This window comes from Hyalella azteca, unplaced genomic scaffold, assembly GCF_000764305.2.
Source record: "Hyalella azteca isolate HAZT.00-mixed unplaced genomic scaffold, Hazt_2.0.2 contig14808, whole genome shotgun sequence".
Taxonomy (NCBI): Eukaryota; Metazoa; Arthropoda; class Malacostraca; order Amphipoda; family Hyalellidae; genus Hyalella; species Hyalella azteca.
In genome coordinates, this window is record NW_025944682.1 from 323,849 (window position 1) to 386,233 (window position 62,385).

At 40.4% G+C, this 62,385-nt stretch overlaps 1 protein-coding gene across 1 annotated transcript; it reads right to left on the reverse strand.

The window, feature by feature from the left end:
- Positions 1-38,017: 38,017 nt before the first annotated feature.
- Positions 38,018-60,060, reverse strand: LOC108670773. The gene is made up of 9 exons (XM_047884193.1): positions 59,988-60,060; positions 44,149-44,263; positions 43,614-43,807; positions 42,606-42,824; positions 41,343-41,529; positions 40,370-40,998; positions 39,741-39,838; positions 38,759-38,956; positions 38,018-38,409 (listed from the first exon to the last, which is right to left on the reverse strand). Exons 2-8 carry the CDS (start codon positions 44,153-44,155, stop codon positions 38,764-38,766), a joined length of 1,527 nt encoding a protein of 508 aa, XP_047740149.1. The 5' UTR covers positions 44,156-44,263; positions 59,988-60,060; the 3' UTR covers positions 38,018-38,409; positions 38,759-38,763.
- Between the last annotated feature and the right edge of the window lie 2,325 nt (positions 60,061-62,385).

A 62,385-nucleotide genomic window follows, 5' to 3' on the forward strand; every position in this document is an offset into this window, starting at 1 on the left:
ACTGGGAGGCCATGATTCTTGCATTGCAATGTCCACCAGAAGAAGAGATGGAAGTGAAGTGCAAGAATCTAAAAATAAGAGTAGTAACTCACTCCTCAATCTGTGTCATCTACTTTCAGACCGGAAGACAACTCGTCACTAATTGGCTCAGTATTTTGGCTTTCAGAGATAGCCTCGCTGCAATCATGGACGGGCTGATCTACTCCTTTGCAAAAGACTCGATGAAAGGGACAAACAAAGCGGCCACCTTTTGTGATTTTGTTGATCATGTGATACGTTCGTTCTCCGAGATTGGATATTACACATATGATGCACTCAAGAACTTGCATGCTCTTAGTGTTGGAGCAATATTGAAATTTGACGAGTCTGACCTGCACCTTGAGTTGTTTGAAAACATGATGGAAAATACCCCCAACTGCAGTCTGAAGACATACGTGGAACGATTCACTAACAATGTCAGTGATGCTATAGAACTTCACGAACTTGCAGGAGCTGCTAAAGCATTCACGTATCCTGTTGTAGACATTCAGGGTGGAGTAGACAATGTTTTAGAGAAGGCACTTGTGTATAATCCCTGCAGACGCGCTGGAAATCTGTCACTCCTAATGTTTCGCAAAATATTCATCAGAAACTATGTGAAAAAGCACCGGAAGTGGCCTGAAAACACTATCTGCGGTGACCTTCCTGCAGATGTCCTGTCATCCATTCGTGAGGGTGCTTGGCACGAATTAGGTGAAAGTTGGAGTCCTGAAGTCTTCTCCAATATCATCTTAAACAAAAATCTAGATTTTGACTCAAGACATGACCCCACAACTACACTGACAGACAAGGCCATGATGGGCGGACTCAGCAGCTGGACCACCGAATATGACACACAGTACCATCATCTGCGTTATCAGTATCATCCCCTTAAGGCTCAGTCGACAGGAAAACGAGTGATATTGAAGTATTTGAAAACACCGGAAGTCAACGTGCACTACAAAATGGTTAAATATTTGTCCGGAAGAAATCCCGACGCCCAAGCTAACACTTTCTGCTTCAAAAAAAAAAAGAGCTTTGCCGAGAGAAGCCAAGGGCATTTACCAAACAGACTTTTGAATCACGTATCTCACAAACTTGTCTAGAGCACAACATGAAGCAGATTCTAGCCTATTTTCCCAAGACTTCAATGATAATGACAGGTGACGGCTTAATCAAGTATCTTGTGACAAAGTCTAGGTCTGGTTATACCATCAAAGTGTCTATTGACTTTCAAAAATGGTGCCAGTACCAGCGAGAAGGGTTAATAGGTCCAATTGCCGAAGAGATTGATGGAATATTTGGTTTGCAAGGATTCTATGCGGCAGTGCATCGTATGACGAAAGGCACTTGGTGGTTCTTTCAAGACAGTGCCAATATACCGCAGCAGGTCAGGTCCACAGGATTGCCATTCATCGGACCGAGGGCGATGTATGGCTTAGAGACACAAGGAGAAGGCATGTACCAAAGGCTGTGGACACTTGTGACAGCATGTGGGATACTTGCACAAATGAACATTGAAAGATTAAAATGCGACCTTATTGGCTCAGGTGACAACCAGTTACTGATAGTTGAAAGAGGGCCAGATGACACTGATGAAATCATCCAAGCAAAAGTCAGCGCTACCCTGAGTCCCTGACAATACTCTCAGACCTAGCCGCTCTCCCAATAAAGATGGAGGAAACCTACATGGCCAAGCGTTATATGGAATACGGGAAAACGTCCTATTTCAATGGTGTTAGGCTCCCCAACGGTCTCAAGAAAGCAACACGACTCGGCTCCGAATCACAGGAAACTATGCCATCCATTAATACTAAAATGAGTGGCATCTTTGGAACGGGGATCGCTCTTGCCGGTGAAGATGACATTCCCATTCCTGCCTACTGCACGACAATAATAGAAGCCATAGTTACTCTCCACATCAGGGGAAAAATCAATGATGGCCTTCGTCTCGGTGCTTTGATGCTACCCTCTAGAGCATTAGGAGGACTCAAAGTAAATACATATCCGTCTTTCTGCATTCGGGGCTTAGTAGATCCTGTTACTACCTGTCTTTCGTTGTACAGGACACTTGCCGAGAATAAGGCCAATTACCCAAGGTTGTGGCGGTCATTCAGAAACATCCCAGTACGACTCAGTGAATGGAATTGGGCCGCCCAGATTGTAAGAGATCCCTATGCGTTGCCTTTTATACGCCCTAGCGGATCGGACAAAGTTCTTCAAGAGACTATAGAGGCGTGCTTGCCAGACTACACTGAGAACAAACACATTCAAGCTCTACTAACGACAGAGGCAATCTATGAGGAGAACCGACTTATAGAAACCTTGAAGTACATGGAACCCATGTCACCAAAGTTAGCAGCAGCGATCTTTGAAGCGTCCAACGTATTACTTCGAGATGTCATCCTCTCCCGCGTTGACTCGTCAAGCTCGATAATTATTGTAGTTTGCTCAAAGAAAGTAAGATCTTGCATAAGCTCATAAATTTTAAAATTGCGGAAGGCTTTGCTTTTAGGTTGTCGAGTAGGAAAGTACGGTATAATCGTGAGGTAAACGCGTAGGTCTTCATCGTACAAAGCAAGTCAAACAATATTGTACGCTTACTAATCCTTTTCAAGAAACTGCAAAAACACGTAGCTTGACTAGAATGGGCGAAGTAAGAACGTGTGGACGGTGGCTCAGTTTTTCGTTGCCTGCATCCAGCTAGCTTTACTTTACGGCTCTTGCAAAGGGGAGAAGATCATTCAAATCAGCTACTTCTTCCGTCAAGCTACCTGAAAAACGCAGAAGCTCCTCTCAACACTTGGATATCTAAACGAGTCGCGCATATTGATTACTGCGGTTTCAGTTCCGTGTAGCTTCATCCTATTTTGGGATGAATATTAAAGGAATATTATTAATATGTCCAATATTAAGGAAGTGAACATAAACGAGAGAATTGAAGTTGGATCGTCACTGCTGTGATGAGGCCCTGTATTCAATTGTGCAAATACAGGATAGCTTGAGTTCCAGTGCAATGAAGAACTTCAACATTTCAGAGTGATTTCAGTCTTCGTAGCTTCGGAACAATAGGACATGAAAGACTGACCACAAAGTGTCAGTATTAACGGAACCGTGTCAGACTGGGCATCAGTGCGCAGTGGCGTGCCGCAAGGAAGCGTTATTGGGTCTATTTTGTTCGTTGCCAGAAATAGTGTCCAGCGTGTGCTCCATGTAACGAAAATGCAAATAAAGCTCAAAAAGGTGTCAATAAAGCGCAATTGCAAGATTATCTTGACAGTTTACTTAACTGGGCTGATACGTGGCACCTCGGGAAGAAGAATGAACAGCAAGATTACAGTATGAGAAGACATGGTTGCAACGAGAGAGTAATGATTGAAAAGTCTTGTGTGGAAAAAGATCTCGGAGTTTATGTCGACAAGGAGCTGAAATTTTCTAAGCATGTTGAAACGCAAGCTAACACATCCAACAAACTTCTTGGACTAATCAGAAGCTCATAACGTCATACCGAGTTCCTAGATGCAGAAGCGATGAAGCAGTTGTTGCTGTCGTGCGCCCGAATCTAGAGTTTAGAAACGTTGTGTGGTCACCGAGATTTTAAAAGGACAAAAATTTAATAGAGAATGTTCAAAGACGTGCAACAAGGATAATTCCAGGCTTGAAGGGCAAGTCCTGTGATAAAAGATTAAGAAGCTTCGAAGCCTCAGTTATCGACGACTGCGTGGGGACCTCATCGAAATATACAAGTATACTTTTTGTTTATATAAGGTCCTCGAAGTATTACTAGAATTTGAAACAAGAACCAACAACAGACTGCACGGCTATAAACTAAAAAACTGCGCTGCAACTCCTCCACACGACAACATTTCTTCTCGCTTCGAATCACCGACGTGTGGAACAGCCTCCCCGATTACATCATTGGCGCTCCGAGTATGAACGCGTTCAAGAACAGACTAGATGCTTTTGACATGAAAGACTGGCTATAATCATGAACACGTGCCGGGCTTTACTTAGCCTGAAGAGAGAAACTTGGGAAGCGGCGCCCCATTTCTCGGAGCAACGCTAGATGATTTCGGATAGGACGGAACGTGGCAACATGCATACTCTCGCTGGCGATTAGAGAACAAAATCTACATCATCGGGATAAATATATCACAGTTTTCATCTTTCATCACTAGAACTCTAACTTAGTTTTGATATTTTGCCTTTGGTCCGGACCAAGCGCCACGCTGTCACTGGTTTTACTAGTGTTATTTGGACTTGCAGGTTTAATCTGATGAATTAACCTGGACCTCTGGGAAGTAAACGATATCATACAGAATCATTAGCTCATCTCTATTTCTTAGCTTACCCTGCTTTTGCACGTTGCAGCTTTGAGTATTCGAATGAAAAGTTTAACAATAACAAGGACTGCGTCATATGCCAGTTGTACCAAGAACGCTATTATTACATGCCTGTCATAATTTCACAGGGTTCTTCCTGTCAGCTGTTTCTTCCTATTCCTCAGGAGAATAGATCACGGTATTTTCGACACTTATTTATTTAATGAGTAACAAAATCAGCATTACATTTAACAGTACATGGGTCAAGAAGGGCGCTCGGAAGCGAGGCACTTCAGAAGAGACGAGTCTTATAATATTAATAATAATTAGCGCCAATGATTCACAGCATTTTTCGGTCTCGAACTCGCAACTCACTGCTACAATTCTGCTGTGCTTAACCGCCCGGCCTCCTCGCCGATTCTGATCAGGAACTGGCGCACAGAGCTGGGATCGAACCCGCACCTCTCTGCGCCAATCCTGGCACTCTGAACTGTAACGTCTGGGCCACTCTGCCCACTTATGACGGGTAACACTAGCAAGTACCAAGATTTCACAGCGTGACCTTCATTTCGTGATCCATTATTTGCTCAACATGTCCTCGTTCTCGATTCTTTTGCATAGCGGCCACGCATTTGAAGAGTTTCCCTGATCCCGTTTCAAACGCGACAACAACTGCTGCCGACGGAAGACTGCCAGCTGACTGTCAGGCATGCTCGTGTCGGCCGCCCTCAACGAAAGTGGAGCCTCAAGATGTCCTGCATCGTTCGCGCGTATCTCAAGCAGCCCCTAGACGCTCAATATTATTGCGCCATATTTTGATTTGTGCAATATATTGCGTGATTTTTAGAATCTTGAAAATATATTGCGCAAACTGGAAGATATTGTACCGTCTAGGGGCTATATTGCGCAATACTCTAAGTGTGTCTCCAGTGGTCGTACTGAGCTGTGTTGCGCTTCTAGCTTGCTTCTGATCTTACCAACGTGTTATCATCATGGCGGATGGTAGGAAAGTTGAAGAAGAATTTATGCCGGAATTCATCGAGGTATATCGAGGCCTCCCAGCTCTATGGTATGTAAAGTGTAAAGACTACACTAATCGTGCCAAAAAGCATGAGCAGTACGAGGTACTGACCGAACAGTACCGAGAAAGATTCCCCGATGCTGAGAAGGAGGTAGTAGAGAAAATAAATTGTCTTCGAACCATTCTGCGAAAAGAATTAAAACGAATACGGGATGCCGAGAGGAGTGGTGCGGGTGCAGAGGATGTGGAACCGTCACTCAGGTATTTTGAAGAGATGAGGTTCCCCGTAGTCAAGAAACGCCTACTGCGTCAATAAGCACGATGGACGTCCGGGAGGACTCGGGCTATTCACGACAACGAGGATGACAATGAAACCGGCAATCGCCCTGTAAGTTGTTTATTTTATTCTCTCACAAAGCTTTACAGACTATCATTCACAACATGAATTTATTTCCAAAATAATTCTAACGCACTAGAGACTTTTCAATTTAATTATTTGTTGAAACACCTGGGCCGGCTATTTTCCATTGCCATAAACCTGACCTTCGTTATTGAATAAATTTGAATAGCTGTCTCTAACTACTTTAGCATTGTTAGTTGCGTTTCTGGATGTGATAAGTGGCGGAAGTGATGTTATCTTATTGACAACTTCTCTCCACGATCCATTCGTGACGATTCCCGCCTGCAAGTCCTCACTGTCCACAAGATTCGTTGTGACATAGGCTCGGGATTGGCGTTATCGCAAGAAATTATGCAAACAGCAACATGCCAAGGCTACTTTTCCTGCCTTTTCTGGAGAAAGTGCTATTGGCTTCTGTAAAATGCCGAATCGGCTTACCAATAATCCGAAGGTATTGATTGTTATTCAGTCGGTAATTGACAATTCGGCTCTTTACATTTAATGCTCCCTGCGGGTAGGGTTTCAAAACATTTTCTGTCGCCCGAAGGCATCGTCTGCCAAAAAACGAAAGGCAATTTTTTTTAGACTATTTGGCAGTTGAGCAGGCTTTGGAAATTTCAATGTGTTGTCAGCGAGTGCCTGCCCGAATTTAGTGCAACTGATTACACCACCGTCTGATATTCGCCCATTCACTCCAACATCAACCATCAGGAACTCATAGTTTGCGTTGGCCACTGCCACCATCACAATGATGAAAATTTTTTTATAGTTGTAGTAAAGTGATCCAGAATGGGCAGGTTTCTTTATCGCCACATGTTGCCATTGATAGCACCCACATAATTTGGAAAATTCCATTGATCGTAGAAGTCTTTTGCACTTTCTTTCCATTCTTGGTTTAAAGTTGGTACCGGGAACATGAACAAATAACTTATTTAAAACTGATAATAATTACAGAATCTATGTGGCATAATAATACTAATAATTGTGACAGTAATTTCTTAACATAACCTATTTAAAAGCGAACACAATTAATTGTTTGAAGACTCTTCGGAATTGATATGCATGACAATTTAGAATGTTTTCTTGTTTAAAGGTGGTTTAAGAACCTTGTCAAAAGAAGAGGAAACGCAAAGCTGCATACCCCACAATTAGTGAAATTAGCTTCCAAACGACTTCAAAAACCGAATGATGATTTTGACAAAATCGCTGCAGCTTAGGCAATTCAGCTACGGAAACTGGATCCCCAACAACAGTTGTTTGCAATGAAGGCTTTCAACGATATTCTTTTTGAGGGTCGAATGGGAAACTTGACTCGCAATTCAGTGGAAATTAACGTTGCACGCAGTTCCACACCATTACCGCCTTTCTAACTTCTTCTAGACCAGGGGTCACCAAACTACGGCCCGCGGGCCGAATCCGGCCCGCGACGTCAGTTCATCAGGCCCGTCGACGGTACTTTAATTTGCTTGATAAAACGGTTGGAACACGAGATGTTGTGATACAATTTACATTTTATGCTTCTAATACTAGGAAATCTTCGCGCGTGCGGAGACCTCCTGATCGCTATGTGCCTTAAATTTACTAGTTTCAATTGTTGTATCTAAGTATTCTTGTATTGTACTTCTTCTTGGAAGCACAAAACTTCACTCATTTTCACTGTTTCGTAGTTTTGCGCTTCAATCGCTGAAGATGGCAACCTCGATTTTCCAAAAAAGATTATTTGTGACTTGAAGAAGCATTTTTTGACAGATTTTCAGATCTCGACTGAACTGGGAGTGACATTCTTCTGTTCCAAAATCCGTTTGATGGTAACCTTGATGATTTACCAGTTGAACTACAGTTAGAGCTCATTGATTTGCAAGCAAATGACTTGTTGAAAGATAAGCACAGAGAAGAAAAACTTGTCAAATTTTACTGCTGCTTTATACCTGATCATGAGTTTCCAAAATTGAAGAAATTTGCTGCTGTTATGGCATCAGTGTTCGGAACAACTTATGCCTGTGAGCAAATATTTTCAAAATTGAAGTATGTGAAGTCAACACGTCGAACAAGATTGACTGATGAACATTTGAAAGCAATTCTCTTGATTGGATGCAGCAATTACAAACCAAACATTGATGATATGAACGTCAGTTATGGAAAGATCGGGTTCCACAGGCCGGATCCCTTGTGAATAAATTCACGAAAAATTCAAGAATTGGCAACAGGCCATAGGCCTATTTCTTCATTGCCGACACTTCTATTCTATTTTATATCTTGAAAGCGAAACGTTAGTTTCGCAAAGCTCACTAACCTTTTTCGCTGTTTAGTTTGCGAGATTCGGATATGTGCCTGATGTAACTATCTTTTTGCTTACGTCGCTTTCTTTGAAAACTTTTTAGTAAATAAAATGTTGGTTGTTTTTGTTTTTTATTGATTAACAAGGAATTCTAACTTAGTTTTTTTTAGTTTTTTCGTTTTTTTCCCCAAAAACTTTCGTTCTGGCTTGCAAGTATTGAACAGAATGATTACGCGGCCCGCGCTCGTCATTCCTTCAGTTATCCGGCCCACTGTGAAAAAAGTTTGGTGACCCCTGTTCTAGACAATGAGTTTAGGTTAGGTCAGCTCAAGGTTGTTTTGGGTGGAGAAAGGTTGCTGCTCGTATAGATTAGGCCTGAAGAGGTTAATTAGGCCAGATGCTATATGGCCATGTTTACCTTTGACAAGCTTATTTTGTGGCCGTGGACATCCGGCGCTATGGCTTTGAGCACTTGACTTCATAGGCCGTTCTGCACTCTAGCGTTCTTACCTATTGAAAGGAATATGAACCAAGTGTGAAGTATGGCAAAGCTGGCCTCGGGCGAGTATCTGAGAGCTCCACTGGACTTGCGGAAGCACTGGAAACGAGCTTGCAGCGTATCTATACACTTCCTTACGACGGATTTAGTCTTAAAGAAGTTTGGATTGTAAGCAACTGAGTGGCAGGAACCAAATGCACGAACGGAGTCGTCAGGTACGTTTCCTAAGGGTACCTGAAGAATCTCCTGCTCTAAATATTTCCGTGGATTGTTTGGAATAATCAATCAATCGAGTCGTCTTCTGCTTTAACACCTCGAAGGATTTGCCGAGAAATTAATGCATATGGTTTGCCTTTTTAATACGCAATATGAAACAATCATACGTTCGTCTTCTAAGGATACCCAAAACTAAATCGATAATTCTTGATCTTGACAGGCTGGTTGACTGGGCTGATATGTGGCAGCTGCGTTTTAACGCTGACAAATGTAAAGTTATCCACCTTGGCAAGAATAATGAACTGCAAGATTACAGTATGAGAAGACACGGCTGCAACGACAGAGTGATGATGTCGAAGTCGACAACGGAAAAGGATTTAGGAGTTAATATCGACAATGAGTTGGAATTTTCCAAGCATATTAAAGGTCAAGTTAATAAAGCCAATCAACGACTTGGACTGATCAGACGTTCTTTCGAGTTCCTAGATTTAGAAACGATGAAGCAGTTGTTTGTTGCTGTCGTGCGCCCGAACCTGGAGTTTGGAAACGTCGTGTGGTCACCGAAATTTGAAAAGGACAAAAATTTAGTAGAGAGTGTTCAAGAAACGCAACAAGGATAGTTCCGGGCTTGAAAGGCAAGTCCTATGAAGAAAGATTAAAGATTATGAAGCTTCCAAGCCTCTATTATCGACGTCTGCGTGGGGACCTCATTGAAGTATACAAATATACTCATGGCTTATACAAGGTCCCAGAAGGATTGCTAGAATTTGAAACAAGAACCAACACCAGGGGCCACGGCTATAAACTAAAAAAACAGCGTTGGAACACATCCATGCGACAACATTTCTTCTCGCTTCGAGTCACCGACATGTGGAACAGCCTCCCTGATAGCATCGTTGAAGCTCCGAGTATGAACATCTTCAAAAACAGACTAGACGAAGCTATGCAGGAGCATATGTTCAGTCTTAAAATGCCTAGCAAATTACGGAGCAGGCAATAAGTCCAGCAGCTATCTCAATCAATCGTCAGTTATGGAAAGATCGGGTTCCAAAGGCCGGATCCCTTGTGAATCAAGTCACGAAAAGTTCAAGAATCGGCAACAGGCCATGGGCCTATTTCTTCAACGCCGACACTTCTATTCTATTCTAATTCTCTGTTGAAATCTAATGAAGTAAACGTGAAGAGCGACAAGCCCAAGCAAATGGATCACCAGTCGGGTGTATTCCGCGGAAGGAACTAACTATCAACTTTCATAACATGATTGTAAGGAAGTACGCTTGCTTCAAATGCAGCACTATCGATTGGAGTGACCTAATTGCAATAGTTTGAGCACAATTTGTTATCCACGATAGACGTGAGTGAATCATCGGAGCTGAAGTATCTTTGCCTGTAAGGATCTATGCAAGCATTTCGATCTATGAATGACAGGATCTATTCAAGCATTTTTTTTTAGTTTCCTGGTATTTCTCTTCACGTAATCGTCCATACGTCTTCTCGGTTATTGGAATCCGTGATGCAGTCGTCAACCTCAAGCAAACTGTGTAAATGGCAGTAACTGACAGTGATTTGAATGTAAATGACGGTTATTGGACCCTAAATAATTCCAGAAGAGGGATGGCTTGAAAGCTTTGAATAGTTTGAAAGTATAAATTGCTGTCAGGTAATTTTAAAATTATTTTTCAACACTCCTCATCTATAAAGAATTATATACGAGCCCCAGCAATGTTTAAGAAGTTCACAGTCGTCTCGATCAATAATATAAATAGCAAATTAATGGGAGGGGGGCTTCCTAGAAAACATAATTCCCAAGATGATAATGTAAGTTGAATAAAAGGGACTGCTCACAGACCTGTTTCTTGCGACCAGCTGAGTCCACTGGGGCATTCGTGTGTTGCTTCTTTTCCGATCGCCATGATAATTCGAGGACAGCCAGAATGGCATCAAAATTGCCTGTGATGCGACACATTCGCTCTAATGTGCCTGCACAAAAAAAGCCTTGATGGCACAGCGGAACGTTCGTCTCTCCAGCCATCTACCGCCGAGCCGATATGCTCGTGAATAGCTTCACCCCACTGACAATTGAGACGTCGTCTCCTGGGTCAGCTACCTGGTGTTGGTTAAATTTCTGCTTTTTAGGTGGTTTATCTCTAGCAGTGCTAACGTCGCCTCGAGAAATCCTTGCAAAGCGTTTTCGGCGTCTCGCCAAGGCCGAGAAGGCTTAATTGTACGATTTTCCTTCAAACGAATACATCTGCAGGGGAATGTTGGCGATGACACCGGATCAGCGCCTTATTTCCCGGCCCTGTTTCTTCGCTTCAATTCGTCTGCAGACGTGGCGTTGTCGTAGTTTTCTATGATGTGTGGACTTATTTTTAGGTGGGGGCTCTTGCGAGTCCTGGAGCTCGTGAGGATCTATTATTTTGTTCACAGTCGTCTCGATTAATAATATAAATTGCATATTATTGGGGAGGGAAGCTTCCTAGAAAACGTAATTCCCAAGATGATAATGTAAGTTGTACAAAAGGGACTGGTCCCAGACATGTTTCTTGCGGCCAGCTGAGTCCACTGGGGCATTCGGGTTTTGCTTCTTTTTGATCGCCATGATAAAATACGAGGACAGCCGGAACGGCATTAACATTGCCTATGATGCAATAAACTCGCTCTGATTTTCCTCTTTTCACACTCAATCCCCTTGTGCTGCTCACATGTCCACTCCTCTGTGTATTGCTTTGCCTACAGACCTGCTTCTTGCGGCCAGCTAAGTCCCCTGTGGCATTTGGGTCATGCTTCTTTTCAATTGCAAGGAAAAATGCAAATACAGCCAGAATGGCATTAACATTGACTATGATGCAGCAGACGCGCTCTGATGTGCCTGCTCATAAAAAAAAACTCAGAAAATGTCCTAGTGGTCATATGGTGGAATCCATGTTAAAATCAATATTAGATTGCAACTACAGGATTAATGCAAGAAAATGTTATATTTTTTTTTAATATTATAAATTGAATTACAGTTTAATACCATGCAATATAATGAAAATAAAGTTAAAATTATTCACTACTTAGTATATATTTAGTATATAATTATTCACTACTTAGTATAACTAGCAGGTATTGCCAATAGCTTCGCAATAAACTCAGTAATAGTACCACCTTTCACCATTCCCCCAAAAATGGTTTCACACAAAGATTAAATAACTTAATTGTCAAAATATTAGATAAATGAATTAGTTATTCAGGGTCCACACACTGAATAACAATAAATTATCCAACAACCAGGGTAGAAGTCATTTGGTTTGGACATCTTTAACCGAGCTCCTGTTTCCTTTTCCAGGAGGTTTATCGTCTTGCCACCCTGGCCAGTGATATCTCCTGATGCCACACAGGGGACCAAGATTTTGAGGTGATATGTGCCATAACTTTGGGCATCTGCTCACAAAAATTTTTTACATGAAATGAGTGAATAAGTAAACGGAAGATTAAATAAATGAGACATTGGAAACCCTTATAAATTACTATGGCTTTGCAAGGTTCAAAAAAAGATCGTCGGAGGAAAGACCAGGGGCCGGGTTATCAAAACTTCGTAACTATTTGTACTTACGCACAAAAAGTCACGTGTTGCGGAAGTACATCCTAATTTTGGCATTATCAAAACTTTCGTACGCATGACTTATCTGAAATGCTAGTAACAAAACCATCTGGCTAACTGACCAATCAGAGGTTTTGAATTTCTGCTCCTAGCTCCTATTGACTCGGTGCGCGTGGAAGAATAGGGTGTGTTGTGTCAGCGGCATATGCGGTGCCCGACTAGGTTGTATTTGGAGAAATAAGTGAAACGTTATCCGATTAGCAATGCACTTGTTATCAATAATCAAAATTTCTTGCAATCAGGGCAAAAAGTTGCATTATTCCCATTAAAAATTAGAAGACTTATTAGAGAGACCTAGAATTTAGAAAATTTTATGAGTCGGAGTTGCGATTGTCAGAGGAAGAAAGAAGTATGTGTACGGAGCTAAAAAAATGATTGGCTTGTCAAACTCCATATAATTTTGAATCAAACATACATGAGGATATTATTTTAGATTTTTAGTGAATGATCATAAAACTCTTGGACATGAATGTCAACATCAGCTTGTAAATTAAAACATACGAGGAAAACAAATTAGCTTCTGGCATAAACTCAATTGAAATTTTCCCTAAAAGCACCGTTTAGCACGATCCCATATCATACCCAAGTCGAATTATTGACAGAATTCCATAACAATTCAACTTGTTGCTAGTAAATCAATTTCATATTGCTTCTGCAGACACGTAACTCCGCTTACGACACCTCTGAGCAGGCGTACAGTTGAGTTACGCACAAATTCTTGTACGTAGCTTTCCGCACAAATGTTTTGATAATAGCGTCGCTAGAGTTAAGTCTTCATAGCGCGCACTTACGCAACACGTAAGTGGCTACGTGTACGTATCGATGTTTTCCTAATCCGGCCCCAGGTGTTTCATTATCCGCAGGTTGTCTGAAGACATCCACTTTCGCTGTTGGAGGGAGACTAGGAACTGCGCTGGAGTGTTCGTTATCGACAGACCTGCAAGTCTTCGTGACAGTCGAAGAAGTGTTTCCGAGCGGCGAGTCATCGTTAGAAATCGATGCTACCACGGTCCGGCCTAGTGGAGTGCGGAGCACGTTGAGTGCCTGGGGCCGGTTGACCAGGGGCCGGATTATCAAAACATGCTAAGTATACGTAGCCGCTAACGTTTAGCGTAAGTACAGCTAAGTAGACGTGACTCTACTGAGTGTTATTATCGAAACATTTGCGCGGGAAGCTACGTACAAAAATTTAGGGATTGATGGAGCCGGTAAGTTTTCATTTGAATAAACATGGTTAGCAATTATTTCCAAAGTTTCTTCTGTAGGAACGTTGGTAAAGAGGTTGGTGACGTCAAGTGAAGCTAGCACACCAGATGGGCGCCGACCGCGAAGAATTTCTAAGAAATCGCCTCTAGATTTGAGTGAAAATTTCTTCGGTTTTATTAGAGCGTTTAGCGTATTTAACGTTTAGCGTAAGTACAGCTAAGTAGACGTGACTCTACTGAGTGTTATTATCGAAACATTTGCGCGGGAAGCTACGTACAAAAATTTGTGCATAACTGTACGCCTGCTCGGAGGTGTCGTAAGCGGAGTTACGTACAAATTTTGAGTGTTGAAGCAATATGAGACTATTAATTTACCAGCAGCAAGTCGAATTGTAATAGAATTTTGTCAATAATGAGACTTAGGTATAATATGGGATCGTGCTAGTGCTTTTAGGAAAAAATATTCTATTGAGTTTATACCAGAAGCTAATTTGTTTTCCTCTTGTGTTTCAATTTACAAGCAAATGTTGATATTCATGTTCAAGAGTTTTATGCCTTTTGATTCAAAATATCTTCAAGCCTTTTTGATTCAAAATTATGTGGAGATTGACAAGCCAACAATTTTTTTTAGCTCCGTACACATATTTCCTTTTTTCTCTGACAGTCACAACTCCAACTCATAAAATTTTCTAAATTCTAGGTCTCTCCAAAAAGTCTTCTAGTTTTGAATGGGAATAGTGCAATTTTTTTGCCCTGATTGCAAGAAATTTTGATGAATGATCACAACAAGTGCATTGCTATTTGGATAACATCACACTTATTTCTCCATATGCACCCTAGTCTGTCTACGCTGATGCCGCTGACATGACACAACCTTCTTCCATCCACGCGCTCTGCGCACTGAGTCGACAGGAGCTAGGAACAGCAAATCCAAAGCCTCTGATTGGTCAGTTAGTTGTATGGTTTCGATAATACCTTTTCAGATGAGTCATGCGTAAGACAGTTTTGTTAATGCCAAATTTTGACTGACTTACGCCATACGTAACTTTTTGAACGTAAGTACGAAAAGTTACGTGAACTTAGCGAAGTTTCGTTAATCTCTGCCCAGGCCGATTGCATGTTGTCCGGAAGAAGCCCCTGGGGAATTTTCTTACTCTTTATTATTTGTATTGGTGACGAAGCTCAGGTATTTGGGCTTCGTACGATCCAAGTGGACGAGACGGTGAAATGCTTGTTCGACTAGCACACAGCACATTTTACTTCCAGGCTATCCTTGGGTGCCAGGGCAAGTACCTTCAAACGTTGATAAATGGACGTAACTTCTTGAACTTAAGCTCAAGAGGATACGTCTAGCGTGCGATCAGCGACTTTTGACACCTTAAAAACTTTCGTACGACCGACTTAGCTAGGAGCGTACTATCAAACCACGTTGCATATCAGCCAGTCACAAGCTGCCTTACATGCTTTGTTTACACGTTATGAGTCACATGCCAATCACAAGCTGGCTTAAATGCTTTGTTTACACGTTATGAGTCACATGACGCCAGGATTCTGTTCTTTAAACCTTTTGGCTCTTCTTAAAGAAACCTAGACGCTTTTAATCTAAAATTTTAATGACAAATGCCGTTTCAAGATACTGAAGATAGCAATTTAAAATAAAATGATTAATATGACATAATGAATAACGAGAATGGAATTTTTGTGGATTCGTTTTTAGCTCCACTCGTCAGATTCGTTTTCTGTTGACACGTACTAAGAAAAAATTTCATTAAATGCATGACTAATAAAATTTCCTAAATACCAAAATAAGGATATTTTTCTAAATAAAAATTAGAGGATTTACCTTAAAATGATACTAGAGTCTAGACACTAGTAACTAAATGATTACCAAGCGCTTCACTCACTCAAAAGTTGATCGTAACTCCACTTACACGAGCTTTGAATCGGCGCAAAGTTACGTTCAACTTATTGCACGTGACGTACAGCAAAATCTAGTGAAGGTACCAACATTTGGAGTTACGCGCACTTAGCGGACTTACGCTGCACTTAAGTTGCTACAAGCACTTGACTATGTTTTGAAAGTACCTGCCCAGGTGGGCTACCAGACATCTGAAGTGAAAATTTTGCTTCAAAATAAATTCTCTCCGAATTCAACTGGATCAGAGCCTTGCACGATGTAGTGTCGTGATAGTGCACTTATGATGTGCAAAAGCCTTTTTCTGAGGCTCGACAGTGGTGTGATACGCTCCGATGGTCTTCATGTGGTTTTTTTATGTAGGCTTACGTGTGCTGGGCAAGGAAGAAGTTAGAACATCAGCTCACTACGAATTAGAAATATCGCGCAAGAAATTGCAAAATACTGAGAATTGAGGTTGAGCTTTGCGTTCGGAAAAATGCTAGTCCTTAAATTTTCTTCATCAACTTTCGGCAAATGGTGGCAGCTTCTTCTTTATGGGTTCTTAACCAATGGCATGGTTCAAGACTTTGAGGTCAGGAACAGCAGAGATGGCGTGAGCAACCATCAAACCGTCATCGCTCAGGGGCCGTATAATCAAAACATCGTAAGTACGCAAAATCGACTTGCGTGTGGCGTCAGTGCTGATATGATGACGCAACTAGCGGTGGTATTATCAAAACATTTGCGCAGGAAGCTACGTAACTTTACTGTACGCCTGCTCGGAGATGTCGTAAGTGGAGTTACGTACAAGCTTTGAGTGTGCCGAAGCAATATAAAACTATTTACTTGCAAGAAACTTCATTTATCCGTTCGATCGATGGTTCAGCTCAGAGTAACGGCTACGGGAAAATGCTTATCGAAGTATCGAAGTTCATAATGTCAACATTACACCAATTTTGACAGCGGTTTGATTCGATATATTTTCACCAAGAATATTCTGACGTGAAATAAGGAATTGATATTACACGATTATTTGAAATGTCAGGCGTGAAATATCTGCACCACTTCTAGTCACCATTTCTCTCTAGCCTAATCTTTAGTCTTTTTCGTATGAAAGGTACTGAGGCCACTTTCTTAGAAATTTAGACTTGAAATCGAAATAATTATCTGACTGTATATTAAATTTCACTATCGAAGTCAGGATGGATAACCGAATTTTTACCCGTATCCTTTGCGTAAAAAGGATACTTTTGTGACTAACAAATTACCCGGAAAGCACGTTTTAAGCAGGACAAGGTAATGATAAGTTGGAAGCTCAACGTCGACGCGCGTCAAGCCAATCGGTATGAACATGTGCTTACTGGGGACTCCTCTCTGCCCTTGAGGCCGAGCCGCAGTGCTTTACAAGAGGAGCCGCTGTTGACTACGTCAACGTGCCTTTTGAGTTTAGATAAATGGGGCAACTTGAGAATATTGTAAATATAATGAAACACACTTAATCGATCCATACAATTTATACTTAATAATAGAATAAGTAATCTCAATTGATCGCAATATTTCCAACACAGCCAGTTGGCGCATACGCAAAATTCACAATAAATTTACGCAATATTTCAGGTGAACATGAAAAATTGGATTCGCCGTCATGTATGGAAAAACTATTTATTGCAATCACATTTTTTCATTGTTCCTCGGACAATTTATATCAGGAACAGTCTGATACATGCCCAGTGGCTCCACTTTGGCTCACTAATTTTGTGCACACCTTGCTTCTCTCTGCCAGTTTTATTGGTGCCTACCTAATTCACGCAAAATTTTCTTAACATAACTAATTCTTAACATAACTAATTCTTGAAAGCCAAGCACACAAATTAGGTTACTGTGGCAAATACCTTCGTGCATTGTGTAGGCAAACGGTTTTCAGTGACTTAAAAGAGATTTGCCTGCAATGTGCTATCGATTATTCAGACCTTATAAATCAGCGATGATTCATAGATGACTGCCACCTTTGCTCGCCACCCTCTCGATTTATTGATGTTTTATTGTCGATTTTTGGCAAATCTGGCCACTCACCGTTACGCCACCTATAAACTACTATCGCCACCTATAATCATCGGTGCGCCACCCTTAATTTTTATTAGGGATTGTCACACTGATACATCGTCAGGTGTTATGTGATGTGTCCCCTTTTAGCCATTCATATTTTATTGATGTTTGTTGTTCGTCTATATAATTAACCTTCAACCTTGCAAAAAATGAACTGATAATTAAAAAAAAATTCGGTGCCTGTATTTTTTAGTCAATGGGTTTGCTCGTTATGGTGAATGATATGTATGATTAATTTCTATACAAAGAGTGACAAGCAGAGTTATTTAGACTCTCCCTCGAGTTCATTTTTTAGCCATACATGTAGACCAAGACAAGTAAAGTATGGCTACCATCATTATTGTACATAAGAAATTGCTTTAAATCTTGAGGAAAGGCGGAAATTTTAAATTAACTGATTCTAAAAAATCTCTTGTTTGGCACTATAGTTGATGGTTCTACAATCTCTTGGTAGGATTAGTAGGAACAGTGTGGGTAATCCAGCATTTTGATTAATTATTACTCGAATACTGTGATTAATCCAGCTTGTCTTTTAACTTATAGCTTCTTAGAAATCTAAATTCAATCAAACTTTGTTTAGTTGATCAAACTTTGGTTAGTGGCCTGTTGATCCATTCAGTGGCGGGTCAAAAACAATACTAGAACATCAAAGTCAATTAATGTAATTAATTTAATTACTTCAACTTAATAATTTAATTAAAATTAGTATTACAATCTTCTTTGCTGTCAAATAAACATTTCAAACAAAGTGAAATTGACCTTCCACGTCCAAGTTGAAGGAAATTGTGTTTGACATGCAGGCAGCCCCCTTGAAGTGGGTGAATGGCTTCCAACTAAGAGCTGCCATTATAAAAACGTCATCAGTACAGTAGAATGACTTATTCTCCGGTTTATTACCTTCTTTCTGTATGCCCATGCAATGTTTACTTCATGCATTGTACTAAAGTTTCATATTTTCACAGTTTCCATAGCATTCATCCTTGTCGACGGAGTAACTTTAGAGTTATTGGGCGACTTATGCTGCGTCTATGGAAATATGCAACCGGAGTTAGAAATTAACGAGTTGTCCTCGTCGATATTTGGTCTAGTTCTTCATTGTCATTTCAAGGTACTGATATTATGATAACGGCCAGTGGATATGATAATATATAATGCGTTTCTCGCGATAACGTAATGAGAACAAAATAATGTAAATATACTTAGGATTATTCAATAAATTTAAAAATTATACTTAGGATTATTCAATAAATTTAAAAATTATACTTAGGATTAGATTGTAACTTAAAAATCCTCACCTGTTTAAACTTCAGGAAACAAAGGCCACAAACAAAACTATAGTACATGGAAACATCATTTTCTTAAGAGCCTAGACTTCACTAATTAGGAAATTTTGTGCGCCCAGGTAGCGCTGGGCGACGCCAGGCGGCCAGGGGCTGTGCGAGAGCGACTCCATCATGAGGCAGCTCGCCCGCAATAGTCGCAAAGCCACACACCTAGGTCCTCGGATAATCTTGATGATTGGAACGAATTACTTCCAAAAGATCAATTCATTATCGCATTAGTTTGGACTTTTCTATAATTTTATTATCTAATGACTTAGCTTAATCGTTGCTAGAAGTACGTTGCCTTTTAGCCTGTACCTGACAAGTCTATTCACGTTCTACAATATTATAAGTATCTTGTTCTAACAACTTGATTGCTCGTTCACAGTGTTCGACAGGGCTGGCAAGTCTCGACTCCTTACAGGAAGAGTTCAGGAAAGTACTGACGACGCTGCAACACCACAGTGGTGCTGGATCAATCAGTGAATACGTCGTATTGACGCTTCCCCCGCTGATGAGATATGGGTACAGGCATCCTGTCAATAGAGTGTGGAAAGAATTTAACTTTCACATTCTCGGTTTACAAGGTACGCTTTTAATAATCTTTACGCTGGCATCAACTTGAGCATGAACGATGTAATTAGCAATTTTCAGTAGTATAATAAATTCACTTTACGTAATAAATGGCTGCTAATAATCAAACCTCCAAAATTATACGTTTACGTCTGGTTTGCAGGAGAGTGCCGGTAAGTACAAATTACTGTTAAGTGCATAGTCGGTAATGAAAAACTGGCTACAAGCCTATAATCACAAGTGAAATGCATTGAACATCAAACGACTGACCATAGAATACATGCCAAAAGTGGCGTAATTAACGCTCGTCATGGTGCAATGGTGCTGCAACGGCAAGGCCATGTTCTTCCTAGTCTGGGTAACACGACGAAGAGCAATGAGATTATTTTATTAGACAATTTTCATTTGAATGTCTTGACTTTCAGATTAATTGACTTATCTTCAATGTGATTTTCCATTCAGTTCATTCCTGCAGTGCTTAATTTGATTCAATATTTTGTGACATGCGGAATTTATCAATAACGCAATATGGGTTATCACTTGAAACTACGATGAAGCTGCTTTCATAATTGATTACATATCCATAAAATTGTTTAAACATATGTTTCCCAGGAGTGGCTGGTCCGGGCAGCAGTGTCATCAAGGTGATTAACATAGGGGCGCTGTTCTACGACGTGAAGCATCGGTCATACCAGTTTGACCTTTTCCATCGCCACTACCTTGATGGACGGGCCGATCTTGTCCATGTTCAATTTATTTTGGCAAAACCTGCAATTACGTAAATGAATTCTGCAGAATGAACATCAACCGCAAGCTGCTATGGTGTAATAAAGAGTACCTCAATGTATGAAAAATGGATCCCGTATCTTTCATACTTCGCAGGTGGTAATATGATTTTGCGTTCTCATAAAGTGTTCTTTGAAGACGGAGCTTGCCTACAGCAATAAAGTTTTTCGTTTCACCGAGCAATCGTACCCAGGCATGCGGTTACCCATTGAGGTCACTAAGGTCAGCATTGTGTAATGTCGAGTTCAGACATAATGAAAAGAAAAGATGACCTAAATTAAACTTTTTTCATAATTTTATGTCTACTGGGCGATAAAATGTGAAACAACAAATTACGAATGAGACTATATTTTGTAAAATTATAACAATTAATTTCGTAGTTTCATCCGCAGCGCAGAAAAATAATATTCTAATCTGCGATGTAATGGCCAATTGCTCTTCTAAAGTTCTAAATGCGTACCACGCACTTGCATACATGATCGGAGTAATTCGATATAGACTAGGTTAAGAATTTGTAATCGTTTAGTGTCTTATTTGTAATGAACTATTAATAAGGAACTATTCCATTCGTCGTTCGAATTCACGTACTAATAGATTCATGACTACGGAACTGGTATTTCAAATGATGAAAAGTGAACGAGTGAAATGATGAAAAGTGAACGCGTCCAAATAGAGGTTTGCCCAAATCCTAGATTGCCACCAAGCGTGTGGCCTACTGCCAATCTACAAGACTCGAGACTGGAAATTGCTGTGATGGACTCAAGCCAAATTAGGCCAAAGGGCGATGTAAATTGGTAAGCACTAATAACTCTATTTGAATAATTTGATAGGTATTTGAGCTGTGCACCTCAGCACCTCTCAGACCTAAGCCTTAATTCGTTTTAAATTTGGCATTAGTTGAGGCCAGACCTAAAATCTTGCTCCTTTACAAATTTAATTTAAAATTTGATAATAAGTCTAAACTTTTTTATTCTATTTCATGTCGAATTCATATTTATATTATTATTTTAAAATTATTTTACCTATTGAAGACTTGAGGCCTGAATCGGGCCATCGATGGTATTTTGCTTCACTGGTCATTTCAATGAAGTTTGTTGGCTCATACCAAATACCAATCAGAGTATATTATTTTTTCTTTGAAAAACATTAAAAATTATGATTAGAGATCAAAAATTACAATGCGTGCTTACATTTTCTTCCTTATCAGCATTTTCAGTTCTGATTAACAGCAAGAAAAGGCAAGTTTATAGAAATGATTCGTCTACATTAGCTTCATCATCTAAATCATCAATGCAGCATCAACCAAGTGAAAAGACTGCTTCAAGTGACGTGCACTATTGTTTAACCTGTTTGTTAGGTGGAAAAAATTTAAAAGCTGCAAAATATTAATTACCTGACTAAACACCACTATCTGACGACAGTAGTGGTGCCACAGCAGTGTCAGATGTGTTGGACCAGCTAAGTAAGGGAAAACTGGATTTTTCTCTTCTACATTGTTACTCATTTTCTTCTACATTACTCTTCTTAAAATCAAATGCTACTTTGAAGAAATCGATCGATTGAACTTTTAAAGGTATATATTTGCAATTTACCACTTTATATGGATCTTTATTTCTACCAGGTGACGTAGTATTGGCGTCAGCTTCAAATATCCAACCGAGCACGTACTCCGAACAGCTGCGTGAACTCCAAGAACAGCTGCATGGCCACTCTAACCAACTTTGTTAAGGGTCTTCCAGGCCAGCCGAAGCCTGCGCCAGTACCAGTCGATAACGATCATTTGCAGACTGAGAAGGCTAAATCTTTGGGCGAGCTTTTCCAGCACAAACACTTGTGGGAAGGACTCTTTAGTCTACTTTATACAACTCACTGTCGCAAGGTTCGCAACGTAAAATCAAATTTATCCGTTTCAGACGTACATCATAAACTGTGAGTTCATCAAAGTCATTTGTGTTCTGGATGCTTATTTTAGCTTTTCAAACCCTATAGCGCCTGCTGCTATCTGCTTCAAGTTCATATACTAACGTAGTCAGAAGATATGATTCTGCGATGTAATCACGTGACCCATTAGTAGTGGAATTTGCACAATTCGGTATTAATTTTTTATGACTTTTTAGGAACCCACCGTGCAAAGGTACCCTTCGCACAGGGCTGCTAGTCATGTAAGAGAAGATGCAGGCTATGCTCGAGGACAACAAAAAGTTCGCCAAATTCCGCTCTTAAGTTTTGTGCCAATTTTCGGGGATCAACGGGAGGGCGCACGTTAATGCAATGCACGAATATGATGCTGAGAAGAAGCAACAGACTCTAAATGAGAAAGTAGTTAGAACCCTCCTGCACTGTGCAGTGACGGGCATCGAGGTTGTTGCTGGTGGCATACATTTTGGAAATCTGGTAACACTTCTGGCGTCCTCTGTTGCTGATATCGGGTCCATCGGTCATGGCTTGTAAGCGTCCATCGTTTCTGTGTTCTAAATAAGTTGAGTTTTAATGTCTTCTTGAAGTAAATAGATTTCAAGTCTTCATAATTTCTCTATTCTGACGTCAGAATGTAATTAAAAAACCTTTGCACGCGACACATGTCAACGATGATAAAATGTATATACTGTATGTCAAATTTTCTCTTGCTTCTTTGACTTTAATCTATGCAAAACATTCTCTCCTACAACCCAGCCAATTCTACACTGAGCTTTGGATGCTACTAGAGGTCTGATTAGATGAAGAAACATCACGTTTCCTGCAGCAAGAATTGCCTTCAACTGGTCTCCCACCGCTCTTGTTTAACCTGCGACAAGAGTGCCCTATCTCGCACCACCTTAATCAGGCCGTCGATCTTGTTACTAACCCGGTGAGATACTGGGCTGGCTTCGGCTATCCCAGCTGGCGCACCACCGATCTATGGCGTTGAAATGAATACTGGAAGCAAGTTTTAAACTATAAATTTTTTGAAGACGGTACGTATTCTTAATCCGCCAATGATCAACCTTTTGGGTGTTGTTGCCGACGGGCAATATCAAAAGGAACATTTGTCCGAGCCCTACGCTATCAGCTTGGGATGTCTACCAATGACAAGAAGCGTCTATCCATTACCTGGGACCCAGCCCATTTTCTTGATATAGCAGTAACCAATGTGAGAGAATGGACCAGAGGGCCTCATGATAAGACGTTTCATAAAGCGTACCAATAGATTTGCTTCGTTGTTTGGGCGGGGCCGTGGTTATGCTGCTCTGCAAGCGACATCCGAGAAAGGTGCTCGGGCAATTTCATCGATCGCAACGCAACGATTTGCAAGCCCCGCCATGATTCGGTGGGATTCTATTGCTTCCAGCTACGAGGTAATTGCGAAGTATATTATGATAAATTATGGATTACAAAAATCTGAAATATTCTCACATGTCGACACAGGAAGCTAGATTTCAAGTTTCTTAATTGTTGTTCACCTTATCTAGCAACTACACTTTGCATTTCATACCGAAAATCCGAGTTGTTCAGATAATGAAGAACTTCAATACCAACTTCTTCGGGTACGACTTCGTGTACGATTCGCTGTGCCTGTGCGACCATTCATTTTTCGCTTGCAATTAAACTAATGTGTAACGTGCCCTCGAAGTTCGTTTGAACGAGACGTCACGATAACAGCTTCATAGAATAATAAAAATAATTCATTCGTTGCTTGATGCCAGGAACTCCAGAAGTAGTTCGCGAGAGAGCTTTAACTCTTCGCCATCTGCGCCTCCCATAGGCCATAAGATCGTGGTCCGTTAGATCAGTCTGATGTTCGGAAAGGCCGTACTTCTGCGTGAGGAGAATACTAGGAGTAATATGGAAGGGCTCTTTGGGGTCGAATGACCTCGGTAAGTGGGGTTGCGTTCACGATCGCCGCTGCTTCTTGCAGCAGTGTTGAGCGCGTCGCAGGTAAAGGTGCTTGTACACGGGGACAGTGGTGAGCCTGTGGTGGTGACTATCCGGCAAGTAAGCCTGTACACGAGGACTGTACAAGTTGCCTATATCTTCTTGTTCGCGCCCGTGCCCCGCCAGTGCATCGTTAAAAGCCGTCGAGTGAGGTTTTTAAAAACCGTAGGGGGATCACCTTCTACAACTCTGTCTGTACGTTGTTTTTTTACTCTTTATTCTAGCCTTTAAAAATGATGCGTGCGGCACAAATAAACCGTGGCTAATTAGGTACTCTCAGTTTCAGAATGCTAGTTTCTCGCTTCACTTTGTTAGAGTAACTAGTATAGCGAATATTACACATCACTTCATATTTCTGGAATAGCACCAAGAACAATTGAATATCCTCTGAACGCTACTTTCGTGGGTTCTTCTTAGAACTTTTCTCGTTCGAACACGCCATGACTCACTGGATCCAAGATGTTTCACACGAGCGGCACAGATTATTTGTTTGTGGTTATTCACAGATTATTATATTATTTATTATTTGACGACTGTCAAGCGTCGTACGTAGAGAATGGATCTACCCGATTCGCTTTTAATGAAGACGAGAACAACTTTGCTGTCAGAGTAAAAATGAACGTTTTGAGGGGGTGATTTCAGCTCTCGAAGAATCTGCTGAGTTGCCCTCACCGTTTCGACGGCTGCGCACAGCTCGAGTCTGGGTATGGATGTGGCTGCTCGTGTAGCCACTCTACTCTCCCCACGCACGAAGGCGACGTACGCATTACCCGAGTTGTCGGTGGAGCGGAGGTTAAACGCTCAGCCGATGGCGTCCTGGGAAGCGTCGGAGAAAACGTGGAGAGTTTGAGAGAGGCAGAAAGCATATTGGGATTGTGAGGAGGTGGAGAACGTCCCCAGTCAAGACGCCTGTGGGCCCGGGAGCTCGTCTGACTCGGACAAGATTCTGGTGGGCGAACGATCAGTCGGCCGTCTGGGGGCGAACGATCAGTCGGCCGTCTGGGGGCGAACGATCAGTCGGCCGTCTGAGGGGGCGAAGGATCAGTCGCCCCCTCCAGAGTGACTGAGCTAACAAAGCCGATCGGATCGTATATAGAATTTACGACCGAAAGAATACCGCGCTTCGTAAACAGTCGATCGGGTATGTTGATCTTGATAACGAAGCAGTTCCTGGAAGTATTCCAGCTCACACCTAGCATGCGGTGGGTTGGGCTCGATGTGAATTCTACGTCTTGCGACGTTGCCCTTTCACTGATAGGAAAGGCGGAGGACACTACAGGAGTATTAGACACTATCTTGTGCAGCCGGACCCTGTAGCGAGTCAACAACCTTCTAGCTGTCGTCAGGATTCCGATAGCCTCTGTCGGAGTGGCAGCAGTGCCTAACCCGCCGTCGCAGTAGAAATGAGAGGTAATGTAATCTCTGGCAGCCTCCGCATATTCATCGATTGCCTGGTCGGTTTTAACAGTTGCAAAACTTACAGCAGCTCTACGAAGATAGTAAGGGGCAACGGCCGGACTCGAAGTGTTCCCGGTGATGTGGACGCGAGCTCGATAGGTCGCCATTTCTTGCTTGGTATTGTTTTAACCATTTAGATCTCGGTGCTCCGGTGAGACTTGGAATGAATGAAACATCGCTTCCACGTCGGCAACAAAACCCACAGTATTTCTCTAAACCTTGTCATTACATCACGCAGGTCGTTGTTGAGATCTGGGGCCGGATTCTCAAACCCTCGTACCTTTTTGATACGTACGTACAAGAAGATACGTGTTACGTAAATACACCCTAATTTTCGCATTATCAAAACTTCATACGCAAGACTCATCAGGAAAGCTATTATCAAAACCATCTGGCTAACTGACCAATCAGAGAATTTGCAATTCTAGCTCCTGTCCACCAGCGTTGCCCAACTGGTATATTTCCATACCAATTTCACAAATCTGGTATTTGAGACGATGTCTGGTATGAATATTGTAGAACTGGTATATTTGCGTAAATCTGGTGTTTTTCTGGTATTTTCTGGTTTGCTGCATATTTACTGCATCAAGTTCAACCTCTGAAGTTTGAACTTCCCCCGGCGTAGGCGTGGATTATATAGATTACCTTCGGAGCGGCCCGACTAGAAGTTCCCCACCATTTATGGAAGCGCGAGATTACCGCTTGATGAAATAGCCGCAATCTAATTAAAATTATAGGAATTATTATCTTACAGTCGTAAAATAATTTAAATTAAGAATACACAGAAATTACGAGTACACAGTCGCAAATTGTAAACAGTCGCTAAGATCTTGGGCCTCCTTGCAGATCTCAGCACCTCCCAAAGCCAACCACCAAGACTGGTTGATCATCCACGTCACCATCGGCACGTGCTGCTCGTCGTTGCGGTAGCGAGCGTCTCTGTGAGTGTATGGTTAACTCTGGAGATAAGGCGAAGACGAAGGAGTACGCATCAAGTGAAATGGGCCAAGGGAACAACGTAGTCGAGTTACGGTGAGGACTTGCTGAAGATACAAAAGGATGATGAGACCAAAATGGACAGATCTGCACAGGATGGGATCTGAAGTTCAACTGAACTGACGTTCGACTCTCTAAAAAAAAGTCACTATCGCCAGCCGGCCGTCCGGTTTGGCTGACTACAGTTCGTGACTACACGTAAATATTGGATTCACGGTACAGGAGTGACTTGGAATTCTAATTTAGTACATGAGGTGCAATTTCGTATTTTAACATCCTTAAATTGTACCACAATTTTGTACAAATGTGTCGGGACTGTCAATCGCCGAATCTGCTACAGAGAGTCAGAAGGCCTTGCGTGCTCTTCCTCCAACATATACAGGGTTGGGCAGAACCGATTGAGCAGTTTTGAGGCGAAATAAAAGAGTAATGGAGATACATAAAGAAGAAAGTTTATTTTCCTCGAAGTTAGCATAACATACCAATTAGAATACTTAGGTTTTTTTATAATATCAGGAAGATGGTGGCCGTTAGCTGCAACACACTGTTGGAGTCGTTCTTGGAAGTTTTCTACAGAACGTTCACACATATGGCGAAGTATGGCCATAACTGATGCAATAATCGGTTCTCTTAGCTGTGGTAGGGTGTTAGGGCGACTTCTGAACACCCTTTCTTTAAGATGTCCCCAAAGAAAGAAATCGTAGATGCTCAAATCAGGTGACCTCGCAGGCCACTGTAAATCACCCCTCGGACACCAGACGTCTGGGAAACATGCGTCTCAAAACATTGAGTGACATTCGGGCTGTGTGAGCTGTAGCCCCATCCTGCTGGAACCATGCGGCTTCCAATGCTTCATTTTCAACAATGTTTTCCATCCAGAGCCGCAAGAAATTTTGCAACATTGCAGCATTGTACAGGCCCGTTTACACTAGAGGCAACGACATGCGCTTTGAGTCGTTTGCTGCAGTGCCTCACCGCGCACAACCGTTTACACTACTTTTGTACTCGGTTGTTTGAGACCGCGCGGCGGGCGCGCGGCGCGCGCTTTGAACACTAGTTGCCACCTAGACGTCAATGAGGATGGATGTCACCGAATTTGAGCTGTGGGCCATTGTTCACGGGTGTGTTGCGGTCCGTCATTCTGCGCACTATGCCATTTGTAAACGAGAACTCAGCATAGGCATCATAATTAGAGAAGTAGCACATTCAAAAACATACAGTTTATGAAAAATATAGTCTATTCTTAAATAAAAAGCTCCAATATTCGTACCGATATTACATCATCCTTTGAAACTGTGGTCTAGTAAGGTTGATTGTGTACGCTGGTCCGGCACTCCAAATGTCGACTAAGCACCACTCTCGTTTGGAGTCACCCTCTAGTAGAGAGCCTAATTGATCTTTATAGAGAACATGAATGTCTATGGAGTGTTCGGTCAAAGGAGTCCAAAAATCGAAATACAAATGATGTAAGTTATTTTGACATGACGTGCTTAGTTTATGTGATTTTAGCAACTCCTGACAATTTATGCATTACCGTTTAGCGATTTCAAAGGATGATGTAATATCGGTACGAATATTGGAGCTTTTTATTTAAGAATAGACTATATTTTTTATAAACTGTATGTTTTTGAATGTGCTACTTCTCTAATTATGATGCCTATGCTGAGTTCTCGTTTACAAATGGCATAGTGCGCAGAATGACGGACCACAACACACCCGAGAACAATGGCCCACAGCTCAAATTCGGTGACATCCATCCTCATTGAGATCTAGGTGGCAACTAACTAGTGTTCAAAGCGCGCGGTCTCAAACAACCGAGTACAAAAGTAGTGTAAACGGTTGTGCACGGTGAGGCACTGCAGCAAACGACTCAAAGCGCATGTCGTTGCCTCTAGTGTAAACGGGCCTTAAGAAGACTTGGGTTTCGCCTCCTGTTCCATTCCTACCAACCAAAACTTAATCTCGCACTTGGACTACCTCGTTACTAACGAAGATTGATGAAGAATGAAAACTAAAACGAAACCTTCAATAAACTCTGCGTAGCTTAATTAAAATCTTTACTTGACCTATTATGTGGGAAACTAAAATTTCTTACAGCATAGCGTACGGAATTCACTATCACGGTTACTCCCTGTTCCTCGAAGAAGTATGGGCCTACCACACCAAATTGTTGAGATGGCACACCAGACCGCTAGTTAGGGAGAATGTAGTGGTCTCAAGCACTGAATGCTCTAGAGTCTAGAGTCTAGACTGCTCAATCGGTTCTGTCCCACCCTGTAGTTTGAATCCCAAGTGCACACTAGCCACTGATCTTCAAGGTATGAATGGATTCTCTGTGTAGATATTCCAAAAGACTCGCATGAGTATGAATAGACAAGTTATTTTGGTAGGTCTCATTTTATTTAAATCTTGATGCTTTTCTTTACTCTTTTGTTTACTTTCGGACAACGTACTTCTCGTAGCGATCAATCAGAAAGAACAACCTCATCCCCTCAGGTTTTACGTTACGTTAATTTCTTAATATCTAAGGTCAGGTTGGTTAAGCCATCGTGGTTTAATGAGTATCCGTGCAGTCAGGGTCAATTAAGAGCTCCGGTAGTTCCGTGGCAAGGGCAGGGCTCACCAGTTGCTCAGCAACATGCAGATGGGCATATTCAACCAATTCATTGTCACTCATCTCTGGTTGCAGGAGGCGTGCCTCTTAGCTTGATTACCATCTCTTTCTCTGTTACGATTCGGAGTCCATTAGAGTGAATGTGGAGTTGGATCGAAGGAGTGAATGTGGTAGTTGGGTGATTTCTCTGGAGCAATCCAAAATAGCCCCCAAGACCGGAGATGTCTTCGCCTATCGTATTTTTATGTTAAATAATGCATGCGCCTCTCAGCGCATGAGAGACTGGTAGAAAACTGTAAAGTCGTTGCCTTTTCTGGCGAAATGGGTCGCAGTGTCAGTTTCTATCTTCACACGAGACATCAGGGAAGGATAGAAGCTTACTCTCGCTCCTTCAGAAGCTTCCTCGTGTTCAAAGCTTCCTCCACGTAATCTGTTTGTTGCAATTTCCACTAACTCAGGAGCATTCATGGTCTTCTCCCTAGTCAATGTAGAATATATCAATACATCTTCGATATACACTTCTTCATAGCTCTCCAATTGAACATTTCCCGCATCCGCCTTATCTTCATGATGGCACACATATCTTCATGAAATCTCGGGGGAAAGGAACCGAGGAATTTCTCCAGCAGTGCATTACTAGTCTCAGCATCTTTGCTGGGGTAACGGTTGCAAAAGGCATCTTCTAAACGCGTCGCAAACTTTTGCAACGTCTCATGCTCATCGTCTTAAATGGTGTAAATTCCCGCGAGCGGGCTCTTCGCCGTCGTCAACTTCTATACCTGGATTTACTCCGCTCCGAATCTGAGGAACCACTGAATAATGCTTCATCGTCGGTGCCACCACAATTTTGATAGTAACAATAAGTGTTGTCATTTGAACTCTCCATACCAGGAAAATCAACTTGGCCACCCCAGCGCCCCAACAGAGTCTTACTGAAAGATGACTCGCAGCCTGAGTCTTCCAACTTGACAACTGAAGCTGATGGTGACCCGCGTTATTTCAATAAACGTTATGAGTCGACAAGGCAACACCTTAAATTGGCAATCTGGACTGTACCCGAGACGAAACGCACGAGCACGCTTAAGGCAGCGGCTCCCCGGACGAGACTGCCGTGGAAAAGGATTCTACGTCAAACAGAGCTGTGAAATTTTGGTACCGCACATTGCAGCGCGATGTAAATTGAAATGTGTTCGAAATTATTATCTCGGATCGCAATTCGTCTCAACTGAGAATCTACGGAGTTACGTGTAGGCCGGAAATGGGCCTGTGGTACGTGTACTTGTACTCAACAACGCATGTTGATGATTACATCGAGATCGATTATAGTTTGGCGAAGTTGTTAGCGTTTGCTACAGATTCCTGTTGTCCCAACTCGCTTCAATGGTGGCCTATCAGGCGGCTAAAAATGTCAGACTTGTCTCCTCCCATGAATTTTATGGTCTCAAAATAAAACTGAATATTATACTAATTTTAGCACACTGGAAACGTTTTTCCATCAAACTCATGAATAACTTGTGAAATTTTGTTGTCCAAATCACATGAACTGCCCATCTTCTGGGACAAGATGATCATCATTTGGCAAATGTGAATCATGTTTTAATTCGGTAAAAAATTCAATATCTTAGTCTATTTCTCATTCATGCCTAAATATTTTATTTGTTTATAATTAAAAAAAAATCTCAAAAGTTATCCCTGTTGTAATGATAAATCCTCTATATTTTCAAGTTTATTAAATAGTTTCTCTTGATTTTTGACGCTTTTTCGCCAACTTCCAGTAGCGGGGTTATACGTTCTAATGGTGAGCGAAAAGCGAATATAACAGGCATGCTTTATCAAGTTTCACTCAAAAGCAATACAACCTGAGTAATGGTTGGATCAGCATACCATGGCACGGCTGTGCTCCCGGGACGCCTGTCGGAGACCACCACTGCCGTGCTTCGAATGGACTATCATGATCCCTTACCTGAAGAAAGTAGCCTACTTCACTTCTTGACTGTAACATTATCAGCCGCACACCACCAGACTGATCACATCCATTGAATTAGATCAATCAGCCCACAGGAAAATAGCCTGACGTTGTATGGCCCAGCGTCGTCTGCCAATACGCGACAAAATTTTACACCACCCGGACGGAGCGCGCCGGGAGCCGTCCGTATCTGTCCCGTGTGTCGAATCAGCCTACGGTCGAACGGCCACGCGTCGTACGGCGATAAATTTTAGAACAGAACTATGCTATCTGAAACCTAACCCCTGATGCTGTGAACTAAAAGTTACTTACGTTATTTAGCGAGGCTTCGGAAGACACTCGGCGGACGATAGATTTTAGTAACAGAACTCCCGGAGTTGTGAGCTGAAAGTGACCGTCTGGTGGTGCACGGGCACGGCAGGATGCATGCAGTTCTACTGGCAGTCAGTTGTCCGCAAGTTACAGTTCGAGCTAAATTCGGGGTTAAAGTGATGATTAGATGCAACGTTCAGTGGTGGACAACCATTACTCTCTGGGCTATTCGCTTCAGAATATGGTGGCGTAAAGCTCCTAATATTTAAAGCAAGATGATGCCACGGGCTATTTACCGACGGATGGCTTAATCCACGGCTAATTGGCAGAGGTGGACAGTAGCGCGCGACATGTAGCGGTAGCGGCGCTACATTGAAGGCTTGAGTGATTTTGAAGCAATTGTAGCGGTAGCAGTAGCGCCCGCTACATATTTAAGTAGCGATACGAGGTTTTGCCGCTACAGCACTACTGCTACCTTTTATAGATAAAGCCTTTAGATTTTACTTAATAGTATAAAATATTATTTAAAAACCAGGATGATTCATACATAATATAAATTACAGAATAAAACTGTACGAAAGATTTCGGTGTAATGATGTCAACCTCAGCCTGTTACTAGTGTCAGCATGCGAGTTGTTACCAGAGGTGGGCAGTAGCGCGCAACATGTAGCGGCCGCTACATTTTCAGTAGCGGTAGCGGCGCTACATTTAAGCAATTGTAGCGGTAGCGATAGCGCCCGCTGCTTTTAGAGCATGTAGTGGTAGCGGCCGCTACATTTCAAAGTAGCGCTGCTCAGCTCTGCTGATTGGTGGTCATACGGAAATATGCTAGGCGTTCCTTTCAAGGCTGATTGGTGCATAAATTTGGTAGTGCATGGCTGCGTATCACGCTCCCCATGAGGGTCGCCTACCGAAGACCACCACTGCCCTGGATGTAATGGACTATCATGATGCCTGCCTTCCGGAACGTAGCATTCAACACTTCTGGACAATCATATAAGCGGTCGAAAACCACCAAACAGATCGAATCAATTGAATTAGACCAATCAGCCCTCAGGAGAAACAGCCGACGATCGAATGGCCTAGCATCGTCCGCCGTACCGCGAAAAAATTCTGCACCACTCGGACGTAGCGCGCCGGAGCCTTGCAGCGAATGTGATAACAGCCACCAAGCCGTCCGTATCCAGGCCGTGCGTCGAACCATCCCTCGGTCGAAAGGCCATTCATAGAAGGACGATAAGTTTTGGAACAGAACTATGCTATCTGAAACCTAACCTCAGATGCGGTGAACGTAATTTACCGAAATTACGTAATTTACCGATGCCCGGAAGTCATATTCGATCCGCGGTCTAGTGGAGTGGTGCACGACAGGTTTTATGCAAGGCCAGATGAGGACGAAGCCGAGTGGTCTCAGGCTGTTGCGCGCAAGTTCCAGTTCGAGCGGTGGCCAGGGTATGAAGTGATGCTTCGACGCAACGTTCGGTGGTGGACGGTCATTCGACTCTATGCTATTTGGTCTCGTGTCTAGGGGGAGTAGAGCTCAAAATATTCAAAGCAGAATGATGTCAAGGGTCGGCTACGGATATCATGTTCCATTCACGGCTGGTTGGTGGATGTCTGGAGAGATCCAAGGCGTTCGATTCAGGGCTTATTGGTGCACAAAATTGGTGGTGCACGGCGGCGCTCCCCATGATACTAAGTAAGGCCCGCGCAGTATGAACTCCAGAATGTTCCCGCCACAGGGCGACATAACATTGCCAGCTGTAATAAAGCCGCTACCTTACACAAAATTTCTGTCCAAAGTTATAGAGCGAGGAAATTTCATCAAAGCTTCAATTAATTTTCAAGAAAGAATAAAATTGTGAAAGTTGCGAAACACTTATTGGATATATAGGTAGAGTACGTGTGTACTCGAAATAGTTACGGGTAGCGTGCCGACTTAACATAACATAATACAGTGATCTCGGTGCTGCAGTGTAGGCCTGATGTGGCCTGTCGCCGATTCTTTTCCTTTTCGTGCCTTGTTCACAGAAGATCTAAAATCGTGTCACTTGACCAGATCTTTTCACGACTGACGAAAGTTTGAAATAGCTACTCGACTTCCACCGGCTTCGATATGATGCTAGGCATTTCAAATCTGAACATATATTTTTCCATAGCTTTATCTAGTCTGTTCTTGAAACCAGCCGCACTACAAAACTGAAGACCGGACAGCAAGGATACGGGTACGAGCCGCACCACAAAACTGACGACCTCGCAGGAGTGGACAGCAAGGATACGGGTACGAGCCGCACCACAAAACTGACGACCTCACAGGAATGGACAGCAAGGATACGGGTACGAGCCGCACCACAAAACTGACGACCTCACAGGAGTGGACAACAAGGATACGGGTACTAGCCGCACCACAAACTGACGACCGGACGGCAAGGATACGGGTACGAGCCGCACCACCAAACAACGACCTTGCAGGAGTGTACTGCAAGGATGCGGGTACGAGCCGCACTATAAAACTGAAGACCAGACAGCAAGGATACGGGTACGAGCCGCACCACAAAACTGAGGACCTCGCAGGAGTGGACAGCAAGGATACGGGTACGAGCCGCACCACAAAATTGACGACCTCACAGGAGTGGACAGCAAAGATACGGGTACTAGCCGCACCACAAAACTGACGACCGGACAGCGACGGAAAGCACGAGTACAGGTACGCGCTGCACCACGATGCCGACAACCAACGCAATGATCAGGGGTTCGAGCCCTAATGCACTGCCAAGAACACAGAACCAGGGTGGCAATTACGCTTCAAAAGCGCGACTATTGAAGGGTACAAGCTTCCAATAAGCCGCTGACAATTTACTCGAGCGCAGATGTTATTAGCCTGTACGACACGAGGGTGCGAATGGAACGGCTGTAAACCGCCCAACGCAGCCAAAATCCGGAACTATCCAAGAACTCCACCTACGCTATTATTAGTCCGTTAGAGAAACTCATTAAGAGTTATGCCCAGAACTGCAGTGGAATTTATTCTTGGAAGCCCAAATTTGGCTCTGCCTATTTCGAGTACAAACCGTGTCACCCCAACCCAGTAACACTGAGCACACAACTTCTCCGCGATGGGTAACTCAGCCAAAATGAGCTTGCCTCAACATCCCGTTTACAATGTACAAAATAGACCGTAAACACTTTCTGAGTGGCAAAAAATAGATAATACAATACAATAAAGTCATCATATTTTTAATCACCCAAGATCAATATGCTCTCCAATAATCCAATTTACGGTTGCATCAGTTTTCTCGAAGTAGTTGGGTCCATCTCAGCTAGCGGCGGTCTAGGGCTTCTGAACACAGCACTCTTAAAAATAATATCGGCTTACGCGAGCTGGACTCCAGTGCTTCTTAATCGTACGGTTAGTTAATAAACTTGTTCCTCATGTATTGCTGGCACTGCACGCAGTAACCTCACTTAAGGTGGGAAAGGTAGAAGTTGGTCCATTTAAACTGTTTTTGCACCTTCATGTCACATAGTCGCACTCCAATAATTCGGTGCTCGGCATTATGCGAATATTACGCCAACTAATTATAGACTAAATTGCTCTGAATAATTATCCAAGGATGTAAAATGTTTCCTCATAAAGCTACTCGAGTCTTCGGCATTAACAGAAATTTCTGAGCATGCGATTTTAATAACGTTGTTCCTGGAAAACGTGCGAGATAATAGTCAACAATATTACGGAATAGAACGATGCCCTAGACCTAGATGATGTGACGAACATCGTAACGATATAAATTATTATTAATAGTGTATTATGATTAAACAATTAAAGACCTGTTAGTTTTTGAAGCCCATCCGTAGCTAACATAGCTTGACGTTAATGTGTACTCATTGAACGCCATGCATCCTAAAGTTAACGAAACACTAATCCGTAAGATGTTCAGTTCACTGTAAGCAATTACTCATGAAGCCCCCTTATAATTGTGTCTAGACATCCATCACGAAGAGAAACGTACAATTCAATCATAATATCCGAAATTTAGTTTGGGTCCGAAACACCACTTTTGAAAATTTTCTATCGCTGCGCGACAATGCTACAGAAAATGGTCTACCCGCATCATTTGAAAGTTCAGGTATTATCGTCTGCGTACCTGGAAAAATGTATAGGGAAGTCTTAAATAAATTAGCAGTACTGCAACTGTTATGGCACCTTCTGAGTAAAACATAGTTTAACTTCGAAGGAACTATTTAAAGTAGGCCCAAAATTAGGTGACGGTTCGACAGAAGTGTGTTTTCCTTCATCAAGAAGATGACGTGAGCTCCTGCAAATTAAGATGGCAATAACGGATTTGGTAACACACGATTACGTTAGCTGAGCTGATTAGCTCAGTACATGGACTCTGTGCTTTCCTGAGTGTATGAATTTCGAAGTAGTGAAATACGATCAGAGACACGCACATGTATTTCAGTAAGAAGCTAAGACAGCAAATTATAAAGCGCGACAGACGCGCGGCAACTTCGGAACACATCAACACGTCGCGGTCACGTCTATGTGCATCAATTAAAGCTTTATGCTACCTATGATACCTAGTTACACTGAGTTCGACCGCCTTAAAAATAACTAAACATGGGAGTCGTTATTTATAAAATAACCTCCATCGAACAACATTAAATACTTTGAATTTCCAAAGCCTCTTACAAGGGAGAGAACTATACCGCTAGGAGATCAAATCAAGGGCTTTATCTGTAGCCGCCTCGAATCCAAGCAATACTTGACAGGCAATAATAATATTATATTTTATCTATCTTCATATGCTCAATTACAAACGTCTCAAAATAATTAGAGTTGAACCTTTGCTTATTCAGCATTGACCGACACGCTAGGATATCATCGATGACAGACTGAAAGCAGAGCTCTGTTGAAAACAAAATAGACGGACAAGACTGTGAGATCACTTAGATAAATCATTAAATTTTAATGATGGGTTTTTTAAATAAATTCTGTTTTGCCATGCACTCCAGTCCATTGTAAAGTTAACTTACAGACGTTTTATGTCGCAAAGCATGCAATATCGCCTGAACGTTTCAAATAATTTTTTTCAAAATTTGGTAACTTTTAGGTTTACTACATCTTACTTCATCATTAAATGACTCGGACATGTGGCACTGATTGAGTTGAAAATAATCGAGCTAAGTTTCTATCATAAAAAAGTTTCTAGTTTGAAAAATAATCTGATAAATGTTTCATATTATTCCTTAATGAATATAACTATTCTAAAGATATCCTCAAATTAGCATTTATACCCGTATATACAGATGCGTTGTAAAAATACTAGTTTGATGTTTTTTAGTTGGTAAATAATCATTTTAAATTTATTTTGAGTCTACACAACGGCGTTTCTAGTAATTCTAGACCTGCCACATGACGCCAGTGATACCCTAATGCCAGTGTTGAATTTAAAGTTATTACAAGTACATTTGAAGGGTTATCCATTAAATGCACGCATTTAATGTAGAGACCACGCATTTTTGCTACGTTTACCGCGCCGCACAACACCGACGTAACTCGTTTTGTTATAGTTTGACTTGGTATGTTTCGTACTTGATTCAAGGAGTGATGCAGGCAAGTTGCCTGATTACCTTAGCATTTTTAGGCAAATATTGGATTTATGTATCTTTTATGATACACGGTGAATTTAAGGGATGAAAGTGCGTATGTCGCACGTTGTGCGTTTAAATTGCGTGCTATATGTCGCACGCAACTCAGCTATAGTCTGTTATGATTTAAGTGTTTGATTTTAGTTCGACGCTGGCTGTCAACTTACCAGGTTGAAGGGAATGTTTGTTATGTTCCTCTTAACGGGAATGAAGGGAATGGTTGTTTTTAGTTAAGAATCATGATCAGAGAATTTACACTCGTTTTAGGTTCCTAATGTGTTCATCTGTCCATGTTCGAAATAAAACTTTCTAATGGGCTAGTTAACACCACGTGCAATATTAATTCAAAGGCACTTATTTTTACCATTGTATGTTAGTTTTACGAAAACCGATTTTAATTTGATAGCTACGAAAAAGTTGCATTTTCAAATCCTTCGAACCGAGTACGATTAACATCCAGTCTTCGCGATCCGTCTCTGAGCACGGGTCAGCTTGTATAAGGGACGCAGCCGTGAGCTACATTCGCAACTCTTGCCCTGTAGCCAACTCGCAGCCAGATCATGTAATAACTACACTCATTCAGAGTGAAAGAAGCCACAGAGTACAGCGCCGAAGTTTACGGCCTTCTCATATTCATACTCGCCCACGAACGGTGCCTACCCGCGTGTAGCCTAACTATATTATATAGGAATGTTGCCAAGACTCTCCACTTCCTTGCAGCCAATGACTGGCTCTACCTTCTCATTTACTCCGACTCTCCTCCTTACTGCAGCTATGAGGTTAGGTTAGACTCAGTCAGATTTATTTTGGGTGGAGAGTCGAATAGAAAAATAAGAAAATAGGTAGGCCAGATGCAAGTCTGCATCGCTCAAGAGCAAGCATGATTTATCGGTGGTGACTTGAATTCATAAGCTGCAATGCCCTCCATAGCGTGCTTGACCATGGAAAGTAATATGAAGTGAGTAAAACTGGCCTCTGACATGGACTCGTGGAAGCTGAGCCACTACTAAATCTATTTGACATTTTTGTCTTTTCCTTCTAAATATCAGATAAATCTTTGTACTAGATGTGTTTTTTTTATCAATGCTGATATTTCTTGGATCAAAGAAGAGGATTTCCTCATGCAAAGGTGAACCTCGTTGATGTCTTCTATAACACCGTTCGCTGTGTCAGCAGCCGTCAATGCAGACCCTCCCTTCAAATGCCGATTCTGTGAAATGAATGAATGATGAGCTTAAAACATTAACTGATGAGTGTTTCAAGTACATTACATTTCATCAGGCATATACGTGTTAGTTCTGTTCACTTCAGTTTCTGAATCAAAATATGTCCTCACTGGCTCTTGGGGGGATGTCGAAAGCAAGTACTTTGCAAATTAATTCTCCGTGGATGAAATGTAACTTAAAGATTGTCAAGAGTATTAAAATATTCAAGAATTTAAGCATGTAAGCAAAAGGCTTGTGTGCAGCTACCAGTATAGAAGGTGGGTAGTTCTTAAATTAACCTTAACTTTCAATAGCAAATAAAATGATATCCCATCTTAAGTTTCATATCTTCACTTCTCTTAGAGTCCATCCTGCAAGCTGGCCGCGTCTTGCAGCGTTGACGCCTGCTGCTTCTCCGGCATCTCTGAACGTCGCCCCGACCGACAAGTGACAGATCGCCAAGAGGATGTGCAACTCCGGCAAAACTTTCCGCATTCATGGATGTAGCGTCGCTTTTGTTTACGCCTCCGACGGAGAATCACATATACGTAGCTGTAAAATTTGTGGGCTTAATATCGCTTCATTATTTAAAAAAAAAAAAACATTATTATTATTTCCAGTTTTCTACAATAGGTCCCGAGATATCTCTAAAAAAAGAGCGAAAAATAATCGGGTTGCTTTCATGAAAAAAAAAATGATTTTACTAATTAATTAAAAAAAATTCACGATTCTAATCATTTGATGTTTATTGCAAGCACAAATTTGTGCGCTAAATATAAAAAAATAATTCCTGCTAGCTATTGCAATAAACTAACTTCATCCAATCCTTCTGGAAGCTTCATATATAACAATACATGGTGAAACATCTCGAACTTTCGAGGAGTAATACGAGATGTACGGTCGATACTACTAACAATACCAACACACTATCTTCAATGACGATTGAGGTGTCACAATAAAGTCACGGTAGTAAGTTTGCCCGTTTTATAAAACAATGCAATATCGATATTAAATATTTTATTTGTTTTTAAGGGGGAAAGACGAATCCAAATCTGAATAATTATAACCGGAAAGTTAGTCTCCTGTTCATGCAAAACATTGTTCATTTAGATTCACGTGACAGCTAGTGGCGGTAGCCGTAAGATAATTGACACGATATATCATTTAATTTTATTGGCACATTAAAATAAATGATTTGTTCACACATATCTGCATATATGCCTGTGTAATCTCTATACTAGTTAATGGAAATTTAATTATGTAGATCAACTATTGCGTATATTACGGTAAAGCCATCTCTGCCGTACTCTATAACGCTTATGCGCTGTTTACTTACGGATTAATAACGAAGTTGAGTGCTATTAAAATATCAGCTATCCTGAAAACTTTAGGGTTGTCCCCGAACCACTTTTGTTGCGAGGCAGGTATGGTGAACTGCGTGCAGAGAGGACAGGAAATATGACATGCACAAGTAAGCAGGCAAGTTATCTGCGTACACTGTTAAAAAAATTACCGTTAACGGTATTACCGGCGTTTCAGTGGCCGGTCGGCACGTGAAAATAAACACCGTGTCGCCGTTTTTATTCCAATTTAACACTGAAAATCCGTAAAACATCTGATAAAAACGGCGAAAAAGTTTATTTTCACGGGACGACCGGCCACTAGAACGCCAGTGGGACCGTTTTTTCTAACAGTGTATATTCGAAGTTATATACTTTTTGGACGTATATTCATAGGCGAAAGTAATCGGAATCATTAATGGATTTGTGAAATTCACACACTTCTGATGAATCATGTTATCAGAGAAGCATGTTATCAAATAACTGGTTTAAAACGAATATATACAAGTCATTTTATAAGATGTGAGAAAAGACATGAGACGATTGAAATTTTATACTTCAACACAACCTGAAAAATTATGATTTTTACTGTCGTCTTGTTAAATATACTTGATTAATAACGTACAAACTGTGGCATCCAGCAGATGAGAAACACGATGCTCAGCACTGTCATAAGCTTGGCAAAAGATTGCTCCTCATGCGTGGCGTGCTTGTAGCGCTTGCTTATCGAGACTGAAGAGCTTCTCCGAAGTATTTTGCTGCTGCCTTTGGCCAGATACCTACGAAGACTTGACCTAGCGTCCATAAACGACACACTCTCCTGTTCCATTAAAGTAGGCTTATCCGCGTCTTTTACGGGATTTGGAGGTATGTAGCAACTTTTAGAAATCGTACTTCCCTGATTGTTGGTCTGTACGTACTCATGCTCGACTTTTTGTATTTTGCATTTAGCGTCGACATCTACATCGCTGTATCTCAATTCTTGCATACAAAGGGTTTTCTCTTTTGGGTCAGTGTTTTGAGTTTCATTTCCAACCAGTGGAAGTTCTTCGTCAATTTTTCCTTCGTGGCCGTCTGGTGGCCTGTCCATTTTTTTAGAAGACCGATAGCTATCACGCGAAAATGAAGACTGTTTCTGCATGGCATAGGATGCCCTTGAGCACCTCATGGGCTCGTTTCGGCTCCTGCCAACGTGACACAAAACCTTAATGACGGACACGTTGCAAGCCACGATCACGGCACACATCACCATGCCTGAGGGAAGGCAAAATGCTATACAGAAACAGCAGGAATTAAATAACATGCGGCAAAGCGCTTTTTAAACGATTTGTGCATTAATTTATTTGTTGGAAAACTTCAACCCAATCCTCACTATTTTATTGGATTTTCCTGCATGGATTCAACGAAATATTCATAATTTCCCGGCAATGTAGCTGTATACTAAATATACCCTGCGATATTGATTCAACTGCCGTGGTTATTGTACCGGATCAGGTAGCGTTTATTTGCCATTTAATTGAGCACCTCAGCACAGGAATGGTCCTTAGAATCTCAACGGTATTATGACGTCGACATATGAACGTATGACGTTGACTCACCGAGACAGAAGACGAGGTAGGCGTATGCCACGTCGCCTGGGCGCGAGGCGTCTCGGTATCTGGCGCAGGGGCGCGCTAGTGTCTCGTCGTACCACAAACCGAAACCCAAAAGTGGGCAGCACACCAGCGCGGCGTTGGTGCCCCATAACCCCAACACAAACTTCAGCAAGCCTCCCGGGGTCACGTTCTGGTCAGAGCGACGGCATTTTAATGTTAGCTTAGCTGTTGTGGCTTGCTGAATTAAAAGTAGTATTTTTAACTTATTATTTCCGAACTGCATGATGTCATTAAAACAATCCGAGTGCACTTGACAGGTCAGTTTTCAAAATACCTCGATTGCTGGACTCGCAAATAATTAAGTATTATTGCGCAAATAAAAGGCCACAATAATTCACAATATCGTCATTGAAATCATTCCATGGTCAATCTTCATCGTTGGTTACAATATCACAGAGTAAATGCATCGATAATTAACGCAACTAAAATTCACTAAGCCGAATTTAGAACATTAATTGAAAAATGAAAGAAAAAACAACGTTAAATAATCACAAGCAGAAAAACTTATCCACAATTTTAAAGGAAATACAGTTAAACAAACGGTGCAATTACACCTGGCCTCTCTTGTAAAATAGAGATTTTAAAATTCGTGTGCCAGAAATTCTGGAAGTGGAAGCAAAACTTGGCGTAAAAGCCGAGCAAATACGTTGCCATTATTATACGTAATTAGGCGTGCGTTTGGAGTTAGAATTAGAACTGATGCAACGCCAAATATCAAGCTTCAAGATCTATGTTTTTTATTTAAAAGATCGGACGTCAAACCACGAAAATTTTGAGCATCACACCTCATCTTAACGCATTGTCTATTAATGGCGCAACCCTTAATTGTAGGTAACCTCGACAGCCTGAGAAATTTCTAAGGGCAAAGAACTTAATTAGAGCACAGCTGAACAAAGCAATGACGCTATTGGAAGTCCTCTTAAAACTACCAACGAAATCAACAAATAAAACCAATATGGTTGAGCCTAAATTACCCATCAAAATATGGCATCAATCAATGATCTACCGATAATCTGAAAAGCTCGAGTAAGTTCTTTTAAGTGCCAATGTTTGAACATGCATTCGTTCTTGGCATTTTCCTAAACAGATATTTGAATGTTTCTTTAATTTATCATAAACCCTCTTTCTACCTAAAATTAATAATTAATATCTACTGCTGGACTGACTCTGCTTAATATGTTGTTCCGATTCGTTCTAAATTTGTACCTTTTGGTAGAAAAATGGATGGGAGAGCGCGAGCCAGCGCTCGACAGCCATGGCGAGCGCGACGAAGCCAGAGCCAAGCCCGAAGACCCTAAGAACCACCCTGACGGCGCATGACCATTTAGTGGACCCCACCCTGAAGTACAGCGTCACGTACATCTGCAGGCACGACCCTAGCAACGCCACCAGGTCGTTGGTGGCCAAGCAGCGCAGCAGCAGCGTCTGGCGCACGAGTTCAGGGGTCATACTTTCAAAAATCGCTAAGTGAACGTAAGTACTTACGCTCTATTTTCTTGTCTATGATTAAGTGAACGTAAGTACTTACGCTCTATTTTTTTGTCTATGATTAAGTGAACGTAAGTACTTACGCTCTATTTCTTTTCTATGATTGGTGTTTTGCTTGAAAGGCCGCCAATGATTGGCTGATGAACTTACGATCTCTTAACTTTTTTGAAAGTATAGGCCCAAGTCACGAGTGATGAATCATAACTCGGATTTAAAAAGTCTCACTAAATTAATCAGAATTAAAACTATTATCAAAATTGACAATGAATATTAATTTTTTAAACATCGATCATCAGTTTTTTGAGTATACAACATCGATATTTTAAACATCGATCATACAACTTATGGCTTCATAAACAAGAATAACTTTCTCCAGGACGAAAAATTATTGCATGAATGAAATTAAGTGAGTGCACTGTATTTTATAACCATACATCGTGAGTTTAATACAAGTTTGCCGCAGGAGCTTTCAAAACTAAAAAGATTGCAAAATAACTTACGATCATCGAGTAGGCTTCATTTTCAGATATTTATCCAGGTCTTACAAAATATGGATGAAGTGAAATCAAGCATTCATTGCTATTTCAATATTGAATTAGGATACTTATGTTGGTCGTGAAATGTTGCTATTTCAATAATGAATTAGGATACTTATGTTGGTCGTGAAATGTATATAACAACCTAACCTGTACACAGTAATATTCCACAATCTAGAGTTTATCTCACTTGTTTTTTGTACTTCTTCGTCTCTGACTTGCCAATGATGACGAGGGCGAGAATGTTACCGATGATCCCGACGGCGTAGCACACGGTGACCACCGCCTGCACGCCCAGCTGCAGTCTGGGTCTCGCTGGAGCCAAGTCCTCTGGGGAGGAGATGTCCAACTCCTCCTCGCGGCTTAGGTTCAGGAACAGCGTGGCTGTTATAAAAATTCAGTACGGTATCAAACTAGAGTATGAAGAGATAAAAATTCTTGTTGTTAAGTGAATGAATGAACTCGTTTTTGCACCGAATAGTCGCCGATAATTAACTACTTAAAATACGTGAAAGCAAAATCTTAGAGGAAGTCATCAGTGAACAAACAAAACAAAAATAAACTCGAAAAGAACACGTTATAAAATATTTTTTATGAATTCATTTTAAATGTAAATCAAATTACATCAATATGCGTTACTTCATATTTCTAAGTCCTTTGCAATAAATAGCCTTTACTTTGAAATACATACGAGTCGAAAAGGGATGTGTTCAGCGAATATTTACCGTTCATATTCAAGAGTTCGGTGATGGATGAGCGTTGTGCATCATTCAAATTGTAAAATAATTAAAACTAAGAGTGCACGTCTGTTAGTCCAAATAGTCCTGGTGAATTCTGATCCTGTGGAAATATGAGAAACATGTGAATGAAATTGTCATATCCGCTATCACGAGGCACCATGTTAAAGTTACATGAATAGTGACACGGAAACAAATTGGAATAGTGACATTGAAACAAATTGAATAGTGACACGGAAACAATGTTAAATTGGAAGGGCTACGTCGATTGCACTATTTTGTTGAATGACAATGGTAAACTGATGCCCATTCAGAAGGCATCGCGTAGATGCTTCTCAAGTTAGATCTTCACATATCGCGCGCCACAGTCAACCTTTGCTTCATTTATCACGTGCCGAACTCAAATTATACAAAGGGATCTATATTTTAAGCGCGAATAACATTATTTGCATGCCTTGCATTCTATTAATTCTTAGACATAAGGTTAGTCGTATGGCTGTACAAGGATGAAATTCTCATTTGATAATGATAGATGTTGACAATTTCCCGGGCAAGCATAAAAATATGGAGTAATTCGTATTTATGTACTCAGTGAACGAAAGTATTCAATTAAAATATCTATTTACGCCCATGAATTTTCAAAAATTGTTCATATTGAAGGAGTATATATCGCAATTGATAAATCTATTAAATACGGTTACTAAGCTAAAAAACTATTTAAAATAAATTCAAATGTGAAAAGTAACTGCCATGCCTCAATTTAATTAAATCTCAGTAAATTACTTTAATTGATTGAAAAGATATTGCTACCTTCCGACTTTTAAAAAAATCCGGAAATAACTTAAATTCCATTATCCCAGTGAAAACATTCATTTAAATGCCTTTAATTTAATTCCTATGCATGATATGCAATGATGCAATGTATGAAACGATTGTTAGATAATTGGTTATTGGCTGAGACATGATAACGAAGCTTCAAGCACAAACCGGGGCAATAATGGGTCTATTTGGAAAGCGATTTCAAGTGATCATATTTAGTAACTTGCTCACGAAAGGCTTTTTTTCAATAGTTCTTTCACTAATTTGTAGGTCTAAGTAATCGAATAATTTATTATTTCTCATCGCCGTTAATACTGATTCTGATCATGCAACCCTCCTGCTGTATGCGACGCAAACTGAGGTAACGTCAAACAAGAAGAAGCATCGATAAAGTTGCCTGCACCGGGAGAGATAATTCGCTACCCTGCAGAGCACACTGCGCCCTCTGTTAACACCACCTCGGTAAACACTGCGATAGTCACTAATAGTCCAATTATTTATAAAACATTTCCAAAGTTTCCTAGAAATTGGCTCTACGAGTTGGCAGTGTTTATTATACTAAAGCTCAAGTGTGGCTTGAAATTTGGCGACAAAAGCAAACGATTTAAAGTCGACGTTGTTTGTAACCTTGGGTGCATTGTGGCTCGAAGAATGTTAAAAAATATAACTCAGTACTCACTGCAGTGAGTGACAGAGAGCGCATTTTTTCGTCGACGAAAACTTGAGGTCACGGACGGACGGACAGAAAGACAGACAGATGGACATGGCGAACACAATAGTGCATTTTTTTCCATAAATGAGAAAATACGCTAAAAACGCGAACGTACGTCACTTTTCCTAAGCATGCATTAGGATCATCAATCCTATTCTATCGGATCGAAATTTAACTTCAAAGCCATAGAGTACCGACTTCTCAGAAACGCCTTCATTATTTCTTACTGCGTTAGCTTACTAGTTATTATATGCAGGGCAAAGTTCGTAGGTATCAAGCCATTGATGATCGCATTACTGATGCATTTGATCCCGCCTGCGCACAACTCGTACGTACACGCAATTGACTCAAGCAAGACATTAATTGTGCGACGGAATGAGCATGTTAGTCTCTCGGGTTAAGACTAATTATATACCGTATAAATAAGTTGCGACTGTGCAGCGACCATCGCTAGGTGTCAAGTTCGATTCAGTAGTCAAATGCGGTGCTTGAATGCTTGGTTAAAAATGTAAGATCAGCAAGGTCAACTCAGGGATGTGTTTGTATATGTGAATAATTTTTTTGTGCGTTGCTTGAGGTGACTGATGGATCCCCACAGATATTCAATTCTGTATACTGAAGTCATTCACTTACTGTAGATGAGGCCAAATAACGTCCATCAATTACAGTGGCAAACTTTTTTCTCCGCCTAATTATAATAGAAATATGTACAAATAATTCCATAAAAGTCGTGGATTTTTTAGCGGATATGAAAAAAAATGTTTGTTCAAGATCGAACCGGGAGTAATTACGGACGCAATACTTTATATTTGATATCAATGATTTTTAATCGAGGAATATTTCTCGCATTGCTCTGGAAATTGTCAAATAACTTGGCTCATTGAATAAATCGCGATAAGCTTTTTTCGCAGAAAAAGTAAATGAAATGATTTTTTCGACTGTATTCTCAAATAATTAGGTCAGGATAAATATAGCTCATAAATACGACGTAAAAACTACAAATCATCAGTCTATGAAATATTGATAGAACTCCCATGTAAAATAAGGTTGTTTCATTCTTTCGTTGCTGTGAGAGCTATTACCAGATGAGAAAAATACCTGAATTGAATGATTCTTCGCATAAATATTGAACATTATTTATCAGGGCGCTATTTACGCAGGCAAATGCGTGAGTTTGACTACAGATCGGCGCGCCCTAGTTTCGGCTTATGTGAATAGACGTCTACCCTCGAGAGAAGGCCCTCGAGAACAATTTATGGTAGTTACAGTAGAGTCTTGAAAGCTTGGCGAGAGTAGAACCTTTCGCCCGCATGTGGCTAGAGTAGAATCTCAACTCGCAGAGCACTCCCTGATATACAACCAAATCAGGCTCTTGACTCTAAATTGAACTTCGCCCGAGTTCGTAATTGATATGTGAAAATAAATACGAAATTTATCATCAGAAGATATTAAATTTGCTCCCGATCATGAATACGGCTATGCTAGATATTCCAATCCGTAATATAAGAGTGAAATAGCATTGAATTTGATGGTAATAATTAAGTAACAATCTTAATTTCTTCTTCTTACTCGAGAGAGAAATGTATCCAAAAGAACATTGAAAATGTTCTTTTTCAATGCCGGCGGCATTGAAAAAAATTGACGTGAGCCACGAGACGATTCATTTCCGGGAATTCGTAGATTTGCAGGAGATCTCTAGTGACTCGGGATTGAGCTTCATTCCTCAAGACTGCTGGCCGAATTCTGGCAAAGAGGAAAGATGCGACCTGCCAGAATTCACGGAGGATCGTTGATGGCATAGATCGGGTTCACGCAATTTAACCCCCGAGCGGGCGATTTTGCAAACTTACTCTTTGAGCCGCCCGAAAATTCGCGAAAATTATGCAACGCTTTAAATTTATTAAAAATAATTTTCGAAAGTTAATTTTAAGTGAACTTTTAGAATGAAAAGCAACTAATCATCCAGTGGAATGTCACGTATTCGAAGCTCAGGCGTCGGTCATATATACGACGTCAAAAGAGGAACCGCATGACATCAGATGTACATCAGACGCAAATAAGTACCTCATTAAACAAGAATTGATTTATATACATTTTTATATTATTATTGACACATTTATATACATCGAGATATTGTTGAACAAATTGTTACATTATTATTATTTTATTATAAATAAATGTTTTGGAACAAATTATTTAGGTTCCAACGTCACGAGATCTATTAGATCTACAATAACAGAATATGCAGCTGTAGCCTTCATGAGAGATCAAAGATCCTAACTTGGAAACTAATTCAACAAAGAAACGGAAGCAATTTGCCGAGCAAGAAAACAATTTGGCTCGAAATGAAAGAAGTTCTTCGCAAATATTTCTCTACTACGACGCTGAGCACATATATATGACGGTCAGCCGCCGCGACGGCCGAAAGAAGGGAAGGAGGATAATCTTGTCAAATCGTTGGGGATCACGCGCTCGCTAGCCAGACGCAGAACAAAAGTACGAGAAAACAAGAACTTAGAAAATCAAGCAGAAACTACTGCACTAATTCTATAGATAAAACAATATTAGTGAACTAATAAAGTAGTTTAGCCAGACCGTCCAGACGCAGAACAAAAGTACGAGAAAACAAGAACTTAGAAAATCAAGCAGAAGCTCTGCACTAATTCTATAGATAGAACAATATTAGTGAACTAATAAAGTAGTTTAGCCAGACCGTCCAGACGCAGAACAAAAGTACAAGAAAGCAAGAACATAGAAAATCAAGCAGAAGCTTCTGCACTAATTCTATAGATAGAGCAATATTAGTGAACTAATAAAGTAGTTCATGGAACTATATCGGCATGACTGGCAGCGAACGAAATGAAACGCTATTATGGCATGCAGGATCTTTTCAAGCACTTTAAAAACATGTCATATATAAAAAAAGGCAACTGCAATTGTGAATTTTCTTGTGAACTCTCTTGTGCTGTTGTTTGAAAATATTCGGTCATATAATATATATATCATATATATATATTCGGTCATATGTATTCGGTCATATATATTCGGTCATATACAGGGTGCGGCGTGGGAACTTACTCTTTTAAAAAAATCACAAAGTAAAAAGTATTAAAGATAGCGTTTTAATTCTTTCTTTTTTACAACTGCGAACGCGCGCTCCTCTCTCGACCACTGCATGGTCGCAACTGAACTGAGTGGACGAAAAACTTCATAGCCCGCGCACCATATTGCGCATGGCGCCACCTTCCTAGGACTAATGGCCGCCACGTGGCGCGCAATTCAAATAAGTAAGTTCCCGCGCCGCACCCTGTATATTCGGTCATATATATATGAAAATATTGAATATTGTTAAATTTTCAAGGTAGAAGCATCTTAAGAAATGATATCTTAATGTTTTGTTCGCATTTAAATTACAAATATCTACACCCAGAGGACTACAAAATGATACGCAAGGCCTGTCGACGAGTCCAACCGGAAACGCACACCTTGACCTTCTCGAATTTTCACTCCTTTGAGAATTAAAATATTATACATGGTGAATATTTCTTCTCATCATCGAATTTTTTCCGACGAGAAGAAAATCTTTTTCCGGCAAGAAGAAAATCTCTTTCCTGCAAGAAGAAAATCTCAGGTCGGGTCGTAAAGAGTCCATTGGATCGGATATCGCTCACAAGAATAGAAGATAAGACATAGAGCAGCCCGGTCAGCTTATTTTTCACGGTTTCCAGTGGCGCTCTATAGTGTATTGTTAACCGTGAAAAACAGGTCCACAGGTATCCAGAGCTCGCCTGAAGTTAGCTTCATGATTATGACGCTGGTGTTATATTTTATTGAATTCAAGATGATGAATTCAATAATTCATGATCTAAAAAAATTCAAAATTCATGATCTAAATTTTCTTCTTACATGAATGCAACACGGATGCAAACTCTTGCACGTAACAAGTTACAGCTAGGTGAACTTCCAATTCAATTGGCCACGAACGTTTGCATTTCTCACATCGCCTGGAGTTAGCTGCAGTATTTTGACGCTGGCATTATACTTTATTGAATTCATGAGAACTAAATTTGCTCCTTACACGAATGTAACATGGATGCAAACTCTTGCACGTAACAAGTTACAGGGGAACTTCCAATTCAATTGGCCACGAACGTTTGCATTTCTTACATCAAGAACCAGGATTGAGAGCGCATCGCAAACGCATTAAAATGCAGCAGACTCGATCACGCAGTTCAGGCTCCTCGTCTAAAAGCATCGATAATGCAATCAATATTCCAATTTAAATTAATAAGAAGTAAAGCGTGCAACGAGTGAACTGAAGATGGACCGAATGCATTTGCTAATCAGATGCCATTTGATCTTTAATGGAGGGCGCAATCAATGAAAAAATTTAATCAGGTTATTTCTATTTTTCCCTTCTAATTATTTTGTTCCCTGTCATGCACATCGGTTGGCTTCCTGCTAATGGAAAATATTAAATATATTAACTTTGAAGAATATCAAGCGTCCCATAAGCGTGAAATACGATGTGAAGCTCAGCTACACTATAAGATACCATTGCAATAAAATCAGTAAAAAAGATTATAGGTCTATTAAATCCAGATGGAGTTTAATTAGAGAATTATATACACATTTTACAATACGTAATCGTTCTAACAATTTTGCTTCAGTTTACCTTTATTAAATTATTACCGTTGCAATGCTTAATTACTATCTACTGCGTTTCCCAACACATATCACATTCTTTGATATTCAAATTATAGTTCACGTATAAGAATATGCTAATACGAAGGTAAATACAAAGCAATTCCAATAGAGACATATTAGGATTCGAAGAAATTTGTCTTTAGAAACTCTAACGAGTATAATATTATGTTGAGTGCTTACATCTCAAGCGACGTTATTATAGTCTGTGCGTTATTATAGTCTGTGCGTTATTATAGTCTGTGCGTTATTATAGTCTGTGCGTTATTATAGTCTGTGCGTTATTATAGTCTGTGCGTTATTATAGTCTGTGCGTTATTATAGTCTGTGCTGCAGCTTGCGTGCACCTCTCGCCACAGGTCAAGTTTAGCTGCGCCCCGAGGACAAGCAGGCAATCACAAGATGAGATTAATAAGCATCTAGTCGATTATGCTCATTCATTTTTAGTTACGGAAGAAATTTATGGTTATTGAAGGAATTTATAGTTAGGGATGAAATTTATAGTTAGTTTGCGGAGGGAATTTTTCGTTACGGAAGGAATTTATGGTTAGAGAAGGAATTTATAGTTACGGATGAAATTTATAGTTTAGTTACAGAAAAATTTATAGTTACGGAAGAAATTTATAGTGTAGTTGCGGAGGGAATTTATAGTTACGGAAGGAATTTGTGATTAGTGAAGGAATTTATGGCAACGGAAGAAATTTATAGTTTAGTTACAGAAAAATTTATAGTTACGGATGAAATTTATAGTTTAGTTACGGGAGGAATTTATAGTGACTGAAGAAATTTTTAGTTTAGTTACGGAAGGAATTTACGGTTACTGAAGGAATTTATAGTTACGGAAGAAATTTATAGTTTAGTTATGGAAGAATTTATAGTTACGGAAGAAATTTATAGTTTAGTTACGGAAAAAATTTATAGTTTAGTTACGGGAGTAATTTATAGTGGCTGAAGGAATTTATAGTTTAGTTACGAAGGAATTTATTCCCATTCGATTACTCCCAGCATTCATATAGAACCAATTTCAGTTCCGCTCTTCACAAAGTTACTCGGTCCAGAAGAGGATAACACTAAATTTATCACCAGAAGCTCTCATTTGCACGCTCAGAATATGAAAACTGATCGTGTTTTTATAATATAACATAATATAGTGATGTCGGCACTGAAGAGTAGGCCTGATGTGGCCTGTCGCCGATTCTTTTCCTTTTCGTGCCTTGTTCCCAGATGATCTAAAATCATGTCATTTGACCGGATCTTTTCATGACTGACGGTAGTTTGAAATAGCTACTCGACTTCCACCGGGTTCGATATGGTGCTATATATAGGCATTTCAAGTCTGAACATATATTTTTCAATAGCTTTATCTAGTCTGTTCTTGAACGCGTTCATACTCGGAGCGTCAACGATGTAATCGGGTAAGCTGTTCCACATGTCGGTGATTCGAAGCGAGAAGAAATTTTGTCGCGTGGATAAGTTGCAGCGCAGTTTTAAAAATTTCGTTCAATAAAATGCTTCAATGTTGTGAAATGAGCTGTGCAGCGTAAAGCCATTGAATAAAATTTTCTGGATTTTCTTGATAAAATAACTTTTAAAATCTAATAAACACGATACATTTATAAAATTTATGAGAAAACCTTTTCTTTGCATTATGTATGAGACGCAAAAACTTTTCACGGACTAAAAAAGTAAATATTTTATAACCTTTAGAAACATTCCTCCTACTTGGTACCAGGCCGGCAAGATCATGTATTCAGTTTTCATTACTTCAATCAGCATGAAAATCGGCTTCATGCGCCGGCCAATTAACTCATTAGCCCACGTGTAGCGTTAGCTCCTCTTGTACGATTGCCTAATGAGGCTCTGAGAGCAGTGAGAGCTTCAATGAATTCCTGCAATTAAATGGACGACTTATTCTGTACATGACACGTGGCGACCTGCAGTGTCACGTACAGGCTGTGTGGCACGTGGCGACCTGCAGTGTCACGTACAGGCTGTGTGGCACATGGCGACCTGCAGTGTCACGTACAGGCTGTGTGGCACATGGCGACCTGCAGTGTCACGTACAGGCTGTGTGGCACATGGCGACCTGCAGTGTTACGTACAGGCTGTGTGGCATAGTATATCAGATGCGATATAATTATAATTTAAAACAAAAATTCAAAAATCACAAAGCGGAGTTATAATTCAAACAGGCTACCCTCCTTGCGTCTTTAGCTTATTTGGATTAGTTTTTTCGCCCAATCAATCAGCCGATTTCTCACAAAAATTGGTTATAAATAAATTAATTATAATCTTTGATGGCCCTTTCAGTCTCTATCTTCAGTAAGCTTTTTACGTAACCATCTTAACATCAACATAGCACCGCTGCACCGCACGTCACCTTGGTGACAAGAAGAGCCTTTAATAGCGACGACACACTGCATAGGATGATAGGAATCATCCGGTAAAAATAAATAATATCTGGAATAGGATTCTGTAATAAGTGGAAAATTTCTTTCCCAACTGTGAATCAATTGGAAAAGATCTTATCTTCAGAAGCGGAGATCAGCCAGTTTCCAGTCTAGCAGCCGGGGAACCCGATGCTCCCGTACTTTTAAAAGCATTGCTAATTTACCGCGCGTTCCTAGAAATTTATGGGAAATTCCGACATTTTGAGTCTGCCTATATAGAGGGATCTTTAAAATATTATCAGGCTTGGAATTTTATGAGAAGAATTTATGGAGGCTTTCATCAAAGTTTGGTCTCCGCGTACGACAAACATACAGAAAACTTCTCAGTGATAGAAGCGAGGGTAATGATGTTGAAAATGACTTCAGAAGAAGGGAACGCTTCGCTCTTCATTTTATCGATCAATAATCAAGAGAGGAGAGAAACCCCGTTCTAGAAAATCTATGCAACTAAATTTAGAGCCTATACTTAACATCCATATAACATCTCTGTTATTATAGAGCCTACAATCACGATCAGCTGTGAATGGGCGTCTAAATTTTGGTTCTTCAGTCTTTGATGCATCAAGGGGCATTGGTATAAATTGTGCTGTAAATCGCAGGGTGATCAAAGGCCGAATGCGCCACCAAAATGTCAGCAAGAGGCAGGCTTGCAAGAAAATATGAAATACGGCGCTGTGCTCCTTTGAGGGAAATGTTTGGTGTTGCTGTGGTTTTCAGATCTGAGGAATGTGTCTGGGGTTGCTGTGGTTTGAGGGTCTCATTAAGAAGGTGGGAGGTTCGATTAGATGCTTCGAGTTCAGCTCCGATAACCACACAAAAAAAAAACTTACGAAAAATTTAAATTTCAAATTTCAAGGCCGCGACGAAGGCCTCTTTAAATTAAACAAATTATATTGACTACTGACTACATACGCATGAGAAATTTGGTCTGAGATCCAATTAAAACTACAGAAAAAAGCAAATTGTAGCACGCGCTCAGGGCCCTTGTCAATATAGTTAGTTGCAGATTCTGGTACGAGAACCGGACTCTTTCAATTTCATTAATAATTATTCTTGCTCCTCATCAAGAAAGAAACGACATACTCCGTTCGTGATCAGAAGTATTACATACTCAGCAGATTAAAGCCCAAAATATCCTTTAATCCAAAGATGCGTTCGCATGTCATCTTTTATTATGGGACCGTGACAACATGCAATATCGTTGAAGTGTCCAGCGATCGGACAGTGACCCTCAAGTCGCTGGTAAATTAATCGAGAACCCATTCAGGGGATTGCCAGAGACATCTTGTTCAAGATCCTATCAAGGGCACGAGCCCGGCCTGGCCATCATTTATTACGATTATGCCGTTTAGAACAGCGTGGTACATCGATCGCCGCAATGTTTGCGTGATGATTCCTGTCCCGTTTACGAATTAAAAAGTCGAAATTTTTGCTGGTTAGTAATTTATTTCTTCATTCGAAAAGAACTGAAACAGAATTATTTCTATCAAATAATTGAATTTAACTTAAGGGGAGCGCAGTAAGCATGTTATCATCGGCCTGATTTTTAGTACCTATTTGATTAACAGCCAATAATAAGATCAGCCACCATGGTCTTATTATTCTCATTGTGACGAGCTGCTCTAAAATAAACAATTTGCAACCATTCTACTCGGTGCTTAGATAGGAGCAAGTGTAACAGGTTTGCGAACGTAGGTACTATTGTTACAATACAAATATTGTTCATGCAAAGTGTTCAAGTGGCGGCTTCCTTGCATGTTGGATTGTAATATACACGGGTGCGTCGGGTGGAATAATAAAAATCTCAAACGTTGTTTAGGAACTGCGATTTTACTTTTTTCAAATCGTATTTAATTCAGAGTCATCCCCGTTTCCCCAATTAAAGCAATTGAATATTAAAACGAATTAAATCCTAAGCAATCGATCCAAATCAAGCTTTATTAGTCATTGGCCAGTTTTCAAAAATAATGGCCCACAGATTTATATTATGATAATCAATGCAACTCAGAAAAATGTGATTTCTATTCGTCTTTGCATTTTACAAAAATGAAGAAAGTCTATCTTTTAATCTCGAAATTATAATTGGTTTCAGAGGCAGCAGTTCAACGCTGCACTTCATTAACAAGCAAGCATTTTGTGAAAGTGTTTCAAGTGTTCACGCTGTAAAGAATTGTCCCAGTTTTTATGCAAGCCAATGAAGCGTGTTCGCGGTCTCAGCATTTTAAAAAAATTCCAAGCAAATTTACAGCCATTATTATGCCGGTTCCTGTCCATAAACGCTCCAAAACGCCGACTCAGGCGGGGCCATAAAAAATTGTTTTTGGTTCTACGTGACATAGACCATGAAATTTGAATAAAAGTTTGATAGATTTTTTATTCATTTAGATAAATTTCAAAATACCGCATCGTGAAGCTTAAGTGTTCTACTTAATCCTGGATATACCTACCTTCTTCCAAAATTTCCGCTACAGTTGAAATAACAGCAAACATTGCGATCTTCATATAGTCTTAGCTGAAGTGCAGATATTTACTGCTGCTTGATAGCAACCGAGGTAAGGTTTAATATATTTATCACAATAATTTAAAAAAATTACGTCGCCGAGATTCCATACGTTATATGAGGCTTCATCCGTGAGTAGATTTATCATGTGACACACATTCTGTGTTTTTTTCCAAAGTCGCAAATATGCGCGCTGAAGGGAGACAGCGCTCTACGTACACTGTTAGAAAAAACGGTGAAAAAACGGTCCCACTGGCGTTCTAGTGGCCGGTCGCCCCGTGAAAATAAACTTTCGCTGTTTTTATCAGATGTTTTACGGATTTCTTGTGTTAAATTAGAATATAAACGGCGACACGGTGTTTCTTTTCACGTGCCGACAGGCCACTGAAACGCCGGTAATACCGTTAACGGTAATATTTCTAACAGTCTATGGTCCAAATATGATCCTAAAGATAAGGATCAATTGAGCAACGCCACAGTGGATCGATGGCTTGCATTTGCTATAGAAGCTTCAAGGACTTGCAAGCTGCGCCCCTAATGCCGAGCCACGGCGTCATCTCGGCTGACAAGAGCTGCTATCGGATGTCTCTGCTCCCCAAAGATAGCAATAGATGACCTCACTATGTTAGGATCATCCATTTATCCATGCAGCGCATCAACACCACTCCACGTATCACCTTTTGCATCACGCTCGAGTATCGCGAACACTCGGGTACCTAATGACGTAGAATTTAACGCAAAGTTAAATCGCTGCAGTTATCGCTGAAGATAGATTTTTTCTACTGTTTTTAACATAAGCAATATTTTCGACTATACTATTGAGAGATTTAAGTATTATTCGTTTGGATTTTTTTCAATCGCAATTGCCGAACTGTATAGATGACTTCATGACTTACGTATTTGCAACGATGGAACTGTTAGCAGCCGCATATTACATTGATTGGTTTAATGTTTAGGCGAGACGGGCCAAACGTGTTACAAGCGCGCAATATTTGAGGTCAAGATCGATTTGGACAAACTTACGGGCGAAGACCATAAACATCTGTAAATAAACATAAACATCGGCAGCATCTTGGCCACACGAAACATGTTCATTATGGAATTTATATGCCGGTAATTATATTAAGAACAAGGTGCCAGGTGCCAGAAATCATATACCTTAGATTTGTTTGTTAGTTGTTATACAGAAAATTTGTTTTGTTATCAGAGCTTTTGTAGCACGTACATACATTAAATTGTTTATTTCAACACGGGTGGTTAATGGCCAGAGAATTCGTCAATTTAAATTTTCAGGGTCGAACAATATTCTTCAGATGACATTAGTAAATCCAAATGCAGGTTCAAGGGAGTAATATCAATTTATTAACGACGTTTCGAATGTAACAACATTCATTTTCAAGTTACGGAAGCATTGAATACAGAAATTTTGATGGAAATAAGTAGGTACATGATACAAGTAAATAGGATACAACAAGAAAATTTTAAATAAAATAAATTTAAATACAACAAGAATAAAAAAAATTGTTTATCAATACAATTGGGAATTTGAGAGAGGAGTGTTATAAACAATTAGTAAACATTGCTGAAATATGAGGTTATTGTCCTCAATTGTATGTACACTAGTAACGTAGAGGCAGTCACTAATGCCTCACATTATTCGGATAAGAATTTACGTGCATAATACTGTGGTCAAATGCACGATCACCAGCGCATCCAGTCTCCTACAAAAAGAAACTGACGGTGAAGAAGAGTGGTTAGAATTTTCCCGCGGCTTGCGTTCTTATCCTTCCGCGCACTGAACTGCAAAATGGACCATATTCCAGAGCAGTCTTATCTCGTGAACACAGGCGAGAGCTTATATAATTATACTTCAATATGGAACGCGATTGTTATTACCGACCTTGCTTAATTATAATGTTTGTTTGTGGTTCATGTGGCTACTAGTTTGTCAACCGCTACAAAACGGACGTACATGTTTTCTCGTAGTATCTGATACTCATACGTCATAACCCTATAACATGTGTCTAAGAATAACAATTAACGAAATAACAAAGTGCATTTTGCTGCAGGTTAAATCCAATGAAGGCTACAACGGAAAGTGAGAAATGCTTGGAGAGAAAGTGATGTTGCAGCGCCTCTACATGGTGCGAATGAATTCTTTACTGGGCGCATGAATGTGGCTCTCTATAATAACGTAAAGGGTAAGGAATCTCAGACAAATTAAGACGGGGAAGCTTCAAACACATTTTTGTTGAATGCATCGCATGCAATCAGCTCTGCAGGTCAAATGCTGCGGCGACACATGCCATGAAAATGGGAGGAATGCAATGCAGGTGCAAGTCTCATTCATGACTATTTTTTTCAATTTGAAATATTTTTTTACAATTATACCCATAGTGAGCTCCAATTCGCACTTCGTTTAATTACTTTGATCATTAAAACATTTTTTCAAAGTACCTCTTTATCATGGCATGCATTATCAAGATTTATCAATAATGAATAACGTCTTAACTTATATTGCTTTTTAACGAAGATATCGGCCCTGGATCTCACTCAACGCCTCAACGATGAGATTCCTTATAGTAACTGCACAACTTTAGCAATGAAAACTCGCAAAGGCGTCCAAGTGGATGTTTACAGCACCGTGTCTGTCGACTGACGGGCGCTCATTAGATTACACGAGATTGCCGTGTTACAGCTCGTGGTGTTATCGTTTAAAACATCGCTTTGAAATTAGCTTAGTTGCCCGCCATAGATTTGCCTGGATAATCATTATGAAATTATTATATATATGTGATGAACGAAAATTTCATTGAAATAAATATAATTTTGTGGAAACTAGTGGAGCGTAAAATTGAACAGCTGGTGCAATGAAATAGGTCAGAGTAACAGTGTCTTAGTCCCGCTGTGCCATTCGGTCCTAGTAAGTGACAGTGAACGGCGGCTTGTGCACCGGAATTAGCATACCATTTGTATCACTTGTCTCCTGTAGCCCAATACTCCTGAGCTTTGAATGCGAGGTGTACTGTAACGATGTCGTTCCCCATCACTTCCCCAATCATTTCGAGGAACATTAATAACTGACAACTGTCGGTATATTCCCACAGGAGTGTGAAGGCATTCTAAATAAAGTTGTATCCATCACACGTACAAAGAACAACGATTTAAGTTCAAATGTAGTGCGGTGGTAAGCTTTAAATCTTGAAAATACCAGCAATATTTCACGAAATCTAACAGTAGAAATCCAGAGGTTTATCGTTCAAGTGCAGAACCATTACCAATGCATATCATCAATCATCGGGTTCGTTCAATCAAGCTATGGTTAGAAGTGTTCTCTAAATATTTGCACATTCTGACTCCAATTCGTGGCAAAATGTAATTTTTTACCCTTGTGCAGAGTTAGCTTGAGTAAATTGATCTGAACTGCGCAATTCATTTTTTATTTTCATCCGAAATCGCGCAGTCGATGTTCTTCTACATTGCTGGCTTGATTTTTTCTGGTTAATAGTTTAGAAAGTATCCAAACTATACCATGCTATTTTCTCTCGCCCACGCATTTCTAAACGAGCAAAATCAATATTAATCACATGTCGCGATAAGCAGCTCTCAAATTACCCCAATAAATAAGTCGTTTAAGATCACAACAACATGCGGAAGTGACAATTTGGTTCCGTGGCGGAGTTTTTTTTAGCGAGGCGAGACGTTTAACACTGGGAACCGGTATCGCGATGGTCGCCCGCGGGCAATTGACCTAAAGTATGAATATCTCGCCTCGCCCTGCGAGACGTGCTGTTTGTATGGAGGGGGAGGCATACCAAGCTAAATCTTTACCGTGAAAATATTCATGTAATCATGAGTTATTATAAATTATTATTATTGTGCTAACTTATGATCAGTTTTTCGATGTCCAAATTTCCCCTTGACTTGCCTGATTTGATTAAATAAATATCGACTTCATTCGTTTAGGTAAATGCCCGTTTTACTTGAAATATACCTCATAATATACTATACATTAATTATATATCGGTATTGTTGAATGGCACAAGCTTTCACAGAATTTATATTTATACCACTTTATGGATCGTAAACAATAATTGATTAACAAACTATAATTATTACTCACGTAAACGAAAGTGAAAGCGTGAGTAGTTAATCGAATACAGTATTGTTATCACCGAAAATGATGTAAGAAACTTAAGTTATGAATCCAAATTATTAATATGATGAAAATATGAAAAACAATATCCTCCTATTCCATTCGAATACAGTGAGGCTCTGAAAATCGTCTCCAGAAATGTTCTTTTCTTCTGGAACACAAAGCTGGCAACACGCACACAGCAGTTGCGATGAACCCATGAAGGGCGAAGAAAGGGACTGGGACTCCTGAATTGTCAATTAGCGGAAAAAGTGGTTCAACATTTATTAGGAAGGAGTAAATAGCTTAAAAAGTTCGTGAAGCAAAATTATAGAAAATTCGCTCAATTTTAAATCACATCTTAAGAACAAATAGTTTAATTTAATTCTTGCGATTCACAATTCAGTTTTCTTATTTGCAAGCTTCAAACCAAATATTCTTAAAAAAAAATTTTTACCAGGAGTTGTCCGCAGGATAAAACCATAGTTGCACACAGAAACAACTTACAGTGAAGCGAAATATCAACAGGTCACAAAGATCACACACAGCAGTGAAATATATCCCAACCTTATACTCCTATGGTTCGTGGCTGTCTGAACTGCCAGGAGAGGCAACGTGAGCACTGTCACTCCAGCAAAGATGCTATTATGTGAGTGCAATTTTTTATACGGAATATAATGTAGATTTTTACAAATTATTGAAGAAGTATAGTGCTTAATTGATATCCTATTATTATTGATTATTCTTCTCAGGGGTAAATATCAGTATACTTCTATTTTCCCTAAACCTCTAGTAGATGGCGCTCTTGCGCATGTAAACAAATTTCTCCACCGAGCTAAAGGCCGAATAAATGTTATTGCTCCAATCTTTGACAGAGATCTGGCCGCTCAGGTGCTTTCCAGCCTTCTGGCCCCACAAGTATTCAACCAAATTATAAAAAAAATCGCTCCGATCATGCAATATTTCAACAGGGCCCAACAGGACTTGTTAGATTATTGAGTGTCAATGAGTGATACGTAGTTGATGAAGTTTAAGATAAGAACTGTCGGGTCACTCCTCACTCGGGTGTCGTGCTAGCCAGCCTGCCTACCAAGAATTCATTTGATAAAAATGAATGTCATACCGTCTGCCGAACATAGGCCATTAAAAAGGCCGAAATTGGGGCCTCCTGATGTTTATCCTCAAGATGCTAAACAGAGAGAAGTGAGTATAATTGTACATGTACTGAACTAATTACAAGAATAGAATAGAATAGAAGTGTCGGCGTTGAAGACATAGGCCCATGGCCTGTTGCCGATTCTTGAACTTTTCGTGACTTGATTCACAAGGGATCCGGCCTTTGGAACCCGATCTTTCCATAGCTCCTGCATAGCTTCGTCTAGTCTGTTTTTGAAGATGTTCATACTCGGAGCTTCAACGATGCTATCAGGGAGGCTGTTCCACATGTCGGTGACTCGAAGGGAGAAGAAATGTTGTCGCATGGATGTGTTCCAACGCTGTTTTTTTAGTTTATAGCCGTGGCCCCTGGTGTTGGTTCTTGTTTCAAATTCAAGTTATTTATTCTTCATTGATTAAATCACACTGTCACAACTCACAAGTGGTGCTTTGCCACTTTACCTTTGGGGCTTGGGCAAGATGCAAGTGGTCCTTTCAGTCCTTTGAAAGTTTGAAGTCACTCAAATTCTACTATGTCACAGAATCTAATGCATGTATCAGATATGTGCATTAGATCTGTGGCATTGTAGCCATCCAGAGATTTTTTCAATTAGCTCATTCATACTTAATACTTATCAATTTTAAAATTTATTTTTAGGACTGGTTTTCATCTAGGTACTCAAGATTTAAAGTAATATCTTGTTTATGGTAATACTGTTATGATGAGTGGTATCTATGATAGCTAGGTACTTTACTGGTTACTGGTCTACTTATAAAACTAAAAAATGACCTTGAGGAAGAGTCTAAGAGAAAGTCTGCTTTGCTGCTATGATCCTTAGACTAATATATTGATTTAAAAAGAATCCATGTAATTTTAAAATATAGGAACAGGATACGAACATTTAAATTTTCTCTGACTTTAGCTGATCCATTCGTTCATAACAAGAAAGATTAGAAATTTCCTACTTGATTCTAAAATTTTTTAGTGTCAAGGTGACATAATTTTGAAGTCCCAAAGAGGAAAATTTAGCAGTAGACTACCATGAAACAGAAGAAAAGACCAATAAATCTGGCCAATTTTACCTGCTCCTATTGCCATTATCAAATTTATTCAATGAAAAATATGGAAAACTGACTATTTTTACTACCATTTTAGAAAATCACTTATGAAAGTTTAAACAATCAATTCTACCATGAATTTAAGAAAACATCTGCCAATATTCAAACCTAATTGATGACTTTGGAATCTTATAGCTTGATTGTGCACTTTGGTTAGCTAAGAGACAGGTGACAAGTTAGATGCTTGAGGCTCTTCTCAGGGGCCTGTTTGTCTCTCCAAGACTGTACTAATTTTTATACTATTAGCACAATGTGGGGCAGCCCATACCCAGGATGGTGCCGTTTTCTGCAGATTAATCCGGCCTAAACGAGGCTCCAAGCCCTTCTACTGGCGTACAAAGAGCTAAAATAACATTGGCGCACACGCCCGGCGTATGTCCGCATCTGGCTTGTCCCGACGTACCGTACGTCTGCATCTGGCTTGTCTTGGCGTACGTCCGCATTTGGGTAATCTGGCTTGTCCCGACGTACGTCCTCATCTGGTTTTGAGCATTTTAGTGTATACTAATGCGTTTTATGGCAATTTAGGGCCTTCTAATGCGATCTAGTGTGTTCTGTTACAATCTAGTGCCTTCTAATGCGATCTAGTGCCTTCTAATGCGATCTAGTGCGTTCTATTACGATCTAGTGC

Excerpts from the sequence above, each read along its gene's own strand:
- LOC108670773 (XM_047884193.1), bottom strand. Across the intron at positions 40,999-41,342 it reads CTACCTCGTCTTCTGTCTCG|GCATGGTGATGTGTGCCGTG; the intron begins GTGAGTCAACGT and ends GCCTTCCCTCAG. Across the intron at positions 38,957-39,740 it reads CTCAACTTCGTTATTAATCC|CTACGTATATGTGATTCTCC; the intron begins GTAAGTAAACAG and ends CAAATTTTACAG.